The sequence below is a fragment of the Aricia agestis genome, chromosome 2 (assembly GCF_905147365.1).
Source record: "Aricia agestis chromosome 2, ilAriAges1.1, whole genome shotgun sequence".
NCBI classification, from domain to species: Eukaryota; Metazoa; Arthropoda; class Insecta; order Lepidoptera; family Lycaenidae; genus Aricia; species Aricia agestis.
Window position 1 is genome coordinate 9,880,005 of NC_056407.1, and position 55,585 is coordinate 9,935,589.

Genomic DNA, 55,585 nt, shown 5'->3' on the forward strand with positions numbered 1-55,585 from the left:
TCTTATTATTAATCCAAACTGGGTTACCATGTTTAAAAACATGAGTACGTAAAATGATTGGCAATTAGACCTAAAATACGATGTTATATGCACGTATCTATCTAAGATGGTAAACAGGTCATGTTACCACGGTGGTGTCAATTTGACCTCTGTTACGTTTATTTTTATTGAAGGTCAGGGTGAACGTATTTTAAAGAAATAACTATTGAAAATCAAAGTTGAATATTTTGTTTTCATAAACAAACCATAACATGTTAAAAATGTCTATTTGATTTCAAGCTATATCAAAAATTTTAAAAAAATATGGTCAAGTTGCCATATTTGACGGTACCGTAGTGTTTTGTTTTTTTTTTTTTTTTGTAAATAGTGCTTAGTGTGAACATTGGTGAGAGCCTGTGGTGAGAACCAACATAGAAGAAAGACATTCCTTTTTTTTAATTTTAATCTGTTGTATTTTGTATTATTATTGTATTTTTTTTTGGAGCAAAGGACTCGTTTCCAGCTCCCAATAAATTAAAAAAAAAAAAAAAATTGAAATCGATTGATCATTATTCATTGTCATAAATTTTGCACTGTGATTTGTGATACGTGTGAAAAATTGTTTGTTTTTTGTAAAACAAAAGAATTATTAAATTTAATTGGTATACAGTATTGAGCGCCGATTGACTACAGGTAAGACTTGTAACTATACAATAATTCTAAATATCCACTATGCCTTGAGACTTTTCTACACAGATATGAATTCGTTAACTGTATTGGTAAAGATAACAAAAGGGTACAGGGAAAATTATTGCTATAAACAACAAAAACGGAAAATCTAAATATTCATACTGCCTACAAATTACCAGATTTAAATGAAGTTTGTCAATGTAAGTAAGTATAATACACACACTGGCAAAATTAGCGGAACATAGGTAAAAAGGGCCAAAACTTGAACTCAAGTGGGTCGGGCTATCTGAAAGCCTTTTTTATAGCTTCTAAGCTCATTCAAAAAATAAAATATTGAACAAAACTGGCAAGTTGACAGGTTTTTATAGCAATTATGCCCTAATAATGTTTTTCGATTATTGATGTTGTAAGTGTTCCTGATAAGAATGGCGTTTTAGCGGGGTGCAAGGTATGCTCAGCTCATTTGATTGTTTGGTTTTTGGAAGAACACATTGCTTAGATACAAAATTAGTGATTTCCCAGCATCTGCGACAGCTAGAGCTGTAACCACGATAGAGAAAGGTCACACCTACCGTTCGGTCAGTCAGGCCTTAGGTGTGTCGGCTTCCGTGGTTCATCGTAACTTTCAACGCTTCAGAGAGACTGGATCTTACGTTCTGGGAAACGAGAACAAGGCAGATATCGGGTGACAATGGTTCAGGATGACCATTTTGTAAGGAAACAAAACTTAAGAAATCGACCTCAAACTGCTATGCAGACACGAAACCTGTCGGAACAGGTCCAAGATGAACGTGTAAGTGATTGTACAGTAAGAAGAAGATTCAAAGAAGTTAAATTAAACTCAAAAGTGCCAGCAAGGGCACCAAAACTTGAGACAGGATACCGAAGAGCCAGGCTAAGATTTGCGCGTGAACATCAAAATTAGACAAGTGAGTGAAATCTTGTGCTGTACAGTGATGGGAGCAAATTCTGTGTACATTGTATTGACAGGCGATAAAGAATGTGGATAAATCATAAGGAAAGCTACAGGCCATCAAACTTACCGGAAACAGTGGCCTATGATGCAGGCTTCGTAATGGTTTGGAGTTGCATATGATTTGGAGCCCGCATGGAGCTGATGATTATAGATGATGGTACTTTGACAGTACAGGGCTATAGCACCGACATCCTGGAACTGCATGGTGTGCCTTTTACACAGTTTTAGGTAGTAATTTAAATTTTATGTGCGTCCATAGAGTAAGAAAATCTGACATTATTACCTAAACGATGCTCCGAAAGCTCCAAAATGTGTCCAGGAGCTCGAGTTGGCGCTAGTGGAGGAGTAGGAGAATATCCCACAGGAAATGATTGACAATTAAAATGCAAGCATGGAATGGCGTATCCAGGCCCTCTTGAGATCCATAGAAGGCATTACACGCTTTTAACATGGCATTTCTTTAATAAAAATGGAGAATTTATCTTAAAAACTTACTACTGAAATTTCAAAGATTTTCTTAATTTTTTGATTTTTGCTGATTTTTTCTATTTTTCACGTTTTTATGGCCTAAATTTATATAAAATTTATTTTTTAATAATCAATTAGTAAATAAATAAATAAATATATAAAAATCAGTGAACAATTAAAAAAAAATTGAAAATGTTGTTATGTTCCTCTAATTTTGCCGGTGTGTTTATAATTTTGTGATTGCATCACATATTCAGTATTCTAGAAATTGCTAAACTTTATTTTCTAAATTTGCATGTAGTCAGTAGTAAACTAGGGGCTGGAATATAATACACCATGTAATCTATCCATCTATACATCTACACATATAAATAAAATTTGAGTGGTTTGTAATATTGAAAGTACCGTTTTTTACTAAATGCATATGAATGTATATAGGGTATAAAAACTAGGGAATGTTATTATTCGACAAATTTACTATTCGAATAATTCGAATATTTTGCAAAAGTTTTCGAATAATTCGAATATTATTCGAATACTTAAATTTTTTTGAAAAATGCTGAAAACTCTGAATAAAAGTAACAAAAAGCTTCGTACAACCATGTACAACCTATTTTGTTAATACTATGAAGTAAGAAATTCTTATTTTTACTTTTATCAACATAAATATTTGTAAATGACATAGTTAATTTTTATTGTCAAACACTTTAAAATGTATATTTTAAGGTTACAGCTGGGCAATTAACGAAAGGCTGTAAAGTGTAAACCATTTTCGATCGTAGCACCTTTTACTTTTCTCATGTGATTATGCTTAATCTTGCTAGGCAGCAGTTGAGATTAAATAATAATAATATGATATTCGACGTTATGGTATCTGTTCATTAATACTAAGCCAGCTCATCCGTCTTTTTGATATTTTCAATCCACATTCACCTAGTTCACCTTCACCTGTGTCAACGCGGCCCGAAATTATAAAAAAGGGCCACTAGAAAACAAACACCACAACAAAGAAAAAAAATTGCAACGAAGCCCTAGGGGAGAGTGAAACAACTCTAGAGCTGGTGACTTTAGTAATATGAAGTTTGATAACGCCAATAACATGATATTAAGGAGCCATCGACATTTTTTGATACTAACTGTTTCAATTATCAGTCGAGGACTGCCGCGGTAAAGCTATTGAATAGCTTAACCGCTTTAATATTTATCAACTTGTCGAATCATAGATCACATATCGCAAGCTTCAAGCCAGAAGGGTGTATAAAAAATGATCTTTTGTATTTTAACTACATATTTTAAGACTCTCAATATTGCACTTACATTTATTACCTTCTTAAAAAACGAGTTTGTTTTATATACACCCTTCTGGGTTAAAGCCCGCGATTATATAGTTATTACGGTAGACAAAAATTTGAGAAAGCTTGAAAGAAGTCAATGGTATAATGGTAGTATATATATATAGGCAAAATAACGTCAACGGCGACGATGAATGGTCGTATACTCATTAGTTAGACTAAAAACAGATTAATATATATATATATATATATATATATATATATATATATATATATTATATATATTAATCTGTTTTTAGTCTAACTAATGAGTATACGACCATTCATCGTCGCCGTTGACGTTATTTTGCCTAAAGACATGCAAATGAAGATATAAACTCCTTTCAGTCATAGATTTCAGTATCGTCAGTAATGGTCGCTCACGATCTGTATCCATTGACTTCTTTCAAGCTTTCTCAAATTTTTGTCTACCGTAATAACTATATTATATCGCGGGCTTTAACCCAGAAGGGTGTATATAAAACAAACTCGTTTTTTAAGAAGGTAATAGATGTAAGTGCAATATTGAGAGTCTTAAAATATGTAGTTAAAATACAAAAGATCATTTTTTATACACCCTTCTGGCTTGAAGCTTGCGATATGTGATCTATGATTCGACAAGTTGATAAATATTAAAGCGGTTAAGCTATTACACATATCATTAAAGATGTAGAATATATGTAGAATATTCATAAATAATATTATTTTTCTGAAATAAACTTAATTGTGTTCTTATTCCATGTTAATTTTATGTTTGATAGCATTTTAAACAAAAATAAAAAATATTTTGACTATTCGAATTATTCGAAAAATAATTTGGCGAATATTCGAATAATATAATCGTCGAATATTCGAATAAAACGAGTATTCGAATATTCGAATAACATACCCTAATAGACACCAAAACAACATTTTTTACAATTTTTGTCTGTATGTCTGTCTGTCTGTCTGTTTGTTCCGGCTAATCTCTGAAATGGCTGGAGCGATTTTGACGGGACTTTTTTAGGCACATAGCTGATGTAGTAAGGAATAACTTAGGGTACTTTTTATCCGACTTCCGAAAAGGAGGAGGATATATTTCACTTTTTTTTATAAAGGAACCTTCAAAAGGGGACTTTTTTCTCTTTTCTATTGTCTTTGTTATCACATTTTGCTGACGCAGACGAAGTCGTGGGCAACAGCTAGTTAAATATACATCAGCTAAGTATAAAAAAACTTGAAAAGCTGGGATTATAAATTATGTTAATACATTAATTTATAATCCCAGCTTTTTGAGTTTGACTTTTACTCGATCGCACAAAAAGTCTGTCGTCTACGATCTCCCTAAAAGATTCATATGTATAGGCTTGTCACTGAAAAATCTGCCATTTTTCCTAGTGTGTGTGTTGCAGTGCATTTTTTTACCAATAAAACATTACACGTAATGTTTTATTTGTAAAAAAAATGTATGATAAAAGCATAATTTCAAAGTTTTTGGCTCACATATTAATATATCTTATAGGGATATTATTAAATGCACATCAGAATAATTTTTCAGCACACTACCTTAACTCCGCTAATTAACTGAATGCATACCAGAAAAACTAATGCCGATCAAAAAAAACAATTGATTAACTGAACATGTCCTTCAAAAAAACTTAAACATTATACAAAATAAGACGACCTTTATAACCGAATTCACACCAAAAATATGGTTCATACATCAAATATATTATTTGTAAAACTAAAATTTAAATTGTTTATCAAACATACTAACTTGCACTCTAAATTCGACAATCTTACAACGGAATTTATAAAAACGATATCGAAAGGTGCACCACAATAAAATCAATTTCTATTATCAAAACAAGTCTACAAATTGACAAATCGTGCAACTAAAATATTTTTAACCTAACTTTATTTTTAAACTTTTTGTTTCTCTGTTTTACTGAAAAACATGTTGGGGCCTCCTCATCTAACGCCGCACTCACTCCTTTGCGCTCGCTCTTTACTCTTTAGCGACCACAGTATCTCTGTGGTCGCTAAAGAGGTCTTGATCTATTTCTGTGTTAGCGACAAAGATTTTTGGTAATTATGATGAGATATGTTGAAAGATTTTATCATTCCAAAACTATATAATTCAAGGTTACTTGATAAAAATTAAAAATTAAGAAAAAATATCAAAATTCACTACTGTATTGTAATTGTATGGGTTAATAAATTTATTAATGACGAGCTTTTGCCCGCGGCTTCGCTCGCGTTAAGAAGTAAGAAGTATTATATACAAACTTTCATCCCCTATTTGAACCCCTTGGGGTTGGAATTTATCAAAATCCTTTCTTAGCGGATGCCCACGTCATAACATCTACCTGCATGCCAAATTTCAGCCAGATCCATCTAGTGGTTTGGGCTGTGCGTTGATAGATCACTATGTCAATCAGTCAGTCACCTTTGAGTTTTATATATATAGATTCTTAAATAATTAATAGCAATGTTGGCCCAATACGACTTGATTGGGTTAGGCTAAGGCGGGAGCGTAGCGCAGCGTAGCTCCCGCCTTAGCCATCGTGCTTATTTTTTGTGAACCACCCAGAAGTAGGAGCCCCGCGTAGCGGGGCTCCGTCGACTCAATATTTGAAGCCAGTTGTTTTTTTCTTTTTTTTCTTTAGTAGCTTGTCAACCCCTAGAGTGCAATTCCTAAGCCGGAGGCTTAATTTTTTTTCAATATATCGGTAAGGAACCCTTTGTGCGCGAATCCGACTCGCTCTTTGCCGATTGTTTATTATTATTGTTTATAAACTGAGTTACCATTCACTATGCCAAAATTTAGTCCATGTTAAATTAGCACTTGATGATTTTTATGTGTTCTTAATTATATGAACATAACAGATTAAATTGGGTTTTATTTAGAATAAATGATGTTCCTAAAAGTAATTTAGGTGATGGTTTTCCTTTAAAAAGTTGTAATTAGGGTGCATAATTAGTGTGCAAGTCAGTATTTTTGGTGAAACTTTCAAATATTTTGATCGAGAAAAGGGAATATACAGATATTGATTTAAATACATGCCTATTGCCTATCTTGTATTGTACGAGACGACGAAAATATAGATTTTATAGTTTAGTTATATACAAGAACATTTATAGTTTAGTTTGTTCATAATAGTAATAGGTTTAAAATACTTTAATTTAATTCATAGTTATAGGTTTCATGTAAGAGTGAGACGGAAATAAATGATCTCGTATTGTGTCTCTTATTCCCAAAACCAAATAGTTTAATAGTCGTGTAATACTTACATTTAATAGTTAATTTGTTTAATTTGTATTTTATCTCTAGTTCTGTTAAATTTAAATAGCTTTAATAGTAAAAATAGTATAATTATATCGTTCATTGTAAATTTCGTGTTAGCGTAGGATAGACATATACGAAGTAGCATGTAATAGATAGAGATAGATAGATTAGTTGCCTTTTTGTACCAAATTTTCATAGTTTTAATAGTTTATATTTGATTATTGTATAGAAACAGGTAAATAATATAGTGTTTAGAATTAGTAACATAGCATAAGTCTGTACGAAATAGTGTAAATATTTAGAAACAATAAAGAAAGTTTGGCGGGGGCGAGGTGATAACGGGACCGATAACGGGACCACAGGTCAGGCCCATTGTTTTAAACCTAGTATAAATAAAGGGCCGGGCCGGCCGCCAACCAGACCGCTCCGAGCCAGCCTACCTAGAAGAAACAGCAAGACAAGAAGAATCGGGAAAATATTGGGGAATTATTGGGTCATCGCTACATCGGAAACAGAAGAAAGGCTGGCCGGAAATCGCGTCTACCTCGACCCCCGCTAATAGTACAATAGTGACGAAGTGTTTTCTTTCGACCACCCAGTACAGAAGCCGTTCTCGAGTAAATTCTCGCACGGCAACACTGTACATATATATATATATCGATCTAGCTAGGAATTGTTTTTAGAAAATGTCTTTTTATTCGTGTTTTATCGATAATCGATAAACTGCAAAATATGACTCTTCCTGACATCTATTGGCGAATAATAATACTATTTTGTAAGCAACTAATTGCTTTAACGACACAACAACAGCTAAAGCTATTCCAGCAGATGGCGTTGTTAAGTAACACGAAGTCAATGAGTGTTTGCTATACCGAGCAAAGCTCGGTCATCCAGGTACTTGATATATAATATATACATAGGCGTACCCAGGTTCTGGGCCAGGGGGAGGGGCAAATCAGATTTTTTATAAGCTAGGTGTTTATAAAGAATAAAAAATTAATAATTTTTATATTTAAAAATATTGTATTGCAAACAAGTGGCAAAAAATCATTTTCTTAATTTTTAATTTTTATAGATAAAAGTACTAGATAAGATACTTAGTATGCGTCAACATGATCCAGGGTCGGCGTAACAGAGGTCGACCCAAAAAAAGGTGGCGCGACGAACTAGATGCGTTTGATAAAGAGTGGCCAACAACATCACAGGATTGTGAACTTTGGAAAGAAAGAGGGGAGGCCTTTGCCCAGCAGTGGGACACTGTAGGCTGATAATTATAATAATAATAAACTATTTAAACTAGTACATATTTATTAAAATTTAACTATCTATACATAATATATGTAATTTTATTGATAACTATGAAATGCTATGAAACCCAGAATACAAAATACCCTAGATTGATGTTTTTTATTGTTTATTTTTTAATTGCTAAAATTCTTCAAAAATATATATTTACGCCCATATCATTGTCATTGCCACAAGTTCTCCTCCATTTGGCTCAACCTCATCATAAATGTTATTTCAAAATGTTGGTTCTTCTCGCCGGGATTTTTTATTTTATTTATTTATTTAGTTGTTGTTTGACAGTACATTATTGTTCCCGATTGAAAAGTTTTAAGTACCTACATTATTTGCCTCTTATTATCTTAGATAAGGAAATTCCTTAAGCCTAAAATGTTTTGTTGAACAAATGACATATTTTTAGGGTTCCGTACCCAAAGGGTGAAAACGGGACCCTGTTCATGAGCCTCCTGTCTGTCCGTCTCCAGGCTGTATCTCAAGAACCGCTTTAGCTAGAGTTCTGAAATTTTCACAGATTGTGTATATCTGTTGCCGCTATAACAACAAATACTAAAAACAAAATAAAATTAATATTTAGAGGGGGCTCCCATACAACAAACATAATTTTTTGGCCTTTTTTGCTCGATATCAATAATGGCAACAGGTAGGCACCTGATATTTTTACAAAGGCTTTAATTATATGTCTACTTCAATATTTAAGAATAATATTAAAATAAAATAAAAAATTAAGTGGGGCTCCCATACAAAAACACAAATTTTCGCCTATTTTTCCTCTATAACGGTACCCTTCGTGCGCGAGTCCGACTTGCACTTGGCCGATTATTTGAGTATAATTATGGTTGCATTCCCTTGGAAATGGAAACCTTGGAAATCTTGAGGGAACAACAAATGCTCGGCAATCATTATCTATATATTACGTGAGCCAAAAACTTAGTATCCCATTTGACGAAAAATGGGGCGACGTAGGTGAATGAAGTTTTGCACAGTAGTTTATAATATGGTGAAGGAGTGCATCGAGCTAATATTATTTTGAAATTATGCTTTTATCATACATTTTTTTAACAAATAAAACATTACACACACTACAACACACACACTAGGAAAAACAGACAGACAGATTTTTGATTGACAAGTCTATACATACGAACATACATATGAATTATAGTCTTTTTAGTACAGTTAATGAAGGCAAAAATCAGGCACAACCTCCGATTTCGTTGAACCTCCATCGATTTGGATGAAATTTTGGAATTGAGTATGTTTTACCCTCTACTTCAAAAGTGACATACGCTCGTATTGCGCTTTTTGTATTTTTAGGGTGAAATTCACCCCTTTTTCAAAAAGGAGGAAAAATGCAGATCTAACCATTCTGGCTTTAGTAATTGTGTTTAATTAGATAAAATAAACGTTTTTACAATATTTTTATGCCTGATTTATGATTCTAATAAATTTTTAACCCTTTTAACAACCACCCCTTAAATGAAAAACTATGAAATTTTTTTTTTTGTATTTCTGAGTTTCTAAATATTACATACAGGGTTTGTTTCATATTTATGATATAATTTTTGGTTGACGATGAAATTTCAACACTTACAAACTACTCTCTTGATGCAAAATCACTGTAAAACTATTGGTTAATAAACTTAAGCCTATTAAATTATTGTACACGAGAGAAGTAAAATATTATTTACTAAGTATGTATTAAAATTATAATTATTGCGAAATTTTTTTATCCTTAAAAACTACGGCTTGTCTTAATAATAGTTCTTACTTTTTATCAGCTAGTTAAACCTGATAAAAAAGTTTGGATGGAACGTTAATTTATCTTATAATTAAATAGTATTTTAAAAAGATAAAACCGACTTCAAAATTGTACGAAGTTGAGAATTAAAATTGCCTTATCTCAAAAACTACTGAACCGATTTTGGTGAAACTTGTAGTGTTCTCTAAGTTGAATAATACCCAGTACAACAAAAAAATAATTACTTAAATCGGACTTTTTTTGAATTGATTTGAAATTTTGCATATTTGTTCAGAAATTGAAATAGACTAACATATACAAAAACTGGGCAGTTCTTGAAATATTACATACACGTTTAATTGATAACCTCCTTTTTTGAAGTCTGTTAAAAAATAAACACATTTTTATTCTAGTTCATCACAGCTCTCAGCTGAGCCAAAGGATAAGAACGGGACCCTATTACTAAGACATCGATGTCTGTCCGTTTGTCCATCTGTCTGTGTGTCTCCAGGCTGTAACTGAAGAACCGCTATAGCTAGACTTCTGAAATTTTCACAGATTATGTATATCTGTTGCCGCTATAACAACAAGTACTAAAAACAAACTAAATTAAATATTTTAGGGGGCTCCCATACTACCAACGGTATTTTTTTGCAACTTTTGCTCGATATCAATAACAGCAACACATAGGCACTTGAAATATTCACGACATACTCAGTTGTATTTGAACTTTAATAATGAATAATAAAATTTAAGGGGGGCTCCCATACAAAAAAAAACACAATTTTCAGCCTATTTTTTGCTCTATTGTGGTACTGAACCCTTCGTGCGCGAGTCTAACTTGCACTTGACCTTTTTATTTTTGGATTGTCTATTGTTTTCCCACTGATCTGAAATTAATAGCAGGTTATCCCCTTTCTATCGAATCTCACTAACCTAGTGGGGATTTTGAGAGTAAAGGAAGAGAGAAGGCTCTAGTGTACTGCGCACACACTTGAGCACTGTAAAATTATTCCTGCCTATCACCAAAACCGGTGTGGAGGTATTTTAATTGTTATAATTTAGAAAATATACTAAAATATTCAATAGACCACGTCATCCTCGAAAGCCAAACCACTTTTTCCAGTAAATGTTTACCATTTCTTTCACTTTTTCCGTCCTGAAAAGACACATACACATACCCATACATAACGTGTATTTAGTTTAGTACCTATTGACACGTTTTCCTACAATTCAAGAATACTAAATCTCTGCTTCGAATTTTGTTCAAAAAATAATTTATTTGTTTTATTACCATAGCTCCCTTAATTTTCTAGTTGTCAGGTTCAATTAAAAAACATTTGAAAGGTAATTTCAACAGCTTTTAGATCATGTTAAGAAACCCTTTTTATAGCCCTTAATTTTTAAAATAAAAAGGGTTAATAAGTGCTGGTTACGTGGTTATCGCAGTAAAATCTTGGCTATTTTTCATGCTACAAAAATAAAAAGGAAACCAAAAGCTTTTTTAAGAAACGAACTCAAATTTTGTTCTTCATGTTTTTACGAATATCCAATATTTTAAAAGTTATATCCAAAAGAAAATGAAATTTACGAAAATTTGAAAAAATTAAAATTTTATGAAATCATATTTTTTTTCAAAAGTAAGCATTCTAAAGCAGGTTAATTTTTTGAGGTCATAACTTATACTAAAATAAAGAAAAGCCTTCAGGGATAATCATAAATTTGAGATATTGTAGAAATGGTGAACGTTTTATTTTTCATTTTTTCCAAAAAAATTCGAAAAACTGTAAAAAGTTAATAGCATTAAAATTGAGCAAGTTATGATAAAAATAAGATGTGTCATCTTATTTTTATCATTACTCAATAGAAAGGTAATTTTAAGTACTTTAAAAAGTGTTCAGGAAGTATATGTCATTAAATGCATCAATTTTCCGTTATTTGTGTATGAATGTTTAGATTAAAGTACTCGCCGAAAAAAAGTATACATATAATCACCTATATTTCACTTTAAATTAAAATTAGAAGGTTATTAAAATTAGGCATTTATTTGTTATTTTATTGACTTTAATTTAGGTTATAACACATTTTTCGTAAAAACGTATAGTTTTTGAGTTATTTATGAAAAAGCGTTTTAAAACATGTAGTTTTATCTCGAAAAATCACAATCTTCGATCTTTAATTACTCAGAAAGTTTTGATTTATTCCAAAAACTTTATAAAACAAATTTTGCTTAAAATTTGTCTGTTTGTCGATTTTTGTGGTTTTTTTATTTAAAAATATTTCACCCCCGGGTTGGCATCCACCCCCTTTGTTTCTTAGGGTATCCCCCACCTACTCACCAATTTTCATGAAAATCGATGGAGGTTCAACGAAATCGGAGGTGAAAACCTTCAGTGACTCCACTATTTATTCATGGTTGAAATCTGTTGACAACAAGGTGACAAATTGAAAATGGATTATACTTTTTTTATCGAATCTTAGAATATTAGATACTATTAGACAATGCTTACACGGCCAGTCTGAGAACAGCTGAGTCCCAGAGACAAGAGTTGAAAAAAATATGATAAAGTATTATTATTACTATAAAAACTACCAACGAAAATTGGTTTGAACGAGATCTAGCAAGTAGTTTTTTTATACGTCATAAATGGTAAACCTCAATTTAACTTTGATTAAATCAACTGAAATATAAAAATAAATCAAAAACCTCTTAATTTCATACAAATAAACCTTACTGCTGCTGCAGAACCCTTCATGGGCGAGTCCGACTCGCACTTGGCCGGTTTTTTAAATCTATACTTAATATTATACTATAACTCATGCTACGATACTATAAAGTTCAAATTCCGACCGCGCAGTGCTAAGTGACTACAATTATATTTGCCTACATGTGCGCTCTCTTTCTATCGCGTAAGAGGCACCCTTTCTGACGAAATCAAGATTGTCACCTTTTAGAAAATAAAATAATCTTTTAATTACTAAAGCTACTAATAGCAAACTTTTTTATAGTAATAATCAAATTTTAGTAACCCAACGTATATCTATAATATAAAAATGAGTCGCTGAATGTGTTGCTAAGCGCAAAACTCGAGAACGGTTGGACCGATTTCGCTAATTCTTTTTTTTAAATATTCCTTGAAGTACGAGGATGGTTCTTACGGAGAGAAAAAAAAATTAAATTTCCTGAAAAAGTCTAAAAACAACACTTTTATATATAAAAATGGATTTTCAATTGTCTTAGTAACGCTAAAACTCGAAAACGGCTGAACGGATTGGGCTAATTTTAGTCTTAAAATATTCGTAGATGTCCAGGGAAGGTTTTAAAGTGACACGAAGTTCACCGGGACAGCTAGTTTTATAATAGTTTTATATTCGACTAGCTGTTGCCCGCGACTTCGTCCGCGTGGACTTCAGTTTATAGCGCGCGATGTCAACAAAATTGGTGTCAAATGCTTTTATAAAAAAACCCTGGTACCCCTTAAATCAATATAGCTGTCCAGTGTGCACACAATAAGTATTTCATTTTTTTATATTAAACTTTATATTTTATGCCAAATTTTAAAGCTTGTTTAGCCCCCCAATTACACAACTTTACCCATAAACTATTTATCATGGATAGGTTTAAGGTTACGTCACTGCACAGATAAAGTACTGAGTTATTTAATACCTACCGTAGAATAGATCAACAATCGAAAAAAATCGAAACTTAGATGGAAGATGATACCACCTCTTATAGAAAGACTTTTGAGCAAGCGTCAGCGCGATGTAGAAGACGCACGGCGCCATCTATTATGAATTTTTGGAACTAACTTAATTTGAACAAATTTACGCATTTTCACCCCCTTACAACCCTTTTTTTCAGTAAAAAAGTAGCCTATGTCCTTTCTCAGGCTTTAGACTATCTGTATACAAAATTTTATTACAATCGGTTCGGTAGTTTTGGCGTTTGGCGTGAAAGCGAGACTGACAGACAGACAGACAGACAGAGATACTTTCGCATTTATAATATTAGTATAGATTATGTGCACACTGCACACCTGTTTTTGGGTATTTAGATTAATTAAGGGCCGCGTTACACCGGAATGGCAGCGGCGAGGCGAGCACTTTCAGCGCTGCCATTCCGGTGTAGCGCGGCCCTAAGAGGGATACCAGTTACCAGGGTTTTAAAAAGTTTTTAAATTTAACACAAATTTTGTTGACACCGCGCGCTATAAACTAAAGTCCACGCGGACGAAGTCGCGGGCAACAGCTAGTTATGAATAAAAACAATATATAATAAAGTAGGTATGATTAGTTCTGTTACAATAATGAAGTAAAAAATAAAACGCCATCTGTTTTCATATATTAGAATTAAAATGTTGATTGCATTGATTATTTTCTGGATGGAATACAGGCCAACACGGTACACTCGAACTCCTTTATTTAGCGCCTTCTGTTGTCAACTCTTCATTTTATATGTTCTTTATTTTATGTGTGTGTTTGTAACTGTGATGTGCGCAATAAAGTATATTCATTCATTCATTCATTCATTCATTCATAATGCATGCATTTCTAATATATTATATTAGAAATGCAGTATGAGTTCTATAAGATAAGATAGATTGATTATTATTATACCAAGTGATAATATTATTAAACATATTATTCTAACGTATTAAAAACTATAAACAAAAACATAATAACTAATTATAAGTATGATTAGTTCTATGTTACAATGAAGTAAAAAATAAAACGCCATCTGTTGAGTCGTATTAGAACTAAAATGTTCATTGCATCGATATATTTCTGGATTTTTTATAATATTATACATAAAATATATTTAAGATTTTTGAAATATTATTTTAATACACATCCAAGACCCAGGAACATTGAAAACTTTTTGTTCCGCCTGCGGGACTCGATCCCAGGACCCGCGGGATGAGCGCTGGCCACGCGCAATGCGAATTAATTTTCATCGATATTTTCATGGAAATAAGATATTTTCCCACATCAAAATGTAGCCTATGTCCTTTCTCAGACTCTAGAATAACTGTGTACAAAATTTCATTGCAATCGGTTCAGTAGTTTTGGCGTGAAAGCGAGACAGACAGACAGACAGACAGAGATACTTTCGCATTTATAATATTAAGTATGGATTATAGTGTAGGAGCTCGTCAGGAATTTTTACAACTTAAACATAGTAACTTGTGTTTATTTATGTGTAGTATGCGGTTTGTTTGTAACAAATTGGTTTATTTGCTATGTTTGTGTATTTTTTTTCTTTTTTTGTATTTTAAAGTCTTAAATTACTTTAATGAAATATTTCTTTGACTTTTTTCAATTGTTCATATTTATCAGATTAATAACGATTCTGTCACAGCGGTTAAATCAGTACGTAGATATATGCGACGAAAAAATCTTGAGCGCGCGTCACCGCTCGCTTGTGAGTCCCTTGTGATCTGCCCCTTTAAAGAGGTACTTACAGTTCGATACCTAAACGCGCGAGTGGGACAGGCCTGGTATAGCTAAAGATTGTACAACCCCCTTGCACCCGCCTAACTGTTACGGCTAGAGCTACGCCTCGTGTGAAGCAAGATACACGCACGCCAAGTAAAAACGGGTCAATATGACCCGACGTCATAGTGTAGTATTTTCGTGACTAACATTTATTAGTATTAAAATAGATCGAAGATTAAAATATTGTTTTGCCTTATTTGTTACGTTTTGAAGAAGAATGTCATTAACTAACAGTCCAGTAAGGATTTTAGAGTTATTAAAAGAGTTATACTTTGACGATGACGAGTCTCAGGCTGCTTTAGGCATTGAACTTGAGGACCACGTATCTAGGTAAAAGTGAAAAAATTCCTGGAACTTACAAAAGATATGAAGTCTGTTCATCTAAAAAAGATAAAAAAAAAACACTTCACACATGCACAGCATGTCCAATTTTTATATGCTAGGGCATGATTACATATTGTGATAACTGTAGTAGTTCTATAACTCTGAATGATGAAGTAAAAGACTGATTTCTTTTTATTTTCATGTTAGTAAGTTATAACAATCTCTCTTTAAAATCATTAGTAAATTTTTTCCTTCATAGGTAAGAAAATTTTGCGAAAATATAAAATTAACGTACATATTTAGTTTTCAAGGTTGATTTTAAATCTGCCATGAAGAAAGTCAATAACAAAAATATTTATGTTATAACTTATACACAGGTTTTTTTTAATTTTACGCATAATTAAAGTCCCCTTTTTAAATAAATAATAAACAAAATTGTGGTAGCTTGCTTAGTTTAAATAAAAAATTATCTACAAAGTTTGGGCCAAAATGACCCGACGTCATAGTCCCTGTAATTATTTTCACGTCATTGACGCCGGGTTAAATATTAAATATTCGTTATCACATACAAGTGTGGGAAAGTGATGCAACATCCAGTAATATGCTATTTTGTGTTACCTCCTAAACTCCATTTAAAGTTTCAGTAAACCACTTTACTGAATCGACCGACTTGTCATCCTTGTCGGTATTGACTTTTACTTAGACTTTGCCTAGACTTTGGACCTGAAGAATGTACTATAAGTAGCAGCAGTCAATATTGTACTTTTAACCTAATTAATATGTATTTGTTATAGGTTACAGTGTATTTTTTACAGTTACAACTTACAACTATTATTATGTAATAATATATAATTTAACATACTTAATTGTTTTAAAATAATTAAATTTAATTTCTTAAAATTGACTTGTTTCAGATAAAAAAGTAGAAAATGGGACGAGGTATTTATTATTTTATATTTTGAAATGTTATTTAAAGCACTACCCTCTTTTTGTTCAATTTTGATCAAAATGATGACAAAAAATTTAAACTGAACCAAATTAAAGCCATTTTTTCTTATGTTTATCATGAATAACTGATTACTTATTAATGTTTCAATTGATATCATAGTAGTCCATGTTAATGTTTCAATTGATAAGTCCATATTGAGTTTGTGTTATTAAAATAAAATAAGCCTTTATAGAAGATTATGGAGTACAACATCTCTCGTCTCTATTCCTATTTTAATTAGTCCTATTTTAATTATTATTAATTAAGTGTTAATTTTTTTCATTCATACAGGAGGTAAAAAGAAGAATAAGAAGGATGGGCAAGGTGATGGTGATGAACCAAAACCTACAACGTCTCAAGAGGCAGAAGTTGAAGAAATTACTACAGCAACATCCACATTACAAGTTACTGAAAGTGCGACCGCTGAAGTAAAATCTGAACAAAAAAAACCTCAAGATGATGATGATGATGAAGGTGGTTTGGGCTTAGGTTCTAGTAAACCTCGCAAAAAAAGGAAACCCAAATCTCAAGCTGCCAAACCTCCTCCAAATCCCCAACAAGTGCCTGGTTCCCAGGTTCAGTCTGGGCAACCTGGACCAGAACATCAAGTTCCCCCAGGCCTTGGACAACCACCTGGCCAACCCCCTGCATTTTCTCAAGGTCCTCCTGGATTTTCCCCTTCTTCTGGGCCACCACAGTTCCCAGGTGCACCGCAACAGTACCCTAGGGGACCTCCACAACAATATCCAGGAGCTCCACAACAATACCTAGGAGCTCCACAACAATACCCAGGAGCTCCACAACCATTGCCAGGGGCTCCACAACAATACCCAGGGGCCCCGCACCAATACCTAGGAGCTCCACAACAATACCCAGGAGCTCCACAACCATTACCAGAGGCTCCACAACAATACCCAGGGGCTCCGCAACAATTCCCAGGGGCTCCACAACAATACCCAGGGGCTCCACAACAATATCCAGGGGCTCCGCAACAATACCCAGGGGCTCCGCAACAATCCCCAGGGGCTCCACTACAATCCCCAGGGGCTCATCCATTCCATGGAGCGGCACGGCAACGTCCAACGACTCCACAACCATTCTCAGGAGCTGCACAGCAAGCCCCAGGGGCTCCACAACAATACCCAGGGGTTCAACAATCATTCCCAGGAGCTCCACAGCAATACCCAGGGGTTCCACAAGAAGCCCCTGGAGCACCGCAACAATATCCAGGAGCTCCACAAGGTCCAGGCGCGCAACAATTTCCAGGAGCTCCACAACAACGGCCAGGAGCTCTACAACAACGTCCAGGAGCTCCACAACAACGTCCAGGTGCCCCACAACAACGTCCACAACAAACAGGATGGGGGAGAGGACAATCTCCCCAACCATCTCCTCAAACAGCAGGTGTCCCACAACAACGTCCACAACAAACAGGATGGGGGAGAGGACAATCTCCCCAACCATCTCCTCAAACAGCAGCACCTGCACAACAGCAGGTTGCCCAAAGACTACCACAACCGGCCCCGGCGGTACAACCATCGGATACGGCAACACTTCACGCTAAACAACCCACACAAGCGTTGTGTCGTTTCCAGATCCCTCGTAAAATTATGGGAGAAGATCTAACTTCTCAAAGGATTAAAGTTGTCACCAATTACCTAAGAATGCAGTTTAAAGATATAAAAATAGTAAGTATAAACTTTTTTTATAAAATTGAGAAGCTAAAATAAATGAGACACTTAACATTTTACTGTACCATACTTGATAGTCGATAGTTGATACTTAGATTTTTGATATTACCCATGTTGTCAATATTGATACTGTGTTAAGGCTTGTTAAATTATTTTTTTCATTTCAGCACCGTTATGACGTAAATGTGAAACCTGACAAGCCAAAGAAAATGATGCCTAAAGTATTTCAACAAGTAAAAAATAAATACTTTAAAGATCATACAATTGCGTTTGATCAAACTAAAAACATGTTTACACTGAAACTAATAACTAGAAGTGTAACAGATACATTGGAAACAGGTGTAAGTATGCTGTAATGACATATATTATTAAGAATAAGTTTTGCCAGCGGTTTCACTGACTTACTTTTACATGTATACTGGGTTTTACATAAAATAGGTATAATAATTTGAAATACCTAATGTCATTATATTGACACTTAATAATATTGTGGCTCGATTTACATGCGTCTGCGCGAGTGAGCAGTTTGGCCGCAACACCACGAAATTACAAGCAATTATATTGTATGTAAGTAAGAGGGAACGCTAACACTGTTTTTCCATACAAATTCCCAATATTCTTTTATACAATATTGGGGTCTGTTAAAGCTATGCCTCTACGTTCGATTTTTCTAAATTAACTAATAAATAAAAAAAAATATGACAACCCCATACCCCGCCAATCCACTTTTTCTTTAATTTTCACTTTTCCTGAGCGTGTAGTTCGAAAACGGATGAGAATTTGGAAAAACAGTATAGAATCTAATTTATAGAGAATTTAATAAGCTTTAAAGCCATCATAGAATATTTTTTTGCTACAACGCATAGTTTTTTAGTTATTGACGAAAAACAAAACCAAAAATTTAGAGAATTGTCCCCTCCCTCCGGCTCACCTCCTAGACGTTAGGACTTTTAGTATGTTTTGTCCCTGATCACCCTGAATAAGTTCCACCAGAAATCGCTTAGGTTCCCGCTCACGCACTCTATACCCTCTTTTGAGTCATTCGTTAACCGGACTACTGACCATAAAACAAATTTAAAAGCACGAAGGGTTCCGTACCGGTATAGAGCGACAGTAGACAAAAAATTGTGTATATTGTATGGGAGCCCCCCTTAAATATTTACTTTATTTAAATTTTATTATCTTATATATTTAAACGAGCAATTCTTGTATATATATATATATATGTTGGAGCCGATTCCGAGATTATATATATATATATATATATATATATATATATATATATATATATATATATATATATATATATATATATAATCTCGGAATCGGCTCCAACGATTTTCATGAAATTTAGTATATAGGGGGCTTCGGGGGCGATAAATCGATCTAGCTAGTTAAATAGCTAGTTAATTATTAAAGTACAAATATAATTAAGGATTTTGTGAAAATTTCAAGGGCCTAGCTGTTACCGTTATTGATTACGAGCAAAAAAGGCCAAAAAAAAACACGTTTCTTGTATGGGAGCCCCCATAAATATTTACTTTATTTTTAGTATTTGTTTAAAACGGCAACAGATATACATAATCTGTGCAGAAGTCTAGCTCTAGCGGTTCTTGAGTTACAGCCTGGAGACAGACAGACAGACAGACAGACGGACAGACAACGAAGAGTACTAGGGTCCCGTTTTTACCCTTTGGGTACGGAACCCTAAAAATAGTTTCATACAATTACTTGTTGTCTCGTTTTGTGTAACGGCCGAATCGTCCGTCCGCTCAGGCGTATATAAATCGACCCTAAAATATTTTTTAACTTTATTTTCATAACATTACAACGGAGGAATTGTTAATTATCAAAATACACTAAGCATTAAAAATTATTAAAACTATGACACTTATTTAAGGTGGAGGTTTTAGACGACAACAATGCAGCAATGTCATTCCAAGTTGTTATTAAACACACTGGTGTTATTGATTTGTCTACCATATCTAAGTAAGTATATCAAATATGTTTTAAGTAAGAGAAATGTCAAAAGTCATACTTTTCCCAATTAAACCCGTCGATTGTGGGAAAACGAGACTATAGTAAATTGGACGCTGTTAAGCATTCGTGTACTAACACACAAAAATTACGTATTGAGTTATGAATGCAGTTATGTTCTGTAGATGATTTAGAACAAGACTGCATTCAAAATTTAACAACAAAAAAAATTGTGGGTTAGGACACTAATGCTTAACAGCGACCAGTTATTCTATTGTGTCTCGTTCACCGGTGAGCTTATGGGGCTTGATGAATTATTGAGCAATTGTCTGCATCAAAACAAGTAACTATATTATTCGGACAAGAAAGAGACAACATGCATGTTCTATCATATTATTACTAGATGACGCCCGCAACTCCGTTGCGCCAAAATTCGTTTATCGCGCGGGAACTGTACATTTCCGGGATAAAAAGTATCCTATGTCCTTTCCCAGGACTCAAAGCATCTCCATACCAAATTTCAGCAAAATCGGTTCAGCGGTTTAGGCGTGTAGAGGTAACAGACAGACAGACAGACGGACATACTTTCGTATTTATAATATTATTATATATTATGAGTATATAAGTATGGATATTATGGAAAGGGTGCTATTTAAACGGTTAGCAAAGTATTGGAATATTAGAGAGCAGAAATATGAAATTGGTAAGCTAAAATTGATAGTTGGACAGCAACTTGTGTTCAGCAAATATTTATGAATCAGTCTGCAATATATATCATTCTGAACAGCAGTAATTTTTTTTTGGCAGCTGAGTATTTATCAAAGCTGCAATGAGTGGCCTATACTTTATTAAATTTTGGTAAGCACTCAGAGAATAAGCAAAAAATTTTGGATTTATGTTTTTGTTTTGGCGGGGGGCTGCGCCCCCCGAGCCCCCCTTTTCTTTTATGACGGTCGCCGGCTGCTGCCGCAGCACGCTCGCTGCGCTCGCTCGGCTCCCTCTGTGTTGTGGTCTAAGTTCTAACCTAACCTACTTTTGGACTTTCTGGATTGTGTTTGTTTTTGTTTTGGCGGGGGGCTGCGCCCCCCGAGCCCCCCTTTCGGGGGGGCTGCACCCCCCGTCCCCCCGCTTCGGTATCCGTGGTAAGTAGGCCTTCTGTTAAGTCTTTATTAATTAATAAAATAAATAAATTAATAATGAAATAAAATAAAATACTGAAATGTCTTCTCTGTTGACCGAATGTATAATCTTGCCGACCAAGTAATTATTCTGCCGAGCGACTGTTTATTTTGCAGATACATACTAAAACTCGCTGCCAGTTATGTGTTTAAATTGCTGACCATTGTCATGATTATTTACAGAACACGCATTGCAGCCTGATTTTAATTATTGCTAACAAAATCTTTGTATGCTGACAAAATGATTTATTAGCTGTTATTTCTTGCAAACCAAATTTTTAAATGGCATACGCAATTAATTACTTCTCTTATGGGAGTATGGATAAATCTGAAGAGTTTGTTATTTTTTCGTTTTGTTTATTCGAACGCTCTAATCTCACTAACTTCTGGGTCTAATCGAAAAAATATTTTTGTATTGGATAGTCCATTAATCAAGGAAGGCTTTAGGCCATAACATCACGTTGTCTCTGTGTATCAAAAACGTCTGGTTTAATTAATATAATAGTATAATGTTATTTATAATAATATTTTTATTTTTAATTTCTTTCAGTTACATGAGAAAAGGCGGATCGACTTTAGAGATGCCAATGGAAGCGATACAGTGTATAGATGTCATATTGCAACAAGGAACTTTAGGAAACTATGTGAAGGTAGGTTTTTGTACCCTTGGTAAAAATACGGATTTGCTAGGGAGAGGGAAAATATCTCCGAGTTTAGATCATTTCAATATACTATTTATAAAACTGTTGTAAGAAATAATTATCTTTTTAGGTATGTGACATTGCTTGGAGATTTAAAAAACAACTTTATAATATGAAAAAGTTAATTATTATTACTTCCTCTACAGGCTGGTCGTCAATACTTCAGACGTCCGAATCAGCCGATCGATCTAACCTATGGAATGGAAATGTGGACGGGGCTTTTCCAATCGGCGGTATTTAACTCCGGAGCCTACATTAATATTGATGGTAACTAAGTTAAGCTGAATATTATGTTTCACGTAAATTAACAGAAAATATTCATATTATTATAATTTTATTTTGTTACATCTTGCTTGTATAAAAACGAATTCCAGAGTCTGAACTGTTTTGCTAGAGAATCTAAGTACCTAATATAACGTGAAAAAATACAAATAACTACCATTGTTACATTTGACTGTGCTTCATAAAGGCTTATAAGGCGTAAATTCCGAAATATAACCCAGTAGTAAACCGGTCAGTGATTTTGACGTCGTCAATCGACGCCATACTGTTGATTTGTTCCAAAATATTTGTTGTAGGCAGCTATTTGTTTCACAGAACATCAAAGACAAAAACCCATAAAGGTGGCCATACACGGGACAATTATCGTAACGATTTATCTCCTCGATGTTAAAATCGACCGACAAATTGTACGTGTGTAGCAATATCGCAAACGATTTTACGTTCAAAAGATCGATTGGACGATTTTCTTGACGATCGATCGAAACGACAAATTGTCCCGTGCATGGGCACCTTAAGAGTCAATTCAGACCGCAACCCGACGCGTAGATGCATTTCTAAATTTGTACTGAATTGACAGATTTCGTGAGCGTGGGACGTCTCGCAAATCTGTCAAATCTATACAAAACAAATGCATCTACGCGTCGCGTCGAATTGACCCTAAGAGCTGGCGCGCACTACGACTTTTTGCCGCGCGATTATTTTACCGACCGAAAAAAATTCAAATAAAATGTCACTTTATGACATAGGCTATAGCTTTCATTTTCTACCAACATTAGTTTAGCAACCCACGCCGCCGCTGCTTTTCAGTGGCGTAGAGCAAAATGAAACCAATAGCCTATGTCATAAAGTGGCATTTTATTTGAATTTGTGTAGGTCGATAAAATAATCGCGCGACAAAAAGTCGTAGTGCGCGCCAGCTCTAAGAGTTTGTCGCAGTCATCTGGTTCAATCTGCGATTCGATTGAATGACTTGCGCATTCATTGAATGACACCATTCTATTGAATGACTAAAGGACAACTCGTCAAGACGTTGACTGTAACGTTTATCGTTTTTACTAAATGTCATAATATAGTGAAGTCGTTAAATAGGGTGCTATATATATAAATAGGATAGTTTCACATTATTTTATGCAACGGATCGTTAAATGTGGCGCGTTCCTCCACCTTTATAAACATTTATTAAACACAATTTCTCAATTCGATTCTTCCATTCACGTCTTCAATTATTATCCATCAACTAAATATTACCGTTGTCTTTTCTAGTTGCACACAAAGGGTTCCCGAAGCAACAGACAATACTGCAAGCGTTGAAGAATGATTTCAACCTGGATCCCAGAAGAGATTTGGAAGGTCAGAGAGGTGTTGAGGAGTTTAAACATTTCTTGAAAGGATTGCGGGTAAACTACTGTATTATAATATCTAGTAGCTAATAAGTTGGGTAAAATCAATTAGGAATATTTTGGTGATATTATGGTAATCTGCTTAGATGTGCGTAACAAAATAATTGTCATACTCAAAGTAATACGGGGTAGGTACGTGTTAAGTTTTACGCCATAAGTTTTTATCATAAAAAAATGATCACCCAAATTTTTCATCTGAGTGGGCCGTCTTTGTTACATTTAATAAATTCAAGATTAATATTATTATTTATGAAAATAATTCATTGTACTTATAATATATTATTTTTAATTCATATTAATATGGCAGGTGACTGCTTTGATTGGAGGTGATTCGAAGAGTGGAAGGAAACGTGAATTCATTTGTAATGAAATCGTCGCTCCGCCTAGTAAACTAGGGTTTAGTATCACCGATGACAAAGGACAAACTATGAAATGCACAGTCGAGAAATACTTCGAGATTACGAAGAAGTATAGGTACTTAAATACTTATTATACCACATCTTTTATAAGACCCATGGGCGTAGCGAGGTACGGGCAGGGGGGGGGGGGGGTTTACCCCTACAAGAGCGATCGGTCGCTGACGCTCCCGAGTTTCATACCTAAACGTGGAGCGGAGAGAGTTGCGGGATTGAATGCCTCCTGCATTCAATCCCAATTCCCAGTTCGCTTCCCAGTTCTCATATTTTGTTTTTAATTTTTACCTCACCTTCAATACTATTGTCATATACTCATAGGATTTTCTTAAATTGTCCCCCCGCCCCCCCCCCCCCTATATAGAATCCTGGCTACGCCCATGAATTAAGACCTTGAGTTCCCGGGAAAGGACATAGATAGCATAATATGTCCTTTCCTGGGACTCTTCTAGCAGTTCTAGCACAATATTCGTAAATGGCACATAATATCGTAGCCTTCGTATCACATATATTATTAAATTCAACTTATCAAAACATGCAAATAATAAGCCTTATTTGCATGTATTCTTTAAAAGCTAAGGCGTTTGCTTAAAAAACATTAAAACTATATCATGTACTTTTGACTATCAGAAATTTCTGTCATAATAAACCATAGTTTTCTTAGTTAAATTTCTGTCACAATAAGTTGTATATTTTCTAAGGTTTTGAAATTTGTGCCTACGAAGTATAAGTTTGCATTCTGCCTGTTTCTACTTTGTAACGCGAATACGCGTTTGCATTCTTTCTGACTGTATTTTTTTATTGCAGGCTTCAATATCCCAACTTGAATTGCATTTGGGTTGGACCGAGAGATAAGAACATTTACTACCCTATGGAGTTACTCGAGGTGGTGTACGGCCAAGTAAGTGCTATAATTATTACTAGCGACCCGCCCCGGCTTCGCATCGGGTATGAAAAATATAGCCACTGAAAAAAATATTAAAATCGATTCAGCAGTTTTGACTTATATTTATTATTACTACCTACTATGTGAAAGTAATTTTAGGAGTTTTCTAAGTATTTACTATTTGCATGCATTTCTAGCACGTGTGTATCACTTTCTGTTCTTTATTTTGCGCTTATGTTTGGACTGCAACCATTATTTTTATGAATAGAATAGAACCATTATTTTTATGAATAGAACATGATGATATTTTTTGTTTGATACAGCCTATTAACAAACAACTAAGTGACAAGCAACTGCCTATCATGGTCAAAGAGGCTGCCACATTCCCCAACATACGCATCAAGAAAATACATGAAGTGATTCAAAATGTAAGTAAATATTGTGTCACTTACCAGAATGGCCCTATGGACTATGCAAAGATTCTTACTAGCGCCGTTTGTGTAAAAATTTACTTAATAACGTGAGTGGAAGAACCAGAAAAAAATTGCCGTTTATTTGCATAAATAGAGGCTCGGAAAAATTATTTGAAATAAAAACTGTTCATTTTATGTGTATTGCCACATATATTTATAGCCAGGTGATGAAGTAGGTAAGTTACAAGTGTTTGTTTAAATTATAAGGGGAAAAATGAGTAAATGTCCGTATGTTACAAAATGTTACTTGTCGTGTTCTTCCACTCAAGTCTTCGATTGTGAAGTTCTGTAACGGCCGGTTTGCACTCCGCCGAAGACAAACCATCTTGCTGTAGCTTAGTCCCATTTAGTATGTGAAAATTCTTATTTTTAGCAGTATTTCGCAAACGTAGTAATTTGATGTATGTAATTTCAGATGAAATATGCCTCTAACCCGCAATTCAAGCAGTTTGGACTGAACATTTCGGACCAGCTGACGACTATTGATGCGAAAATATTAAAAGTTCCAAAACTGAACTGCGGTGGACGAAACTATATTGAGCCGAGGTAAGTTAGGTTGCCTTCCTATACTAAGATAGAAGTCGCGCGGCTGCCGCACTACTCGCGACTCAATGTGAAGGCAGCCTTAGGCGTCGTTTCACGACGAGCATAGTAAAAAACTACGTCAGGACATCGTAACGTGCCACGATACACGGCACGTCGTCGCGTCGTAGAAACTCACGATGCGTTCCTGTGTCAGTGCCACAGTTGTTATTCAAAATTCAAAGATGACGCATGACGCATCCCGGCCCTAAGTGCCACGCTTTAAGATCTTTCTTATTAACCATCAAAAACAGCAATTCCTATTGTGAGACGGTGAGAGTACTCTAGAGTTAACACAGAAGGCGCCCGTCTTCCAATCCTATTGTCAAATAAGTTGTTCAATGAATATTGTGTGTGATATCTATACTAATATTATAAAGAGGTAAACTTGTTTGTTTGTTTAATTGTAATGAATAGGCTCAAAAACTACTGGTACGATTTTAAAAATTCTTTCAGCATTCGAAAGTTACATTATTTACGAGTAATATAGGCTACTTTTTATTTTGGAAAATATAGGGTTTCGTAAGATATTTCAGTTTTTCGGAAACAACCAGAAAATTTACTTATTTTGCATACGCTGCCTTAACTATACAAGATAGAACTATACAATGTTCTAAGTAAATGTAGATCTTATAAATATCTACAAAAATGTCCGCGACACACTATACCTATCTATGTCAAGTGAGGCACAACAATCATCTTTTTATTTAAAAATCTTGATTTTTTTTTTCTGACTACATTAAAACGCATTTATTTTACTCATGCTAATAATCCTTATTCCCAAAATAAATTATTTCATCACTAAGTACAGTTTATGTAGATTATATTTGGTCTGTGAATGATTAAAATTGGACGTTTGGTTTAGAAGTTATGGCGAAATTAAAATATTGCGATTTACGCCCGTTTCGAAGTGAGCGCTACCAATGCGGGGCGCTCGCGGGAGGGGTTTCACTACATAATATTTAATATTATTTAATATAATTATTAATATTAAAGTATTTCGCCCATATTATTATTTTATTGAAGTGACTAAACGAGATTTTTTTATATATAAGATAAAATCAAAACTACTGAATCGATTTTAATAATTTTTTCAGTGCATCATAATATATTTTATACCCGTGCGAAGCCGGGGCGGGTCGCTAGTCGCGCAATGAAATTTATCGTCTAGGGGCCCGCTAACTGCCTATGAATCAATTTCTTCGTTAATGAGACCGCACTAGGCGATACTACGCTGCAGCAGAGCGACGCGACACTTGCGCTGATGTTTTGTCACATTTGTAAAGAAGTGCAGGATACAAGTCGTACAGTTACAGATAAAACATTTGACCTTTTGGAACGAAGTTCGTTAGCGCGTTCGTTGGCGCGTTCGTCGTTGCGAAAGGAGGCTAGACCATAAAGTTAATATACCTAGCGGAATAGAGCAACAATCTCGAGCTGTCAAACGAAACCGAAATTGGTTTCATCTGTGTGTAAAAATATGTGTACTACACACTTACAAGCATGATAGGCTACTTGACCTAATTTTTTTCTTCATGCTAATCGCTTCTTAATCATTCATTTTCACAAAAAAAAAACTAATATTTTAATATTTTACACAGTAGAAACACATAAAAATGTTGATTGAAAAATATGCCTTATAAATGGCGCCGAAAACACTGTCCGCCATAGTGTGACGTCATACGTTTTGTATTTTACTCTCTTTATTGAACATTTTTTTGTGAGCGGTGATAGTATTCCTGTGCGTCAGCTAGTTGGCGGTTTTGAGAATAAACAGCGACATCTACCAGACGTTTAAATAAATTTTATTACAAATTCACAAAAGTGTCGTTTTAAGTATTCCTGGGCGTCAGTAGATGGCGTTTATTTCTCAAGTTTTTTTCTTTTTTATAGGAGGGGAGCATGGCAAGCGCCAGGCTTGCTGCAAGCGCAGGCGCTGCATAAGTGGGCTATAATGCTCGTGGAAGGAAATCCGTCTTTTACCCCAATTCCGCCCATCGTTGACATGGTAAGTATTTTCTTTTATTAATGTACCTGGCGTACAACAAGTTCCACTTTTGATATTTTACTATTCCCTGCACGCGGAAAGGGGAGGGGGGTATTAGAAAGAGCAGGCAGTCTGTGTCTTACCAATTTTCATGTGATAAAAAAGTTGACAGATATTAAAAATTAATGACGTATGACGAAAATAAAAAGGTTTTTCCAAATTATATTGCATCGTCCGCATAATGTTCTTTTGTCCTTTTCCAGATGATCAGCGTTGGCCGTAAAATGGGAATGCAAATTGCCCAGCCTATGTTCATACGGGAGAGTCTACAGATACGCGATCTGAGGAACACGCTCCACCAAATGGTTGACAAAGGTGTCAATTTCGTCGTCGTCATCATCACTAATAGAGACAGGGATGCCTACCATAAGGTATTTTGAAAATATTTACGGTACCGCACTAGGCGTTATTTTTGAGACTCCTAAATTGAGACCACACTCGGCTTAACTACATAGCTTGGTGCATAGCGTTGCGAACAGCGCCAAATTTTGAATCGCGCTATTGAAATTTGAGATCGGCGTGACATACAACGTCTGAAATAATGACAGTGGGCTTTGGGATGTACCTCCTTACAAACCTTCCTTTGGAGCCTCCACACATAACCCCATACGACACAACATGATTCGTAAGTACTCGTGTAAAGTTATGTATCTGTCGCGTAGTGCGGTATTAAAAATTTACAAAAAAAATCTAATGCTGCCATCGGATGGCGGTATTATTTTTTCCTGAATATTTAATTAAAGTTTAGTACTGTTTAATGGAATATGATTATGTCACAATAGACATAACTACCAGTAGTTCGACTGCAAAGAGACGGACAGGTTTCAATATCTGTCAAATTCGTCGGGTTTCACTAGGACTATGAACGGAATGTGCCTCGCACTGGCTGATATAATTTATTTTTAAATATTAAAAATAAAGATTTCAAAATTGGATTCTGACAATTTTAATCGCATGTGCCAAAACACAAACAACAATACGACCAAAGAGAGACACGTCCAGCGAATATGTCATAGTTTTAAATTCGTAGGTAACAAGTTAACAACCCTAGCGACGATTTTCGTCATAATACGTCAAATTTAAAAATTTCAACATCAGTTCTAAGTCGGCATACTCTATCATTCTGTCTACTCTGATTATGTGTCTTAATATTTTTGTTTTTTTTTGTCATAATACGAAGGACATTTGACGTCACTTGGTGTCCAATAAATAATGGCTGTCTTGTATTTCAGGTAAAGCGAACTGCTGAACTCGACGTGGGAGTTCTAACTCAGTGTATCAAAGACTTCACGGCTAACCGAAAGATGAATGAGCAGACAATGCGTAACATTCTCTTGAAGGCAAGTTATCCATACTAATATTATAAATGCGAAAGTGTGTCCGTCTGTCTGTCTGTCTGTCTGTTACCTCTTCACGCTGAAACCGCTGAACCGATTTTTTTTGTATGTTCAAGCATAACTTCGAAGTTTATGGAACAATTTTCAAAATTCTTTCGTTGTCTTATGAACAGATCAATTCGAAGTTGATGGGCGTGAACCAAGCTCTGGAGGTGTCGTCGTTGCCGAAGTGCCTGCAGGGCGGCGACGTGATGCTCGTCGGAGCTGACGTCACTCATCCCTCACCCGATCAGGTGAAGTATCTGCCTATTAAAGAGACTAACGCCCGAATACTGGAATGTCTCTGAAATATTTAAATGCTGCTTAAATTTTTGAGTACCACTTATGCGAAAAATTCGTATTCTCCAAGGCAAATTTAAAGTTGCAGTTAGTTTTAAGTGGACCAGGGCCTCTATCATGAGCTCTTAAAGCCAGCCAGAATAGTGACTGGCTCGCATTTTGGTACCATGACCTCTATTTCCCAGCCAGTTAGTGGTCACGTGACACAAAACTCACTTCTCCATTGTTAACTGAGTAATAATTTCGTATCATGACAACACTTCTGACATAAGCTCGCTTGCTTTTACGTCAAATACAGCAATTCAATAAACACCAACCAACGAGTAGCTTTTACTGAATAGTTTACATTTAAGTAATTTTATTTATTAATATTACATACTTTTTAGTCTTAAATTATATTGCTGTTTAGTTGGTTAGTTACTTAATAAGTTATATTTTAGTCTATAGCATATATTTTAGTGAAAATAATTCGTTATTAAAACCAAAAAACTAAACATTCGAAGTGTCCAAAAATTTTGGAAAACGATTAAGTATTCTCAAGTTAATCACGAAGTGATACATAAGTAAAGACTTAGAGACCTTAGTAATCCATTTAGTGTTAGTGAGGTTTCAGAATAATAACATAAGTGAGGTGTAGTATAATAATACAATATACTTACCTATATGTCTAGTCAACAATAAGGTTTGCATTTGTGCGATGAGCTAAGACTGCATTGATTTAGTACTTACACAAGAAACACATACAAGGTATAAGGAACACAAGTGTCGTGTATAATTACTGTAAAATAAGTATGAATTTTCACCAAAAACCTACAGGTACAATCTTATAGTTGCATTGTAGGCTTTTGTGTTATTTCGCAAACTATTTCCTTGTAAACCTGAAGTATTTTGGTATATGCATGATAAACACTGCACCAAAGAGGTAAATTCAAAGGCATATTACTTACTTTTAACAAGAATTTTGAGAACACAATTTTGTAAACTTTTGATGTATGTATAACATGCACCGGATAAACATTGTCACACCTAAACTACTAGAAAAGTTAAATAATAATTGATAATATCATAGAATCCAAATTAGCTACATTCTACAATATGGTATTATATGATGGCAATAGTGTAAATCACTAAATTTTACTCAAAAATAAAAACCTACATTATAGTACTTTTCCAAAGAAGACTTACTTAATAAGAATTGCATAACAAACATATGGAACTTATTGTTCATAAAACATAATATTATCATAGGAACATATATTATTAGGTATTACCAAAAATACTTTTGTACCTCAATAATAATAATAAGTATTAGTTTTATATTAAATTAAAATTTAAAATACATGAGGACTTACTATGTACTTCTTAGGAACCTATCTTAGGAGCATTTCGCACAATCTTTTGATTGCAGTAGGTCTTTGTGTTATTTCACAAACTGTTTCCTTGTAAACCATGCATGATAAACGCTGCACCAAAGAGGTAAATTCAAAGGCATTACTTTCTCAATAACAAGAATTTTGAGAACACAACCTTTGAAACTTTAGATTCATGTATATTCACGAATAAACATTGACACACACACACACCTAAACTACTAGAAAAGTTCAATCATTGATAATATAAAATCCAAATTAGCTAAATTCTCATATGCACTTTTTCATTTATAACTTCTCTTGACTACAATATGATATAATATACAATAGACTATATTGTTGTGTATATGCATATTAGAATGCGTAGCAGAGTTACGAGAATTGAACTTCTTTAACGTTAATTTCAATTGGCAAAACAAAGAGAACTTCCGTCTCTACTTCCCACCTAACCATAATGGTATATTAAAATTGTGTTTCAGTCGAGCGTACCCAGTATTGCAGCTGTTACTGCATCGATAGACTCCAAATATTTCCTCTACAATATTGAACTCAGCGTTCAAACGCCAAAGGTATGCTTTTCTTGAATATAAATATTATCATTAGGCTAAGTGTCTAAACACACCATGCCGAAGTTCCGCGGCGCAAGTTTGGCATGATTCCGCCTGCAATGTATTTTTAAATTACCGATGACACACCATGCCGAAATTACGTCGCGTTATATTGTATGCGTTTGACATTGCTGACGTAATCATGCGGAATTTCCGCCGTGGTACTTCGGTATGGTGTGTTTAGACTTGTGGTTTAGACACTTAAATGATTGGCCCCGAGTTAGAGTGAGACCAAAATGCATGATGCCGTTGTTTCGTTGCTGCGGTATGATGATTGATGTACAGCTACGTCTGTCAGCCTGTCTGTCAGGGGCACTGACAAAATATCTTTCGTTAAAAACAATGACGATATTCGTTATCAAAATGTATGCAGTTTGGCATAACTCACCGCTAAATGACATTTCGCTTGCGAAGACTAACGTCAAATCCCATACCTTTTGATAACGAATTTCGTCATCGTTTTTAACGAAAGGGACTTTGGCTACGGCCTCTGGTACCTCATCACGTCAAAACCGCTGAACCAATTTTGCTGGGTATGGGGATACTCTAAGTCCCGGAAAAGGACATAGTACGGTTTCCGTGCGATAAACGAAATTGCGGGCGGCATCTAGTGTTACATACAAAATGACGCCGTTGCATCGAATTATTACGGCGACAGGTCGCTCCAATTTTACTCAGATCCTGTCAGGAATAATCTTATAGAAAACTGTACGGTAAAATAACTCTAAAGGTACTTAACCGTGGGAGAGCCATGCTTCGGCACGAATGGGCCGGCTTGACCGGAGAAATACCACGTTCTCACAGAAAACCGGCGTGAAACAGCGCTTGCGCTGTGTGTCGCCGAGTGAGTGAGTTTACCGGAGGCCCAATCCCCTACCCTATTCCCTTCCCTACCCTCCCCTATTCCCTTCCCTTCCAAACCTACCCTCCCCTATTACCCTATTCCGTCTTAAAAGGCCGGCAACGCACCTGCAGCTCTTTTGATGCTGCGAGTGTCATGGGCGACGGAAGTTGCTTTCCATCAGGTGACCCGTTTGCTCGTTTGCCCCCTTATTTCATAAAAAAAGTTATATGATGTATAATACTATTTGTATAATTTCAGAAAGAGATGATAATGCAGTTTGAAGACATGATGGTTGACCACCTGCAAGTGTACAAGCAGCATAACAACGGCAGACTGCCCAAGAAGGTGTATGTGCTTCGAGATGGTGTATCCGATGGACAATTCGCTGAGGTATCATACTAGATTAGTTGCCTTATGCTAAGCCCCAATTTCACCAACGACTGGTTAAAGTTAACGCTCGTATTAGTATCACGTTATCTCTTTCTTTTTCTTATGAATGAAAGAGGAGACGTGACATTTTAACAAGCTGTTAACACTAGCAGACGTTAGTGAAATTGGGTCCTAGACCCAGTTTCATCAAGCAATATTAAATAAATAATGGCTTGTTAAATCAGTTAACGGCCTGTTAGAGCTATCGAACGTTCCACCATACGCTAATGTCATGTTAAATCGCCTAACACGGTGTTAAATTTTGATTCCTGCTGGGGAGGTCCGTTAAATATATAACAGGCCGTTATAATAGGCAAAACAAAAACTGTCAATGACAATATCCAATATCAATAAAAGAATCTGTTTGACTTTTGAGTGTTTCCGCCATGTTTCGCCACATCCTTACATATTATTTATTATTTTTCATGTTATGCATAATTATTTATTTTCATTTTGTCAAAAATTCAGCCTTCGGATTTTCCTTGACATTGCAAATACACTGACTTGTATCAAAATTACCAAACCGAAATAAGTAAATAAAAGTTTGTATCATGATTCATGTTTTCAGCTTTGACAGATCATAATTATTAACCTAGTAAATTAAAAAGAACTATTGTAGTGTAACAAATGTATGCGATCAGAGATATTTTAATTTGGACGCATTATCTACCAGATGACGTATTATACGAATAAGGTGAAAATGACACATTGCAGGCAATATGTCGTATTAAACTTGTACATTGCAATTTCATCGCCTTATAACAAGAACGAACGAATTGAATGTTATTCACTCGTTGTTCACTTAACATTGCATTTACTAATCCGCTGTTAAATTTTTACTGTGGGACATAAGTATTTTAACAGTCTGTTTAATTTTCCAAGGTCCGTTAAGTAATGCCTTGTTAGGATTTAACAAACAGAGGTTGGTGAAATTGGGTCTTAGCCTAATAAGACGTTTACAGCCACTGCCGCTGCTCCTCGTGCTACCGCCAATATTTGCCGTACAGTGCTCCCAAAGTGATAATGCGCCTAGAAGTTTTCGTAATTTTTCGGCAACGGTCGTATTTCCCGAGCGTCGGAAGACGTCGCTGCAAGCGCTGTTTTAAACTTAACTTTAAGAAAAACAGCGCTTTGTAGCGTTAGTCTTACGTTGCTTGGACGTTATCATGGTAACGCCGTGATGGCTTCCCGGTGAGTTATAGCACTTATTGACGGACCGGCGACAGCGGACAGCCACCGGCTATATGATATTTACTTTGAACAAGGTGCAAAATGCAAGTGCATTGTTTGGGTCTCTTACGTTACATAGATTCGGGTGTTTTCGTGATTACGACAATTAGCGAAGATTTCCATGCGCATTATTAATTTGGGAGTACTGTAAATACTTCTGCGGCAGTAACGACACAAGTGAGCGTTTACACTCAGCCCTCTACATACTTGCCGCGACGGGCAGCTGTAGCGGCATGACAGCGGTATGGCAGCGGCATGGCAGCGCGAGTGACTATTTAAATTCTCGCGCAGCCCACTTCCCCTGCCCGACAGGGCTGAATGTAAACGGCCTATAAAAGTTAACAGTGGATTCGCTGTGTTCTCTCTTTCGTTGGGTATGATATTTGAGTAACGATCAGCCATACTGGCGCAAAGTAGGCCTTTGACACTAATATTTGAGATTAGACGAGAGAGTCTTACTAATATTATAAAGACGAAGAGTTTGTGAGTGTGTATGTTTGTTACTTATTCCCGTTTAACCCATCAATTCCCAAGCGGCAGTCGGCTGCCGCAACACATTGGCTAAATTTTACTTCGGAAAAAATGTCTTTTTTCTATGGGAAAATCAATGAAAATCAATTCGCGAAAAATTACCTACTGTTAGCACGCAATTTACTTTCACTAAAAACGCGGGTAACACTGCGGGGCACAGCTAGTAATATATTATACATATTTACATTCTGGAGTATACTTTGGTTTAGTTACTATGTAATATGTAGACGTAGAGATTATATTAATTTGTATCATGTTATTATAAAGATGTATATTTTAGGTGATGAACAGCGAGTTGGTGGCTCTCCATAACGCGTTCAAACGTTTCGCTATCGAGAAACCGGAAATATTGTTCCTCCTGGTACAGAAACGACACCATACTAGGTGAGTACGAATAAAATCGCACCGAAACACTTTTCCCGACTGATCTTTCAGTTTCGCGCCCTGTGTAATATGCAAAGTTATGTAAACACAGTAGCTCGTTCTATTTAATTTTTATTACCCGAAGTTCAAATTAATTTACTGCTTATTTTTTGTATTGTAGATTGTTCACCACCAGACACGAAAATGTTGAGCCGGGAACCGTCGTCGACACTGACATTGTGCACCAGACCGAACTAAACTTTTATTTGGTACGTTATTCTTATGAAAGTTTGCATATTTATGTACCATTGAAGAAATTAATTCATGGATATTTTCCATGAATTAATTTCTTCCAGTCCGGTGCGTCACAGTTGGCGGACTTACGGCATTTGAGCGGATTGTGTTATTTCAATGTTAATCGTGATCTGTCGGCTGGGTTTGACCTAAAGCGACCAAATTACGTAGCCCCGAAATCTGCATATGAATCAACTTCTCCGATAGTAAGAATAAGTAGAAAAACGTGTCAACGCAAGTTGATTTGACTGCGTAATCAACATTGTGTTAGTGACCGACTATTTGATTGCCCTTTTGGAAAAGGGAGTAAGAAAAATATTTAAAAAGGCGTGAAATTAAAACATTTACAAACACTTTCTGATAAAGTGCCGGATAGGCTATCCACAACTTATTTGACAGATTCTCTATACCCTAAGTCAAGTTAAGTAGTGGATAGCCTATCCGGCACTTATCAGTAAGTGATGAGACAGGCCCTTGCTGTTGTCTGTCTTATCACATCTCTAATTAAGACAGTTCACAATATTATGATGTATAAAACGTCTAAGTAACTCGTAATTTACTTCCCAATTACTAGAACTAAAACTACCATGTCACTATATGTCACTATATATGGCTGTAAGATTTCCATATAAACTACGAATAAAAAAAACCAAGGAAGAGTAACTATGTCAAAAAGTTTGTCCATGAGTCTACAAAATGTGACCCGAATACATGCATACTTGCATGTATTCGGTACACAACTTTGTGTTTTAATCAAATGACAACGGCTTTATTTCCTAAATTTGAATGCTAGTGTTTCGTATCTATTGTCATATTCTAGTGTGCGAAAAGGAACCAAATTCAAAACGGTTGGAGTATGGGAGTTACGTTTTCTTAGTTTTTATTATTCGTAGATAATAAATAAATAAAACGATATTCCAGGTGTCGCACCAAGCTATCAAGGGCACGGCGCGGCCGACGCGCTACCACTGCGTGTGTAACGACGGCAAGCTGACCGTGTCCGAGGTGGAACAGCTGGCCTTCTACCTGTGCCACCTGTACTCGCGCTGCACGAGATCCGTGTCCTACCCCACGCCGACGTATTACGCCCATCTAGCGTGCTTCCGCGCGCGCTCGCTTACATTGTGAGTACTATTACTAAATATAGTCTATGACTAATGATACATTGATGAGTGGCAGTCTTCCACCGTGCGTTTTTCGCGTAACTTTCTGCCGCGCACTGTAAAACTCTGCAACGAACTGTCACCAGCAGCCAACGCCCATGGTTGCGAGTGTCCATGGGCGACGATAGTTGCTTTTCATCAGGAGACAGGTGTCATACAGCTTTTCTAACGTGACAGACAAAAACAAGTTGCAGACCTTGTATAGCTATTTACTGGAAAAAATATTTTAAGACCTTGGGGGCAAAAAATGTATGCACAGCGGTAAGGCGGTCGCTCGCCATGGATGGTTGGTGTTCATTTGTGTGTCCGCCCAGTGACGGATTAGCCCTTAATCAAATTAAGCAATTGCCTAGGGCATCACGTCTGAGGGGGCACCAGAAGGGTAAAGGTTCAAAGACCGATTCTAGTTGAGATACGGATAGGCCACAGGCATGGATTGCTTAGGGCATCAAGTAGTCTTAATCCGTCACTGTGTCCGCCTCACCTATAGTTTGTGCGTTTTAGCCCGGCCGCACATTGTCCGAATTATGATCAGAAACACTTTAATTTCGCCGGACCGCCACCCCGCACACTATCCGAAATATACTTCCGGCAAGTTCGAGCTCACTCGGTTCAGTACAAAATGTAAGAGACAGTGCGGACGTTCAACTGTTTCGTATCAGAAATTTCGGACAATGTGCGGCCGGGCTTAAGATGATATGCGTGACACATTATAATTGATAATAGTAGTGAAAGTTACCTGACAAAAATTTGTCGATAATTTAAAAATATCGAATCACTTCGTAAAGAAATTGCAATCGAAATTATCGATTTCGTACTGACATTTCAGTGGTGCTGGTGATTTAAGATGGTCGCCCTTTTTTATCGATTTGATTTCGATTCAACAGTGTCAATCTCTATTGACATAGGTTCCGTTTCATGCATCTGAATTTTTCAAATGTTTTTGTAACAATAATTTTATACTTCTATTTCACAGTTAATAATATAATTTTATATTCATAAGTTATCATTTAGCAACTTTTAATTTTTATTCATTTAAGTACAATTTTATGAAACATTTGTTTTTGTACATGGAATATAATTTATTACATTTTGATTTTTTTTTGCTTTCTTGTAAAAAAAATCCGTAGCAAGGAATATGAGAACTGTCACCCATATCATCTTAAAACGCACAAACTATAATAGACGCTTTTAATTAGTTAGAGGGTTAAGAATAGTGTCAATTCATTGTACTGCAAACGTGAATATGCTGGCAACCACTGTCAACTAATAAAAAAAATGTCAATAACTCCTTTCATTGTGATCTTTAAATCAAGGTTAAGTAATTATTAAATGTCTGTTTCTACGCCCGTAAAAAATATCTAGATCGTTATAGAATTATCTACATAGCAATTTTTTTTTCCAGTGGCGATCGCTTCAACAACGCGGATTTGGAGAGGAACCCGAAGCGTATTCACGTCATGGACCGAATGCTCAAGTTCAGCCGAATGTTCTTCGTTTAAACTGTCGTAAAGGCGTGTGGCATAATCGTCCATTGACTGAGCTTTGCTTGTCTCTTTTATTCGCTGTATTGCTATTTGGACTCCAGAGATATGCGATGGGGCTTTTTGTGTGAAAGAGACAAGAAGCAGTCACTTGTCGATTCTGCATCTTCCACGACCGGACTATATGGGGGTTTTCTAGACGCTGTTTAGTGGATAAGCTAAAACTTGCAATGTATTCTCGGTAAAATCTAATGCTTGGCATAGACTGGAAAATCCTCATATTATATGTAATGCATATTAATATTCTATAATAATTAATCATAAATTGATGTTTACATAATATTAGTGTGTGAGAGAGAGAGTACATGAGAGACTGTGAGATATTTTACTATTATGAAAAAAAAACAAAAATAAAAAAAATGCATTCGACAAACCCGTTTAAAAAGAAAAGCACGATAAGTAAAAATACAAATTTTTGCAGCGGTTGCCGAAAAATAAAAAAATATATTTACTACTATACTTATTAGGTACTTTTTTCTCAGCTATTGTTGTGCTCTATCCATAGAGTGAAATAGGGAGTACATTATAATTATTATTATAGTCGATAAAAACTATTATTTTTTGTTACGTTTAGTTATTAATTATTCTGTGTATTAAATATTAATTAAAAATAAGACTAAGTTACATTAATTATTTTGCTTTAAAAAAAATCTCAGATTCGAATTAAAAGCTGACTTTTCCTTCGAATTTAAAAACACAAAAAAAAAGTTTTATACTTAAGTACTAACTTTAAAATATACCTCTACAACAATAATTGTTTTTGGAACACAATTTCTGGCCCTTTTGTTACAATGAGCACAACTTGTTTTATAGGCAATGAAGATTAAACAATAATAACATAAATGTATAAATTTTCATCTCTCGTGATCAGATAATTGGCTAATTAATTACGATACAATTTATCAGCAAATCATGCTCATGTACCAACAATTATAATATTAGAAGTTACAATTTATTACAGTAGTTATTTACAGTACATTGAAAGCTCATTATCTCCAAATTTATAAAATACTATTTGGAGATAATCACCTTATCCAAATATTATAAAATGCTATTTGGAGATAAATTATGTTGTTATTTGCAACTTGCGTGTAATTTGTCATTTTAAAACGCAAAATATTAAATTGTTTAATTTATATTTATAAAAGTAAATCGTGCGAATTTAAAAATATGTCTTGATGGTTAATATTAAAGAGTTAGTGTATTCTGAAAATGAAACGAACACTGACACATTTTGCACAAAATTTTCCTACCAATATGTCCAAAATGTTTATTAACATTTTATGGAAGGTATAAGGTAAAGGTATAAAAATATCGACCTAAATATGTCAGTGTTCCTACTTCCTAATTATACCAAAATTGATGTTTCGTATTTAAATGTTAGGCCAAATTTATCTATATAATAAACGAGGCCAAAAAATCGTGTTGTCATTTTGAGACCCAACTCTAGTGAAGGAAGGGAAATAATTAGTACCAAACAATGATTCCTTATACAGCGGGGAAATGGTCGCTTTGGAGAATCATAATAATTATGAATCATCATAATATGATATTTTTTTTAAAATCGCAAAATGGTCACTACTCACTCTGCTTGCAATTCATGTCTAGTAATTCGTACTAATTTGACATTCGTCAGTTTGACAGTTTTGACGTGGTTTTGACAAGTTATTTGGTGAATTGATCGAGAGGAATTGCTAAATGTTACCATTTTTAGCCCCGCTGTATATACCTTGACATCGACCTGTTGAAATTTTAGACAAAGGATCAGAAACTACGACTAAGAGTTAATAATTCAGACCGCAACGGGACGCGTAGACGCATTTCTAAATTTGTATGGATTTGACATATTTGCAAGACGTTTCACGCACATGAGATCTGTCAATTCGGTACAAATTTAGAAATGCATATCTACGCGTCACGTTGCGGTCTGAATTAACCCTAAGGGCGGGGCCACGCTGCACCGTTGCGTCGCGTCACCGTTGAGGAGTAATGTGTTGTATTGTATGCCACATTTGCATTGTGACGCACGATAACACAATACAAGACGGTGACAGCCCAGTCCGTTATTCATAGTTAGGGTCAGCGCAGACAGAACGGGGCGCAGCCGCGGAGAGGATTTTACTAACGCACTTGAATATAAACTTTAAAATTATTACACTAAACTGCGATTACGGGTTTCCTATGTGTCCTTGAGGACGGGCGAGTATTTTTTGTAAGGTTCAAGTCTTTTTAAATTTTTTATGGGGAAATGCTTTAGGCATCCCCCGCAGTATGGGAGTTACGATTCCTTAGTTTTTATTATTCGTAGGTTCAAGCATTTATGCATATATTTTAGTTTAATAATTTTAAAGTTTATTTTCAAGTGCGTTAATAAAATCCTCTCTGCTGCGCTCCGTTCTGTCTGCGCTGACCCTTAGGGTAGTTTTAGTGTCTAAACACTATGGCATAGTGTATCCGCCGCGGAACTTCGGCATAGTGACTATGCCAAAGTTCCGCGGCGGAATTTCTGCATGAATCCGCCTGCAATGTATTTTAATTTTTAAATTACCGATGACACACCATGCCGAAATTCCGTCGCGTTATATTATACATGCGTTTGACATTGCTGACGTAATCATGCGGAATTTCGGCATAGTGTGTTTAGACATAAGGCTGGTTTTATCGCTAAGCGTTGCTTATAATCGAGCGCGCTGCTCAAGCGCTGAGCAGCTAAGTACTACCCCCATACATCTTCGAACGCGCGCGCTCCAACGGCGCTGCCGAAACGCAGCGATAAAACCAGCCTTACGCCAAGACCTAAAAAAACATAGCGTAATTTATTCGGGTACGAGTAGACACACACACACAGACAATATAATGTGCTATTAATAAATCGCCCTCGTACCAATTGAAAGTACGCTACGACAGTGCCATTAGAGCGCTTTCGCAGTGCGTCCCATCCGAACCCAAATTCAAACTCAAGATTCACAAATCATAGATGACGGAGAGAAGTGAGGACTGAGTCGTACTTAAAACCGGATTTAGTGTGGACGGTATCATAGAAACAGTTCTAACGATCCGAATCCGATCCGTACACGTGAAAACGTCTACATTCACGGGCACTGATCGTACGTACCTAGTGCGAAGGCGCTTTAAATGGCTGGTTAGTAAAAAGTAGTAAGTACTTATACTAACTAATGGCTAATCCCTCAATTACCTGTCCCGTGTTTTTGCACGACGGTGTTTAATTAAATATCAGTCGAGGCGGTCGCGTGAGGTCAATTTGTCCGCTTTGTATTCTAATCATTTAATCTCTCGCGTGCCGAACTGCTCCTATGTACAAATCTAGGAGAGGTCGTGCGAAAAACCCGTGATTCTCGATAATTAGCCCCGTTGTGCGGAATTCAGGGCCGTTTCAATAAAATTTATGAGGAAAATTAATTTCTTAAAAAAAGCGAAGTGTCTCGGTGCGACGCGCGACGGCAATTCTTTTGTTTTAGAGAAATTTCGTGATCGACTGGAATTATCCGCACTTGAATAGAATGTAACAAGTTACAAGCGATCTTATTTATCTCTTGTATAAAATTTAGGTTGGATAACTAAGAAGTAGGTAATTATTTTCTTGTCTTTAATCGATTCGTCACCATTAACTATGAATAATTTGTTATTCCTTGTTTAAATTACTTAGACACTCACTTTAGCTAATGTTATGCTGTTCTAAAGTTAATAGAAAACCGATACAAATAAAAACCTTTTAATTTAACTTGGGTTGTTCAAAATCTTTCTGTTCTGGCCATCTAAACTCAGTTAAGCGCTATACTTAATTATAATATCTAATATAATATTTAACAGACCCGATGGCAAAACGATATGGGTAAATATCAATTTTACTTACACCTCCGAGGAGTTGAATAGAGCTGTAGAGACGGTGCATGAGTCTACTCGAAATCTCTACAATGTTATCAACGGAACCTATCTATTGCTCGTCGGTAAACATTACCTTATGTATTGAATTAAACGATATCTGAAATTTGAATATGGTGGCCGGCTGGTCTGGCTAAAACTCGAAAATAGCCCAACCGATTGGCTAAATTGTGATCCAATCCAATTCGTACAACTTAGGGGTAAACTGCAGGGAAAATTTAAACAGTGAAATTCTAACGTCTGACAAGGGCAACATTGTTAAACGACTGTATCGATAATATACTTACACAGTGAGAATCTTCTTATTAGGTACCAAGTACTTATATTGCATCCGCCAGCTGCAGGAGACAGGGACATCGCAGTGTTTTAGTGGGTAGGGCCGCGGCACTCGCCATATTCGCCGCGGCGAGCCCCACATATCCGCAGCGGGAGTTCCCATCCCCTACGTCGAATGCGACACAGCATTTCACTGCGTGAAAAAAGGTAAGTACCAATGTATATTATGCGCTTAGAGATTTTACGCAAACTAAATTTTTCAGCTGACAAAGTTTCTTCAACTTTTGTCAGTTTCACGCCAAAAACTGAGTTACTTCCTACATTCTCTGATTAATATTCATTATTACGACATGGACTTTGCTTGTCGAATGTTTATGACTAGATTTAAGATTGGTTTAAGCAAGAGCAGTGGGTGTAGACGTGTCTACTTAATTGCGAGTGTCCAGCTAACAAAGTTAACAAACTGTTGAGTGGTGAAACACTGCATGCATAATGGTTTATTTTATGGTGTCCACTGTTCAGTCTAGTTTGTGCTGTGAATACTGTTTATTAATTGAGTAATGTAAAAAAATAATAAAATAACTAGACGCTGATAATTATCCATAGACATGAATTAATAAGGTATCCATTATTTAAACGTTAATTTTAACGCTACATACTTCCGGCTTTAATAAAATTCGAATCTACTTTCGAAATTAAATACTAAATAGATTTTGACTTTATCTCTATAGTTTTTTTTTTCAGGAAGTAAAAATCAGAAAATCCGGATAAAAAAAAACTGTTTTTTGCAATACCTACTCAGAACCACATTAAAGTTGCAGTTCTTACTTCTTGCTGAGAAGGAACTTATATTATAGTGTAGGACGTAGGTACTTTAAATAACTAGGTACCGGAGTGTATTGTGATTCTTAAGTAAGTACAAAGTACCAATTACCTACAGGGAAGTTAGGACGACACATTATAATTAAACTAATCACCACCGTTTATCATCAAAGTACTCAAACTCATGTCTTCCGCAAATAAAACTTTGTACTTAAATAATTATAAAGTTACGAGTAAGTATACATATCCGTGACCGTGACTAAGCGGTAGATTGCACTTGAGATGATGCCGGCATTTTTTTTTAAATATGAAATAAGGGTGCAAACGAGCAAACGGGTCACCTGATGGAAAGCAACTTCCGTCGCCCATGATGGACACTCGCAGCATCAGAAGAGCTGCAGGTGCGTTGCGGGCCTTTTAGGAGGGAATTGGGTAATAGGGGAGGGTAGGGAAGATAAGGGAATAGGGGAGGGTTAGTAAGGGAATAGGGTAGGGGATCGGGCCTCCGATAAACTCACTCACTCGGCGAAATAAAGCGCAAGCGCTGTTTCATGCCGGTTTTTTGTGAGAACGAGGTATTTCTCCAGTCGGGCCGGCCCAATCGTGCCGAAGCATGGCTCTCCCACGTATAAGTAATGGGTTGCTTTTGAAAGCATATTTAGGTATCTGGTGAAATTTGTTACAAATAAATATACGGACGTTAAGTTTATAGTAATAATTAATATATAGCTGATATTATACAGGGTGTAACAAAAATAAGTGATAATACTTTAGGGTGTGTACGTGTTCCTTGTAGAGAGTTCACTACGAAAGTAGCAGCGCTGAAAGACCAGAAAAAAAATTCACTTTTGTATGGCGAAACTCATGACGCTCGGGCATTTGCCCATACAAAAGTGAAAAAAAAAATTCGTCTTTCAGAGCTGCTACTTTCACAGTGAAGTCTCTACAAGGAACACTTAGACACCCTAAAGTATTATCACTTATTTTTGTTACACACTGTATAAGTAGAGAGGATAGGTGTTAGTATTGAATTTGTGAACCGATTTTGAAAAACATTTCATATATCGATTGGGCTAGTGATTCTTATTATCAACTTTAAGAGGGCTATCTAATATAGGAAAGAAACTAGATTGAATAAGTTACGAATCTTAGATAATATTTTGAATTCTATGTTCCTATGAGAAACGCTCTGACGTCATAAACTTTTCAACTCTGCTACTTTCACGGTGAGCTCTATATTACGATCACACCCCAGTCACGCAAACCCTAAAGCATCTCTTATGATTTTGTGACATCCTGTAGATTTATAAGATTCTATAGAGCTTGCTTAAGTACTTAGTTCTCTGAAAAATATAACCCTCCCGGCACAGTAATAATCTAGATTAGTCAATACGTAGTACGTATTGATGTAAGGTCAATGCGTGAACTAGTTCCTGTCGACGTCGGAAGCGTGGGCAAGGCTTTATGTGGCTTTAGTCGTCATCCTTCCTTCCGGTCTCGAGAAAATAATGCATTTGACAGGTGATCATGATAATATTGATATCATAGAATCAATTAAAATATCAAGTTCAGTATCGGTATCTATCTGTTGAGGAAATTATACCGCGTGTGACGTGGTGTAGCGATCTATGTTGTACGTATAATAGTGTCGAAGACAGGTCGAGCTTACTAATTTGCGGCTGCTTGCATATTATAAGGTTCAACATGACGTGTGCATCAGTCTATTCTTTACTATATCTAAGTACATCTTTAAAGGCATTATAACAGTGACCTGAAAAATCCTGGGGTGCGAGGCCCCTTGACCCACATCGCCCACGCTTTACGTCGCCTCTGTTGGCACTAGGCATGTCATCAGACCTTTGTAGTTCAGAGGTTCAAAGTGTGGCTTTTGATTGAGGCCGTAGATTCGATTCCCGCGTTGGAAAAAAATTGCTTCCAAAATTGTCTGTCAAAAAATATAATAATAATACTTAATTAATCGGATAGTCATGACGTCAAAAGTCGGTCCTGCGCATGATCACTTGCAGGTCGTGTCAGTCATCCATCTCTCTAGGTTATAAGAATATTTTGTTGACCTCTCTGGCTCAATGGTTGAGCGCGCTACCGGGGATCGCAGGTTCGAATCGCACCGACGGAACAAAAAGTTTTCAATGTAAGTATATAATATTTTATATAAATATAAGAAATTAAAAAAAAAACCCCGCCAAACAACTTTAAAAAGTAATGAAATAATATTATATTTTACTGACTTTAAGTTTAAATATTTCCTAAGTGTAAAGTGATATTTTAGTCCATAATTGTTGTCACGGTGTGTCGGGAGACCGCCAACAGTGTCTTTTGCATTTTGTATCGCCATGTCACTTATTGTCTCGATTTTATTCGCTGAAAACTGACCCTTAAACTATAGGCTGGTTTTACAGTCACGCGTTTCGGCAGCGCCGTCGGAGCGCGCGCGCTCGGATATGTATGGGGGTAGTAGTTGCGTTTTAAAGTCCGCGCGCTTGAGCAGCGCCGTTCGTCCATACGTTTGTTACAGCTTCGAACGCGCGCGCTCCAACGGCGCTGCGAAACGCGTGACTGTAAAACCAGCCATAATGTTATGTGAAATCAAACATCTACATTAGCGGTCCCCCGACACACCTTGACAACAATTATGGACTAAAATATCACTTTACACTTAGGAAATATTTAAACTTAAAGTCAGTAAAATATAATATTATTTCATTACTTTTTAAAGTTGTTTGGCGGGGGTTTTTTTTAATTTCTTAATTTAATTTTATTTTATGCTTTTTAAACTTGTGTTGGTTATAGTGCAGAATAATTCCTATCAACAGGATCATAATATTATATCCCAATGAACACCATCTAGGAATTTCCTTTTGGATGAGGCCGTCAATATGAGTCCAAACATGAAACCTCCACTTTGGGTTCATATGGAGCTCGACTCCTATAGAATCCAAGTGATGCTGCAGCAGCAGCATGCAATAATTTATTGGTTATCTACGTCTTACTAGTTGTCGCAATTCAAATAAACCCAAACAAGAAACCATTGCTCTAAGTTGGTGCGGAGTTGGGTATCCTGTTGATTACCAGGTGATGCTGCAGCACCAGGTCAACTTGCCATTAATGTGTAAATATTCATAAATGTCTCGAACTAGAATGCAATATAGCCCACCAAACGACTGCAAGTTGCTAATCGGCCCTTCACAAACCAGATAAACCGCGATTTTTCAGCACGGAGCAGGCTGATGATGATGAACTATAGCTAAGAACACTCTCAATTAAGTCAGCTTTCAAACAAAAAAAACTAGATCAAAATCGGTCCACCCGTTTGGATGCTACGATGCCACAGACAGACAGACAGACAGACAGACAGACAGACAGACAGACAGACAGACAGACAGACAGACAGATAGACCGACAGACAGACACATCAAACTTATAACACCCCTCTTTTTTGTCGGGGGTTAAAAAATGAATCCATAATATATCCCTTGGTCACGACATCACGCGTAGACGGCTGGATCGATTTTGCTGAAATTTGGTATAGAGATACTTTGAGTCCCAGAAAAGAATATAAGATACACTTTGTCCCGGAAAAATGTACGGTTACTGCAAAACATACTTTTATGATTTGCGCGTAAACTATTCAATCGATTTTGATGAATTTTGGTATGAAGATACTTTGAGTCTCGGGAAACGATAAGGGATACTTTTTGTGCCCGGAAAATGTACGGTTCCCGCACTATAAGCTTTTATGATTTTTTCCTAAAGAATTCAATCTATTTTGATGAAATTTGGTATGGAGTTACTTTGAGTCTCGGGAAAGGACTCGGGATACTTTTTGTCCCGGAAAATGTTCCCGCACAATAAACTTTTATGATTTTCGCCTATGAAATGGGCGAAATACTTTATACAAAAGTATTATGGCAAAACAACGTTTGCCGGGATAGCTAGTATTATAATAAGAATGAAGGAAGAGGCAGTGCTCTTGTGTACCATCGAGGAAACTGATTCCTAGGCACTTGACGGACATACGTCATTTGGTCGGCTGGTCAATTCATTGTTAGCTGTGGCCTGTGATCGGTCTGATGGGTTTGACATAACGCAACCAAATTACTTAGGCATAAAAAAAAGGTCCGCCATATGCCTATGAATTAACTTCTTTGATAGTACATAGTACACAAAAAAAACACTCCGTTGTGGACTGTGGTTTGGTTTCAATGAAGCCCCAGACGTAACTTTGTTCATTAAAGAAAAGTTTCTTACTAATATGCAAACATAAATTATTTAAATTTTAGTAAGTATAGCATAAGATAAACTAATGGAAAATTCTTTTGAAACATTGTGAAATAGATAATGGGTTTTCATCTATGTCAATGTTACTGGGTGGATATCCGATTTTGATGTTGACTAGCGATTCTTTGTGCAAAATTTTAATTGATTGTGTAATGTTAATTGATCAACAGTTATGACAGGATATGTTTCTATTCTAATGGAAATCTGATTGATTTTTAATCGGTTAATATTGCACTTTGTCATTCGTCTATAGCCTAATAGGATGTCATAATTTAGGAGGTTCTATCTACCTTTATTTACAAAAAATAGGCTAAAGTAAGACGCTACAAATGTGGAATACTTAAATAGAAGATATGGAACAACATAAAGAATATCATAGGTATAATAATTATAGAGTCTGACGTCTGTATCATCTTCTTAAAATTTGTAGGACGCGGCTCTTATATTTTCTCTATTAAACTAATAGTCAAATGTGACCGGAACCAATGGTTAACGGTGTAATTATATGACCATTATGTAAATCGGTCTGCGCCCAAACAATTCGAGCGTGCAATGAACTTGGCCCAAATTCAGTTAGGTAATAAAGTGATTTTTGCGCATTTTCGTCACGGTCCGTCGAGGCAAACGCAAGGTGAAGGTTGCGCATCTACATTCTAAATAGGGAAGAAAGCCGTTAGATTTGTAGCGTAGTTTTTTACGGACAAAACACACATACACTACCATAATACAACCATTTAATATGACGTAGGTGGTATTTAATATGCCTTATTTTACTGGCAAATGAATACATATTCGTTTGGAACTCCAATACCTATAGTCACAAGTTCATACAATTCATGACTTAAAATCTACAATCAATAAAAAATACAATCTGGTAACAAAACTCTTAGTGTTTTTTGTCAATAATAATCTCACCAAAACATTAAATGTAAAAAGGAGCCAAGCTAAATATTGCATAGTTTATAGCTATGCAATATATCTATCGTAAAAAGTTTTCAGATGGCGCTTTTAGTCACCAAAATTCTAAATCCCTAGCTTTGTTAAGATCGAAGATAAAGGGGGTGTGAAAAATCCGCGAACCGCTTTGAGAAAAGTATGGTACGGCCGGGCCGTGTCTGTGCTAAAAAGCTTGGCTGGGGCACTGCCGTGTCCCCAGATTGTCCTATCATTCGCACCATTGCAATTTTCATGCTGTATTTGTATAGGATCTACTGCTCAAAGAGAATATAATCACTACGTTTTACTACTGCTAACCAACTTCCTTTCCATTCCAATATTGTAATCTTGTGGATACCCGAGGTAAAAGCTTAGTCTGTCTTGGGACCCGTAACAAAATAATCAGAAGAATGTCGTAGGAATACTAAGCTGGAAGTGCCTTAAGTTATTTTGAATGACTCTAATCTCCATAGTTATTTCGAGATTTTCTTGGCGCCTAAAGGAGTTTTCCGACTGTATGTGTTACTGTAAAAGCCTTGGTATTAAAATCTGATGCCATGGCCAATGATCTCCTCCGTGACACCAGCTTGACACTTGACTCGGAGGTCGGGGGCTTTTCCCACGTTGGGAAAACAAAGAAAAATAATGTTTGAAGTTTGGTTAGGAGTTAAGACATTGCAGGCTGAACACCTGAATTTTCTACATAGGGTGTAATAAAACTAATTGATAATACTTTAGGGTCTCCTATATAGAGTTCACTATGAAAGTGGCAGCGCTGAAAGAGTATTTTTTTAAATTACTCTTGTATGGGCAAACTCATACCGCTGGGGCGCTTGGCCATAAAAATCACAAAAAAATGTTGCTCTTTCAGAGCTGCTATTTTCACACTGAACTCTATATTTTATGGTAGTGAAGGGACACATACCTACATATCTTGAATTATTATCAGTTTGGTTACACCTGGTATAAATAAAAATGAATTTTCAATTTTGTTAGTCACGCTAGAACTCGAGAACGGCTGAACCGATTTAGCTAATTACCTCATAGTCTTGAAAATATATTCGTGGAAGTTTAGGGTACCTAGGTTTATAATATGAGGAACAAATACGTGGGAGAGCCATGCTTCGGCACGAATGGGCCGGCTCGACCGGATAAATACCACGTTCTCACAGAAAACCGGCGTAAAACAGCGCTTGCGCTGTGTTTCGCCGAGTGAGTGAGTTTACCGGAGGCCCAATCCCCTAACCCCTACTCTATTCCCTTCCCTACCCTCAACTATTCCCTTCCCTTCCCTTCCCTACCCTCCTCTATTAACCTATTCCCTCTTAAAAGGCCGGCAACGCACTTGCAGCTCTTCTGATGCTGTGAGTGTCCATGGGCGACGGAAGTTGCTTTCCATCAGGTGACCCGTTTGCTCGTTTGCCCCCTTATTTCATAAAAAAAAAGAACTGATACGACGTTCACCAGTACTGGTCACCTAGTATCTGATAAGCAAGTTCAATTAATTCAAGCCCTATAAGAGCACCGGTGATCGCGACAACAAAAGAATACAATAGCATTTCCTGGAATCCACGATCGAAGTATTAATAAGACCCTAGGTTTTACGTATTCATTGTAGCACCTCCATCGTGAATATGGCAGGCACAATAGATTTTCAATTGTTATGCGGTAGCCGGGTGCTTTTGCGGTATCAATCCCCATACCGCAAAGTTACTAGAATCGGGCTCTTTGAATCATCTTGTAATTGTGCCAATGTCGTTTACAATCAAGTTCAATGTTCTAAGACTTCTAAGCTTACATAATGAGAACTATCCGAGAGAACATTACAGACTCATTTTATGCTTGTTACGTTACAAACAAAGAGCATAATTGCTTCGAAACTACGGGATTGCAGACATGAGATGAACCGGGTAACGACGTTTTACAACATTTCATTTTTTCCCATATAATTTGAGCATACCAATATAATTTGACAGAAGAACAATTAAATAAACTCGAACGCATGCAAAACCTATGCATTCGATTTATTTTTGGGCTGCGTAAGTTCGACCATGTCTCGGAACATAGATCAATTTTGAAGTGGCTACCTATTCGTTTACGCAGGAATGCTCATGTGCTACACCTACTATATAATATACTTTTTGACCCCATGGATCCCCCTTATCTAAAGCAAATGTTTACTTTTTCTGACAGTGACAGCGCGCGTTTTGCTTTCAAATTAAATGTCCCTGTTCAAAAGACAAAATTTTTTGGTAACTCCTTTTCGGCCCGCGCAGTGCGCTTATGGAACTCTTTACCTAATCAATCTAATCATGTAAGACAGTCAGAAAACTTAAATGCATTTAAAAGACAACTTAAAAATTATTATCTGACTAAATCATTGAACAATAATGACACGGATGAAAAATGTTTCATTCAAACAATGGTTTAGCCTTGTTAGTCATTAGATTTTTTAACATTAGTAGTTAAGTAGGTAATTAATAGTTTTTCATCGTGTACTTTCGCTTTAATTGTTTTGTGTGTGTGTTTATTAGTTTTAGTTTGTTATGCACATTATGCATCCACTCGTTTTTAAGTTATCTTTATATCAATGTTCTAGTCGTAAGATGGTTGCCTGGAAGATATCGCTACTTAGCGATAAGGCCGCCAGAATTGTGTTGTCCTTTTCAGATTTTAGTGTTTTCTTGTATTATTTTGTGGAATGCAATAAAGTATATTATTATTATTATTATACCTAGTAACTTACCTATTTCATCATGTAGCTAATATATAGCTACTAGCTGTCCCGGCAAACGTTGCTTTGCCATAATATAAAGTATTTCGATCATATTATTTTATTGAAGTGACTAAATAAGCATGGCAACGCCCATCGCTATCCCGTCGCACAAACAATGGTCGCCGTCAGTCTCGAGTTGTAATAATTTACTATTATTTATTCAACAAATGCACTTATCAATATAATAAGTACCCAGTAGCCGATTCTCAGACCCACTGAATATGCATATAAAATTTGGTTAAAATCAGTAAAGCCGTTTCGGAGGAGTACGCGGCCTAACATTGTGACTCGAGAATTTTATATACAGTGTGTAACAAAAATAAGTGATAATACTTTAGGGTGTGTACGTGTTCCTTGTAGAGAGTTCACTGTGAAAGTAGCAGCTCTAAAAAACGAAAAAAAATTTTCACTTTTGTATGGGCAAGGGCCCGAGCGTCATGAGTTTCCCCATACAAAAGTGAAAAAAAATTTGGTCTTTCAGCGCTGCTACTTTCACAGTGAACTCTCTACAAGGAACACGTACACACCCTAAAGTATTATCACTTATTTTTGTTACACCCTGTATAAGATACATAGAATCCACATTTTTTGATTTCGAATCAATTTCCCGGTCTCCGCAAAAAAAACGACATTTTTCAAACTGTTACTTACCCGCTTCAGCCTTCATCCACTCATGTCTTCAACTGCACACGTTACGCAATACGCCTGTTAAACGTAGGCTTTGTTGGTTTTAATTGTTTATTGCCAAAACAAAATGTTGGCACGTTTACGTAAAACAAACGTTATTTTTAAGCGGTACGTTCGCTAGCTTGAGAAGGTAAGGATATCGCTGGCTTTATGCTAAAAAGACTTCGAGAACCTGTGAAGTATAGGTAACGCCATGTCACGGTAAGAACCTACGAATAATAAAAACTAAGGAAAAGTAACTCCGTCATAAAACATGCTCCACAATACTTGTCAAAAAAGTGTACCTTAGGTACACATTTCAATACATTTGCAATATTTAGGTGACCTTGAGCGGTTAGGCTGACGTTACATGACAGATCAAAAGGAACCAAATTTAAAACGGTAATAGTATGGGAGTTACGATTCCTTAGTTTTTATTATTCGTAGGTAAAAACCAATAAAGTAAATCTGCTATCTCCCTTTCATAAACACACTTTAGGGCAGGACCTCGAGGACCCCGTAAGGGCTACTGGCGCCTGTGTGCAAAAAAAGGTTTTTTGCGCCCCTTTAGGCATTTTTTTTGGGTCCTTGGTTTTGGCGCCCCTAAAGATGACGGTTTGGCGCCCCTAGAGGATGGCGCCCGTGTGCATTGCACATAATTTGGTAGCGGGGGCCCTGCTTCAGGGATTAAAAGTACATTTTTATTAAATCTGAAAAGATATTGTAATTAATGAAAACTAGATACGTCAAAATTCCTTTATTGCGCGGGATTTTTTCCGGGACTGAAAGTATCCCTATACCAAATTTCAACAAAGTCGGTTCAGCTGTTTGGGCGTGAAGAGCCGGTTCTTCTCGGCGGGGTAGTTCCCGAACCGGTGGTAGGCAACGTAGTTTCTTCGTTCGACTTTCAAAAAGTGTATCATGATACCCATTTTGAATAAAAAGATATTTTATTTATTTATTATTTATAGAGGTAACAGACAGACAGAGAGACACATTCGCGTTTGTAATATTATTTGTATGGATTGCAGTCTTAGTATCTGAAGTTACTAGTAACTTCGTAAACTCAACAATACAATTTGACACCTGCAACTCCATCACGCCAAAAGTCGTTTATCACGCGGGAACAGACAGACAGACAGGACAAAGACAGACAGACACACTTTCGTATTTATAATAGACCATCGAGGAAATTGATTCCTAAGCAATTGACAGACCAACGTTATTTGGTCGAATATGTCAATTCAATGTTAATTGTGATCTGTCAGCTGGGTTTGACGTAACGCAACCAAACTACTTAGGTCCCAGATTTGCATAGGGATCAACTTCTCTGATAGTACCTATGTATTGTATCAAGTTTAAGGGCGTTAACCTTCGATAAAATGCGGAATTACTCATATTGATCGAGAGAAGTATTATTAATTTATTTAAATAAATTATTTTCACGGTAAGTAAGTATATTTAAGTACTGAATGAGAGTACTGACTTATAAATAAGGTCAACTCATTTTTTATAACTCCAATACCTTCCTTTACAAAAAAAAGCTAAAAACTATTATGCTGACTAGGCAAAAAAGTTTACCTCACCCAAAACTATTATACCTTTTAATAAAGATCATAAGTGCCATTAGAAATAGATTCATAGGCAGATGACTGACCTACATCAACTTAGGGGTTCAGACCGCAACACGACGCATAGATGCATTTTTAAATTCGTACTGAATTGACAGATTTCGTGAGCGTGACGTCTCGCAAATCTGTCAAATCCATACCAGTCCATACTTTAGAAATGCATTATACGCGTTGCGTTGTGGTCATGGCTTGTACCACGAAACCGCTTTGAGACTCAAACAATCGAACGAGAATGCATCCTACTCTAACAAACGTGAAATGACGTTGTTAGAGCAGGACGCGGCATTCTCGTCTGATTGTTTGAGTCTCAAAACGGTTTCGTAGTAGGCCTACTGAATTGACACAACCGTGCGGTCTGTCGGCTATGTTTGACATGAACAGACCAAGTTACTTTGGTCCGCCATGAATCAACTTCTTTGATAGTTATAGCCTACATACACACGTCGTCGATTCACACACAAATCTTGTTCCAGGGCCCGTACCACGAATCGGTTTTGAGACTCAAACAATCGTACGAGAATGTTGCGTCCTACTCTAACAAATGTGAAATGTTGCGTCCTACTCTAACAAACGTGAAATGTTGCGTCCTACTCTAACAAACGTGAAATGACGTTGTTAGAGCAGGACGCGGCATTCTCGTCCGATTGTTTGAGTCTCAAAACGGTTTCGTAGTAGGCCTACAGGTTTTTTTTTGTTTGGTTTAAGAAAAAAACTGTTTTTCCAGCAATTGCTGGTGGTTTAAGTATGATCTGGTTATAACATGGGGTAAATGATGATATAGATAAAGATATAAGTATATGAAGCCATTCCCTAAAAATCTCAAAAACTACTTTGTACTTGAAATATATCGATTTGCTTTTTGTAAAATGTTAAATGCAACCTTTAAGTTGTACTAAATAGTTCATGTTATTTTATTTCAAAAGTTCTAATAAATCTAAATATTAATTAACAAAACTTGGTGAATTGTAAATCAATGATGTAAGTCTAGATTTTGCTGCCAATAGACTAGTGTTAATAGTAAAGGTATGGACCGCTATTAAGTTATTACTTACGGATTACGGTTTGGTAACAAAGGGGGTCCATAAATTGCGTGACAGATTTTCAGAATTTTTTCACCCTTTATGAGATATCATCTAGACACGCGGTAGGCAAGCGGTGCCAAGTAACAGAACCGGCGAGCATAAGAATTATTCTCTGTTAACCTCACCATAATAACTGTGGTTAGGCTCACCATAATAATCTCACACACTTAATATTTGTTAAATATTTAAATAATATTTTATATTTTTTAAATTACAGTTTTATATCACTTTAGTCATCCGGGTAAATTATTCCAATCACAGGTTTGCACTAGTTAATTTTATATCATTGAAAACCTAACGTATTTTTGAAACATTTTATGCAAGAAAATAGATGCGTAGTACATGCTAAGGACTCTTTTAGTTCCAAGTGAGATTAGGTGGAATTGCCTTGATGTGTTATGTAATTTATGGACACCCCCTTAGCATGCCACGTGTACTCACCAAAGAGACTTTTAGCCTCCACTACACTCTCCCTTAGAACATTTCTGTAATTTTATTTAAAAAGAGTCGGACCTATGCGAACTTTAAATACGCTTTCATTAGCCAATAGCAATTTACTATATTATTTAGATCATTTGATTTGCGAAGTCAAAGATTTGAAAAAATAAAACATATTTTATAGTATGCTGACATAATAAGTTATCGCTGGAAGAGCTACTAAGTACTACCTGTCCCCACTCCCTCCCCTTAGTACTAGCTTAGTAACAGAGAACAAGATGTCATTAGTATCTATCTATCATGTAATAAGTAATGAACCGGGTAACTAACATTTTACAACATAGAGCAATAGGTTTTCTTTTTTTTCCTGATAATTTTTTATTTCAACAAATCTTGTAACTTACCTACTTCCTCAACTAGCTAATATGTCTAGCTATACATAGAATCCACACTCTTCTGATTTCAAGAGGCTTCAGGACCAGCATAATAATTATCGGTCCTGAAGCCTCAA

At 36.0% G+C, this 55,585-nt stretch overlaps 1 protein-coding gene across 5 annotated transcripts; it reads left to right on the plus strand.

The window, feature by feature from the left end:
• Positions 1–558: 558 nt before the first annotated feature.
• On the plus strand, positions 559–38,803 carry LOC121738774 (protein argonaute-2-like). 5 transcript variants are annotated; one of them, XM_042131035.1, is made up of 23 exons: positions 559–672; positions 16,490–16,514; positions 16,855–17,967; positions 18,043–18,251; positions 18,422–18,595; positions 20,155–20,243; positions 21,960–22,059; positions 22,257–22,377; positions 23,656–23,789; positions 24,100–24,266; positions 25,013–25,106; positions 25,415–25,519; positions 25,980–26,110; positions 28,040–28,154; positions 28,397–28,564; positions 29,426–29,533; positions 29,704–29,823; positions 31,719–31,808; positions 32,950–33,081; positions 35,162–35,265; positions 35,426–35,513; positions 36,460–36,662; positions 38,107–38,803. In XM_042131035.1, the coding sequence occupies exons 2-23, from the start codon at positions 16,505–16,507 to the stop codon at positions 38,201–38,203; spliced, it is 3,672 nt and encodes a 1,223-aa protein (XP_041986969.1). In that variant the 5' UTR covers positions 559–672; positions 16,490–16,504; the 3' UTR covers positions 38,204–38,803. The 5 variants fall into 5 exon arrangements, with proteins under 5 accessions (XP_041986969.1, XP_041986961.1, XP_041986978.1 ...); XM_042131027.1 differs by having other exon boundaries at positions 16,855–17,711; positions 17,754–18,251; XM_042131044.1 differs by having other exon boundaries at positions 16,855–17,357; positions 17,463–18,251.
• The last annotated feature ends 16,782 nt before the right edge of the window (positions 38,804–55,585 follow it).

Excerpts from the sequence above, each read along its gene's own strand:
- LOC121738774 (XM_042131021.1), top strand. Across the intron at positions 28,155-28,396 it reads TTCCGCCCATCGTTGACATG|ATGATCAGCGTTGGCCGTAA; the intron begins GTAAGTATTTTC and ends GTCCTTTTCCAG. Across the intron at positions 33,082-35,161 it reads CCGATGGACAATTCGCTGAG|GTGATGAACAGCGAGTTGGT; the intron begins GTATCATACTAG and ends TGTATATTTTAG.